This window comes from Bufo gargarizans, chromosome 2, assembly GCF_014858855.1.
Source record: "Bufo gargarizans isolate SCDJY-AF-19 chromosome 2, ASM1485885v1, whole genome shotgun sequence".
Lineage (NCBI taxonomy): Eukaryota > Metazoa > Chordata > Amphibia > Anura > Bufonidae > Bufo > Bufo gargarizans.
The window spans coordinates 675517150-675589238 of record NC_058081.1 but is presented as its reverse complement, the minus strand read 5'-3'; the positions used below and the strand labels follow the sequence as shown (position 1 = coordinate 675589238).

Genomic DNA, 72089 nt, shown 5'->3' with positions numbered 1-72089 from the left:
AATGACATGGCCTCCTTGTTCACCTGATCTGAACCCCATTGAGAACCTGTGGTCCATCATCAAATGTGAGATTTACAAGGAGGGAAAACAGTACACCTCTCTGAACAGTGTCTGGGAGGCTGTGGTTGCTGCTGCACGCAATGTTGATGGTGAACAGATCAAAACACTGACAGAATCCATGGATGGCAGGCTTGTGAGTGTCCTTGCAAAGAAAGGTGGCTATATTGGTCACTGATTTGTTTTTGTTTTGTTTTTGAATGTCAGAAATGTATATTTGTGAATGTTGAGATGTTATATTGGTTTCACTGGTAAAAATAAATAATTGAAATGGGTATATATTTGTTTTTTGTTAAGTTGCCTAATAATTATGCACAGTAATAGTCACCTGCACACACAGATATCCCCCTAAAATAGCTAAAACTAAAAACAAACTAAAAACTACTTCCAAAAATATTCAGCTTTGATATTAATGAGTTTTTTGGGTTCATTGAGAACATGGTTGTTGTTCAATAATAAAATTAATCCTCAAAAATACAACTTGCCTAATAATTCTGCCCTCCCTGTATAGTCTTTTATACTGTTTCTGTCTATGTGTCTTTATAGGTATACCATCCCACATGCCTCACTCTGTCAACGGTCTACTTGTATTTGGAGGGATTTCCTTGAGTAATACCCCCATATACTTGCTATATTGTAATACCTTATACCAGGGGTCGGCAACCCCCGACACGCGTGCCAGAGATGGCACGCAGGTCATATTTGACTGGCACGCACCACGACGCACTGCACCTTAAATTTTTTTAAATTCAGGTGCGTCTACTAGGCCCGCCCCACATGCATTCCGCAGTGCCAACCAGCTAAGGGACTCCACTGGGAACTCCTGGCCGCGGAACTAGAGAAACCGTATGTTGTATCCAGGGGGCCGTTCTGACTGTGACATTGGTTCCCATGCAGCAGGATGTGTGTTTGTCTCCCCTTGGAACTTCCTGTTAGTGACTTGAGCCCACATGTGCAGCCTGGAAGCGGACTGTCATCCGCCAGATACCATTATTATGGTGTGTGTGACTGGATGTAGTGGCCGGCTGGCAGAGGGCACTGCCGCCTGGGAAACTACAACTCCCAGAATTTTGCTTGTTGCAGGAGTAGTAATGGCATAGGTGACAGCAGAGGGTTAGGAGTAGAAGTGGCACAGGTGACAGCAGAGGGTTAGGAGTAGTAGTGGCATAGGTGACAGCAGAGGGTTAGGAGTAGTAGTGGCATAGGTGACAGCAGAGGGTTAGGAGTAGTAGTGGCATAGGTGACAGCAGAGGGTTAGTAGTAGTAGTGGCACAGGTGACAGCAGAGGGTTAGGAGTAGTAGTGGCACAGGTGACAGCAGAGGGTTAGGAGTAGTAGTGGCATAGGTGACAGCAGAGGGTTAGGAGTAGTAGTGGCATAGGTGACAGCAGAGGGTTAGGAGTAGTAGTGGCATAGGTGACAGCAGAGGGTTAGGAGTAGTAGTGGCACAGGTGACAGCAGAGGGTTAGGAGTAGTAGTGGCACAGGAGGCAGCAGGGGATGGTGTGATGGGGCAGTCAGATGGAAAGTTGATAGGGAGCTTGGAGAATGGGAGAAGCTTTGTGACTAAATTGGCGGTGGGTTTAGGATGGTGAGTCTGCATGTGATGGCTAGGGGTTATGGGGGGACAATATGGAGCAAGCTTCTGACAACTTTGGGGAGTGGGAGAATGGTGAGCCTGCATGTAACTGCTGGGGAAAATGGGGGGACAAGCTTCTGACAACTTTAGGGGGTGTGGAGGATAGTGAGCCTACATGTGATTGCTGGTAGGAATGGGGAACAAGCTTGTGACAACTTTGGGGGGTGGAGAATAGTGAGCCTACATGTGATTGCTGGAGGGGGGGATGGGTAGCAAGCTTCAGACAACTTTAGGGGGTGTGGAGGATAGTGAGCCTACATATTATTGCTGAGGGGGGATGGGCAGCAAGCTTCTGACACTTTAGTGAGCCTATATGTGACTGCCAAAGGGACCTAAAAGTCTTCTCATATGAACTAAAGCTGGATCGTCTTTGCAAAGAAATTCAGGAACAAGGGTCGCATTGAGTAGTAAGGTAAACTGATTATTAGTTTTTGGTCACATACAGTTTGTTTTATAAGACTTTTCTGTATTGTCTGGCACACTGAGTGCTTCAACTTAGATTTTTTTTTTTTATCGGCACTCCATCCAAAAAAGGTTGCCGACCCCTGCCTTATACAGTTGCAATAGGTAGACTGACAGGAGCCATAATACTAAGCCCCATGTCCCCTGATGATTTATGGGGCCTTAGGCTTAAGAAAGCGGACCAAAGATATGTTATACCAATGAAACGCGTTGGGACACGCTTACATATCACTAGACGCACAATTCACTGGCGCTTATTTACCCTTCACTTTATTGATTTTTGAGGTATATGCAATTTTAATATGACTTATACCTCTACCTGCCTTGATACTTAAGACTCTGCCCCTAGTCACCCTGTGATAGGGTCACATAGGGACTCCGCATCAGGGCAAGGTTCCGGACTGGGCCACCCCTTGCGGGGCACGGACTCCGTGTTAGGTCACTAGGGCCAGATAGGTCAAGCAGGGTGGTACTAGGATGAGTTTCTCTGCTGAGGCTACTCTAATACCAGGTTTTATCAACACTTCAGATATCCTCCTCTCTATGGACATCTGATGAATGACCGACCTGCTGCACGTGACCACCTCCTGTACTAACCTATCAAACGTGGTTAATAAGTGAGGCCTCCTTAAGAACTGGTAAGACCTTTCCATTTCTTATCAGTTTGATCCTAATACTACATCTTGGGATCCAGATTTTAGGGATTTTATGGTCCTTCCACCATAGGCCCTTGTGACATTCTTCCATAGGCCTAGGGAGGACGACACCTGTTTTGGTGCGCAACGCTACCTACGCAGCACACCTATCCAGGGTTTATGTCTGTCTTTTTGTGTGTTTTTTGTTTGTAAGGGGTCTTTTATTCCCTACCTAGGGAGAATAGACACATTAAAAGCTAAGTTTTAAATTGTTACTGCTCCCCTTCTCTACTTGTACTTTACTCCTTTGAGCGGTATCCAGGTGAACTGCCCCTGCAGTCAAGTATCCTGGGAAGACACCATATATTTTCTCTAAATCTGGATTTTCCGAAGGCTTCCATACCGGTCTCGTCACCTTGCCCTAACGTTCATGGGAAACACCAAACCTGGTGTCAGCCACGGTGTATTCTCTACTGCAGGCCGAACTGCAGAAGAGATTCATCATAGGCTCCTTTTCCCAACCACCTTTTACAGAGTAAGCCCCATCGGTCTGGTCACCAAGAAAAATACCAATAAAAAGCGTTTGATCTACGATTTGTCAGTGCCTCATGCCTCCAGCATTCCATGTCTAAACTCATTGATCCCGTCCGAAGAGTATTCAATGCAATACTCTTCCCTGGATTAAGTGATGCAACTGATATTACAAGTGGGGCGGGCGCATGGCTATCGAAAGCGGATATCTCCGATGCTTTCAAGCTATTGCCAGTCAAACCGCATCTTTGGAGGTTTCACGGAATCAAATGGAGGGACCAGTACTATTTTGCCACTCGTATCACGTTCAGGTCAAAGAGCAGCCCATGGCTCTTTGATCAGTTCGCCCAGGCCCTCCATTAGATTCTGGTAAACCACAGCAATTGTCCCAGAGTAATCCATTACCCGGACGACTTCTTACTGATCGAAAACCCCAACCACGTGCCCGACAGGTTGGAAAGTCTCCTCAGTATTTTCACTGCATTACGGGTCCCAGTGGCACCGTCAAAGGTCGAAGGCCCCTCCACGGTCATCACTTTCTTAGGCATCTCCTTAGACACCCTTAAGATAGAGGTCAGACTCCCAGAGGACAAATAAGACAGGCTCCAAACATCCATTTTCACTCACGTGGGATCCATGACCATGTCGAAAGGTGACTTACAGTCATTGTTGGGCTCTCTCAATTTCGCCACTCGAATCATGCCACAGGGTTGCTCCTTCACATCAAGACTACTCCAATTGTTGCCTACGGCCCTGACGCAAGACTCTCTTATCCAGCAGGATCGGGAAACCCTGGCCGACCTAGCTATGTGGAGGGTCTTCCTATCAGAATGGAATGGCATCTCACTGTTCGTTCCGCACTGGAGTGAGACCTTTCCGACTATGTATTCTGATGCGGCCACATCAGTTGGGTTCGGCACCTTATTCGGTCGGCAATGGTTCGCGGACTCCTGGCCTCCCCAAATTTACTCAGACCCTCAGGCCATTCAGTCTTCCCCCCTCTTAGAATTCTATCCCTTCATGGCGGCCGCCCAAGTCTGGGGCAAGAATGGAACAACATGCCGGTATCCTTAATCACACACAACCACACGGTAGTTGACATCCTCACCAAAAGCAGGTCTACCTCACCCAAGGTCATGCGCTTCATGCGCAAACTCACTTGACTAGCTCTAAAACATAATTTCAGCATCTCTTGTGCCCACATCCAGGGCATCAAGAATGTAGCAGCAGACGCCTTGTCCCATCTAAATCTTAACCTTTTCTTAACCCAATGAAACACGTTGGGACACGCTTACATATCACTAGATGCGCAATTCACCGGCGCTTATTTACCCTTCACTTTTTTATTTTTGAGGTATACGCAATTTAATACGACTTATACCTCTACCTGCCTTGATACTTAGGACTCTGCCCCTAGTCACCCTGTGATAGGGTCACATAGGGACTCCGCATCAGGGCAAGGTTCCAGATGGGGCCACCCCTTGCGAGGCACGGACCCCGTGTTAGGTCACTAGGGCCGGATAGGTCAAGCAGGTTGGTACTAGGGTGAGTTTCTCTGCTGAGGCTACTCTAATACCAGGTTGTATCGACACTTCGGATATCCTCCTCCCTATGGACATCTGATGAATGACCGACCTGCTGCACGTGACCACCTCCTGTACTAACCTATCAAACGTGGTTAATAATTGGATCTTACAGTCCTTCCACCATCGGCCCTTGTGACATTCTTCCATAGGCCTAGGGAGGACGACACCTGTTTTGGTGCGCAACTCTACCTACACAGCACACCTATCCATGGTTTATGTCTGTCTTTTTGTGTGTTTTTTGTTTGTAAGGGGTCTTTTATTCCCTACCTAGGGAGAATAGACACATTTAAAGCTAAGTTTTAAATTGTTACTTCTCCCCTTCTCGGGGAATTGTACGAAACCGGGGTTATGATGAGTTTTTAGGAGGGAGATCAAAAGGGGAACATTGATGTCGGCTAGTCAGCTTTTTGCAGCGCGTTGGGAGCAGGAGGATTGAGTATGGGCCCGAAAACATAACAGATTTTTCCCCAGGAATACTATGGGCCGACCTAATTTGTCCTGGAGTGGATCTGGCTTTTGGGAAGCTGAAGCGCTGGGCTGCTGTTTTGCCTGGGATGTGATGTGTGAGTTGGAGCACCAGTAAGAAGCATGCAGCACCGACTGACAATTAGAGCAATACGGGGATCTAAGTCAAGCAAAATGTCTACAGAAAAGCTCCATGTCTAAGGATGCCCAGTTGGTGACATGTTGAAACTGGACGAGGGTGGCAGCTCCCTTCGCCGAGAATGACCTATGGTAGTCGTAAGTAGGCGAATCCTCCGTATTTGTACCCGAGCTCCGTGACCCTGTACAGGTATGTGTCGAGCTCATCCCTTCTGGCGGGACAGATGATGTCCCGATACAGGCTACACGCAAGCACAAACTCTGGGATGGAGAGTTTTTTTGTTAAGGCGTGTGTCTTTGGACTTCAGTACCACTGACACATCGCCGCATGCAATGGTTCTGCTTTCTACGGTGTCATGTGTAGAAATGAGGACCGCCGCTAAGTTGACGTCCTTGCCTGCCAGTATGTCTTTGCGCAAGATCTCCGGAACGAAAAAGGAGGGAGCAATCTCGGGAACCCCAGAAAACCTACCTGGGGAAGAAGGCTGGGAAGTGGAAGGACCTGGAGTGGGATCGATGGGTGCGGTAGGTGACGCGTCCCTACTTTCGACTGCCTGGAGTCTGGTTTTGATGTCGCAGATAGAACTGGACAGGTTATTAATGGTGCCGTGTAGTTGCATCAGGGACACCTGGATGGTAGACATTGAGACTTGCTCCATTTGTGCCGTGGATGGCTCCGGAAACAGGCAATATAGTTCGGCCTTGCGGGCTGTGGCCAAATGGCGTATCCCTCGTTTGTTTAGCTCGGCAATCAGCGCTTAGGGATTGTCCAAGTTCAGTAGGATGAGAGGCTTGCTAGCTCCGAAAACGCGGACTCTACAGTTGACAAAGCATTCTTGATGTCGGAAACGTGAGACATGGTGAGCTGAAAAATGAAAGGGACATGATGGGAGCTGGTAGAATCTGCCTGCTCGGCAGGTGTCCCGTAGGGAATAATCGCAGGATGGACACGGTTGGGGGGGCAGGGATGCCGATGAGAATACTCGTAGCGAGGTGCAGGGCCTTAACCTAGCTGGTGATCTAGGGACGCATTGGTCCCCCTGCGAGGCGTGTGACTGTCAACCTACCTGAATTTACCAGAGCTGCTTGCGCCAAGACTAAGGGAACTTCACCTGAAAAGAACGGTACATGTGGCCACGATTGGCTATGCCGGGAGGCCAAAATATCAAATCGTACTTTCTACTTACCTGGAAGAAGACGACTAAATTCTTACGGGTACCCACGCGTTAGCTTAGCACCTAAAAGAACAAGATTGTACATGTTGACTTAACAAAATAATGACTAGAAAAATGTGACCAGACAATCGTGGGATATGAGAGGACTGATGCCAGGAACGGAAGGCATTGACTGCCACTGAAGTGGGCCCGATATGAGGGATGCGCGGATCGGGGCGGAACCAGCAGGACGATAAGGGGTAATAGCGCACGGCCGAGACCATGAACCATTATGACTGACAGAAAGACTAGCAACAGAGAGTCTACTGAGGAAACATGTACCAGGGCGATCCTAGGTAACCTGTGAATGACCGGGTTAGGAGACATTTAGATATGGACAAGAAGCGGTCCAGGGCGTACCTGGTGAGAATAACTGCCGTGGGAGACATGAGGCCTGGGCGTACCAGGCCAGGTGGCAGAGGAATGAACATGGAAGAAGAATGTTACACGTAAGCAGGAAGGAGACCAGGGGGCGCACCTGATTAGTGTAAGAACGCGTGACGCTTGGGCGCACCAAGCGTGGGAAGACATGGGTTACGTGACCCAAAAAGAAGGTGAATGAGAGGGACAGAACCCACGTGAATGGAGACAGAAGAAAACATGGCACACGGAAAGGAGGGAATCCAGGGCGTACCTGGTGCAACCAAACGAGTGAAAGACCCCCGAGGGAAATCATGAGGGGTTGGGGGACCTGAGCGTATCAGGCGGATGGGACCCGACATGCAAGAATGAGAGGAATGTGGCATGAAGATGCCAGGGCGTACCTAGCGGAAAGGAGAAGACGACAGAAGTTGATAGAACACAGCTAGAAGTTTTTTGTTTATTCTTTTATTTTTTATCATGTTGCGATTAATCCAGATCTCATTACCAGGTACGGAACGAGATTTGTAGAATTACGTGCTAGAAGAGCTGGGATGGCGGCACGAAATATGGTGAGTACAGCAAAAGCGGTCTATACATAGTGTTCTACAGTCCTGAATACATAATAGGAATTCAGGATCAAATGATTTTAAAAGATTGCAATGGAAGCAGCTAGAACCTCCTACATACATGTGGGTCCCCTTCCCGGGAATGGGGATTCTCTTTGATTCATTTCCCAGAATGAATAGCCCGCATAGCGCATGTACAACGCCTGAACCACTTCTTTACCAAACTTTGTTGATGGAAAGCGCAAATTTCCAGTTTGTGTGAGCCTGTACCGTTTTTGTGGCAAACCCCAATTATTTTGTATTTTGTTAAAAATCAGGGTCAGCTTTAAAAGACCCTTATGTGCCGAATTTCATATTATGGCTGCGATTCCAACAGAACTGGCCCGCTGCAGGCGTCCAGGTATTGTGCCCACAATAAGGACAATTAATGCAGGGCCCTGTTCACATCTAGTTTGTCCCCACATTGCACTTGTTTGTAGAATATAAGTATTGTGGACAATCTATCCTGGGATTACATAATCGATATCGGCTCTGTACGCTTCAGTGGGGGCCCGACTGCAGTAACCAGGTGTGGCCACTACATTGTATGTGGAGCTGTGGTGTAGCGGTGCACAGCAGCTATTGAAAACAGCTGATGGGGGGTGTAGGGGATGTCAGGAGGATAGGTCAGATAAGTAGTGAATTGGTATAATAAAATTTCGCCTGGACACAGTAAGGCGGTAATATAATACATGCCCAAATACTAGGGTAAAAGTTTATTTCGGACCCGAGGTCATTACTTGCTGACGCGAGAGAGCGCACCAGGAGACGAGCGGCAGGCATTCTCCTGCCGGCTCCTGGCTCGCTGCAGCGGGAGAGATCACGAGGTTGTGTTTCACAGTGGAACGCATGGCAGGCTGGAGCGCGATCCTCCTGGTAGCGGCAGGAGGGGAGGATGGTTGCCGTGCAGCGCAGCTAGTGTGGAGGTAACTGGTAGGAACCAGGGGAGGAGGGGGGAACTTACCCTTGATGGCCGCGAGTTCTGGCATGCAGGATCGCTGGAAAGGCCGGAATGGTGCCTGGAGCAACGAAGGTGAGAAGACTCCTACTCTGAAATGCAAGGCGAGAGAAAATGTGCACCCCATGCGCACCCCGCACCCCGGTGGGGCTTATGAAGTCCCACAAATGCAGGCTGAAATTCAGCCTGCTAGATATATAACGGCTAAAAATGCTTAATCAACTATAAAGCAATATACCATTTTAGCAAAGGATATTCGTTGCACACCATACTGCTTTTCAGATAAGGGGACTCCAGACCCCTTTAATTATTTTTTTGAAATAATAGATTCCTGTGGACTCCAGACCACTTTAATTCTCTTTAGGAATATCAGATTACTGGGGACTCCAGACTCCTTTAATTCTCTTTAGGAATCTCAGATTCCTGGGAGATGCTACAGAAGCGCTTACTAGGTTCAAATAATCCACTCTTACAGTATAGGGCAGAAACCCTTGCTAAATTCTTGGTAGAGACTAACAACAATCAGAAAAATCTGGTGTTTACTCCTAATATTAGCGATAGGAAGGTAGAGTTCCAGGACATTAACATCCAAATAGAGGGAAGTAGGATTAAATGTAGTACACCTGCGAAGGAGGTAGCTAGAAAAAGCTTTATACGTTTTTCGAGTTGCCATTTGCCGAGATGGCTATTGAACATACCGGTTAGCCAATTTAGGTGGCTCAAACGTAATTGTACAGATCAGCGACAATTTGAGGAAGAGGCTAGGACCCTCAGTCAGCAATTCTTAGAGAAAATCCTGCACAGACTATAGAGAAAGCTCTGGAGAAAGTAAGAGATATGAATAGGGAGCATTTTTTTATCCCGAGATGTATATCTGAACAAGAGGAAGTTATTAGGATGATTCTACCTTATCACTCTCAACATCGACAGGTACAGAGAATAATTTGAAAATATTGGCATCTTCTTTTAGATGACAAGATTATAGGATCCTCTCTTACCAAAGACCCCAAGATTACATATACTAAAGTGGTTAATTTGGCAGCAAAGGTGGCACATACACTAAAAACAGATAGAAAGGGTAAACATGAAGGTCTTAATTGGTTGACAACAGGGGGTTTCCATAGATGTGGCAGGTGTGGGAATTGTAGATCCACCAGTTTCCCAAGAAAAATAACAAGAGCCACTTCTACCCAAAACGCCTTTAGGATAGATATTAAAGAGTGTTTGACTTGCAATTCGACAGATGTGATTTATCTGTTGCAATGCAGCTGTCGTAAGCAATACATAGGGAGGACAAAGAGAAGTTTGAAAAAGAGGGTGGCAGAACATGTGGCCAACATTAAGAAGGGATATATGTTACATTCACTCTCCAAACATTTTAAATAAGTGCATAATTGCGATCCTTCCTCCCTTATATTTATTGCTTTAGAAAGGGTCAAGAGACCTTGGAGAGGTGGGAATCATATAGCCTCCATGTCTAGACAAGAGTCTCGCCGCATCTTTGAGTTTGATTCCCTCATTCCAAGGGGCCTCAATGCCGAATTGAAGTTATTTGGATTTCTGTGAGTTATGGTGATGTAGGATCAGAGTCTGGCTGTTTATCAGCACTCTGCTCCTTCCTCCCCGCCTGGTTCCCCTCCCCCAATCTTCCAGAAATCTCTCAGATATGTACCTCTTATTCTGTTATGGTGGACTATGAGTAGTGTTTACTAACTCCAGATAAGATAAATGAACACTCCAGGTGAGATTTGGAAGTTTTTGATTGAAAACGCAGATGCGTTTTTTTTATGTTTTTATCTGTTTTATATACATATCTTGTGTTTTGATGTTTATTTTTATATATGTCTATGTATTTTACTACAATTGGCTGGATATATGAAGATATAACGAATGGTGATATTATTTTATTTTACCCTATCGTGATGGCCTTTTGCTATGTCTGACTTAAGTATTAAATTGGTGACAGGAGTGTATGAAAACGCATTTGCGTTTTTTCTAAGTCTGTCTTCTACTATATTGTAGCTTGGATTGCTATAAGATCAGGATTCCGGACCAAGCTTTGTATCTTCCCAATTAGCCCAGTCCCACCCAAACCTTGCCTTTGAAAAGATATAAAAAGATATCAAGTGCTCACTGTTACCACCACTGAGGAAGGGGTGTATACCCTGAAAGGCGTCTGGTTCTGTTTGGGACAGTGAGCTGCACCTTAAAGGATTTATCTACAGGATCTACTCATTCCTGCTATTAATTGCACCTTTATGGACGATCTGAATTGTTTTCAGGATTCACTGTGTACTGCCTCTAATCGGATGCGCTGGAGTACGTAGAGCGTTCAATACTGCATCGCTGTTAAGCCGAGGAGTCACGTGAGACGTCACGTTGGAGACTCCATACCACGTGGGACTCCGCGATAGGTAGAACGGCACGAGAAGCGAGCAGACGGTCCAGCGTGTGACGAAGTGTGGTAAAGTATACCCACCTCTGTCAGTATTATTTGTTTATCCTGCTGGGACAGATCTGTACATCCATGGAGGTTGGGACACTGTATCACATTCACGTGGAGTTGCCGGCAAGAGGCAAGATCTGCCTGTCTGTTCATCCTGCTATACCGGAGCTTAGTGCTTGGTCACTCATTTAGGACCGTGACTCACGCATAATTATTTATCCTGCAGGCATTTGCGGTCATCAGCTATTATAGAGGCTATACTTGGACTCTCGCCATTTTATAGTTTTATTGCTGCTGTTTTATTGCTGATTTGATTGTAATCATAAAGTTGTTTTTAGACATCATCTTGCCTAGTGCTGTCTATTGTTCCTGAATTTGGAGTGCCCCTCATCTCCTTTTCCATTAGCCTTTTTCTCTTTGACGGTTGGGGTAGACCATGTGGTGAGCACCCTCATCCATTCGTCCTATAGAAGCAGCCGCTATTTTCTTATCAGTAATAATATATAGAAAAAAAATATAGAATCACTTACCCGATACTGTTTTTGGCGGATCCCACTTTCTGACACCAAACTGTTAGACCCCTTTCACACGGGCTAGATTTCCGCACGGGTGCGATGCGTGAGGTGAACGCATTGCAACCGCACTGAATCCAGACCTATTCATTTCTATGGGGCTGTGCACATGAGCGGCATGCTTCTCTTTGTGCGTTTTCTATGCAACGCATAGGGGTTAAAAAAAATTAAAAAATTTAACTCACCTTAATCCAGTTGCTCGCGCAGCCCGGCTTCTCTTCTGTCTTCATCTTCATCGCTAGTCAGACCACACATGGAGTACTGTGTACAGTTCTGGGCTCCTGTAAACAAGGCAGACATAGCAGAGCTGGAGAAGGTCCAGAGGAGGGCATCTAAAGTAATAACTGGAATGGGGCAACTACAGTACCCTGAAAGATTATCAAAATTAGGGTTATTCACTTTAGAAAAAAGACGACTGAGGGGAGATCTAATTAATATGTATAAATATATCAGGGGTCAGTACAGAGATCTCTCCCATCATCTATTTATCCCCAGGACTGTGACTGTGATGAGGGGACATCCTCTGCGTCTGGAGGAAAGGAGGTTTGTACACAAACATAGAAGAGGATTCTTTACGGTAAGAGCAGTGAGACTATGGAGCTCTCTGCCTGAGGAGGTGGTGATGGTGAGTACAATAAAGGAATTCAAGAGGGGCCTGGATGTATTTCTGGAGCGTAATAATATTACAGGCTATAGCTACTAGAGAGAGATCATTGATCCAGGGATTTATTCTGATTGCCTGATTGGAGTCGGGAAGGAATTTTTATTCCCCTAAAGTGAGGAAAATTGGCTTCTACCTCACAGTTTTTTTTTGCCTTCCTCTGGATCAACTTGCAGGATAACAGGCCGAACTGGATGGACAAATGTCTTTTTTTGGCCTTATGTACTATGTTACTATGTTACTATGTGCACAGGAAAAGGACCTGTGGTGACGTCACTGGTCCGTCCATCACATGGTCCGTCACATGATCCATCACCATGGTGATGCAAAATCGCATGTGCAAAATATGATGCACATGCGAATTACATATAGCAAAAGAATATGTATGGCAATACCATAGGAGCACGATTTGTGCAAACTATAGTATATATGTGAGTCACATTGTGGCTAAGAATATGCACTGAAAATTGCTGAGGCAAAAGAGATAGGGGCCACATACGGCTAACCACCCACCTGAGAACAATATCCCATTATAAAAAGACTGACATTTCGTTCTTATCATTTAATCCTGCCGCTCCCATAGCTCCAGTCTGCATAATCCACCTTGCCTCCCTCTGCAGGAGCAGGCAATGTTGATCACCCCCCCGGGGATTGGGTCGAACATGTTCCACTCCTGCAAAGGAGAGGCAACGTGGATGAGCATGGTCGAAAACGTGGGCAACCTCTGCCTGACCATATAGACCCAACATGCTCGCGGATGCGTTCAAATAGAGGGCGGATCGTTTTGCCAATGTAAAAGCGTTTACAGGGGCAAAAGACTACATTCACAACATAGGGTGTGCAACAATTGATGAAGTCACGTACAACGTGTTTGGTTCCTCCTATCTGTAATCCCTTACTGCAAGTGTTAGGTGCACAGAAAGAACAGTGGCCACATCTGAAATTCCCTTTGGGTTTCTTAAGCCAGGTCTCTTCCTGAGGCGTATTAAATACGCTTCTAACCAGCTTATCCTTGAGGGTAGCACACCTTCTGAATGTGACTAGGGGTCGTTGGTTGGAGAAGCTGCTCAGAGAGGGGTCTCCCTTCAACAAATCCCAATTCTCATTGATAGCCTGCCTAATTACGTCAGCAGCAGGACTATACTTAAAAGAAAAGCTGAAGCGCGGGGGTGCGGCGTTTCTCCTCTTCTCCATGAGTAAGGAATTGCGGTCGAGTTTAGCGGCCCTAAGTAGGGCTGCTGAGATGGTTCTCGATGGATAACCCCGGTCCAGAAGTCTGTCTCTGAGCTCACCAGCTTGCTTGTGGAACCCTGCATCGGTATCATTATTCCTCCGTAAATGGACAAATTGTCCGTAGGGAACAGCACGTTTAACCGATGGTAGGTGGAAACTGGTCTGGTGGAGGAGCGAATATGTCGCCGTGGGCTTACGATAGCCACTAGTATGTACGGCGCCATCTTTTATGGTGATATGCACATCCAGGAAATCAAGGGACCCACCACCAAAATTGATGGTGAATCTCATATTCATCTGGTTGCGTGTGTTGAGATAATTAACAAATGGAAGATAAAAGATTACAAAGGCTCTACTGTCAGCGATTCACGGACTGGTGCTCTCTCCAAATGGCAGTACCTATTGCCAAAATATTGGATATACTGAAAAAAGTTTCAAAGGATGGAGGGAACTCAATGGCTGGGTGTACAGATAAACATTGGATACAGTTGTAGTGTATATAGTAAGGTGTTTATTAGAATAAAATAACACCACTGGAGCTGGCAATATCAGTGATGCCTAAAATAGAACCAGTAAGGTAAGATATGTTATAATATGAGATAACCTACTCACACAGGTGATTAATCTGTGTGTAGGTATAGATAAAAAGTAATAAAATATAAAAATATATGTGCACAAAATATATTAGGAGGCTGTTGGAAGATACATGAGCCGGTTAAAAAAATCGCATCACAATGGGACTAACATCAAGGAAAATCGCATGAAGGATAATTGCATGAAGAATAATCGCATGAGGGATAATTGCATGAAAGTCTGTGCGTACTGGTAGTATTGATGTTTTGCGATCTTACACTTGTGTCCCAAATATAGATAGAGGAACAGTCTTACCCCATCGGCTGTAAGTCTCAGTAAGCGGCTGTAGGCAGATACCCTGGTCTGTGTGGGCGAAGGTCCGATCCTGGATGGCGTTGGTGCGCACGTGGTTTGTTGTTCCCTCGGTGTCTCTCTCCGCTGCGGCGTCCTGAACTCCTGGCTTCTCCTGCTGCGTCCCACGTGGTGAAGGATAGCGTCCCACGTGACCGGAAGAGAAACTAAGTAGCTGTAGTCGGCTGGTCAATTACATCAGTGATTTGATTCAATTCTTTGAATATCGGCTAGCAACTTTCCAATATAGAGAATTCGCTTATTGCAATAACATGAGTCCTTTTGAATCCATATATTGACTGTCCTATACCAAACGCGTTTCGGTGCAATCTTGCACCTTCATCAGTGGTGGACAGCATTATAGACTTCCCCCCTATTTATAGGGGAGGGATCATTAGAAGAACTGGGACACTGGCAAGAAGTGGAATGGATCCTATTACTACCTTACCAGCCTTGTAAATTATAGGGGTTCTTCATAGATAACCTTAATATTAGGCAATAAAAAGTGAGATGAAAAACAATAGTGTACTAATATATCATTATTTTGTTATAACTTTGATTTTAGACTCGTAATCAGAAAGATAAAAGTTATAAGGATAAAAAATTAAGAAGATAAAAATCGGCCATCAAATCATAATGGTTGATAAAATCTTGAGAACTTGATACTGTGTATATTCAGTTGGTGATTGGGAGGATATTGGGAGGATATATGCACGGCAAGATGCTTCGCTTCCCGACCAGACCAGAAAAACATCATCCACATACCTTAAAAACAGATAAATAAACTGCAGGAAGGTGTTATCCATCGAGAAGACATATGTCTCTTCAAATACCGCCAGGTACAGGTTAGCAAATGTGCACGAGACAGATGTGCTCATTGCGGTACCTAGTACCTGGCAGTACCACTGACCGTCGAACTGGAAGACGTTATTAGTAAGGACGAGATCCAGTGCTTCATGGACAAAGTTTTTAAACACCACCCCAAACAGGGGCTCAGTCACTGACCCGATCCCGGCAATGATGGGACGGGCCAGAGGTCGGGTCAGTGATTTGTGAATTTTTGGCACAAAGTACCAAATAGGGACCTTGGGGTGTGCAGGAATAAGTCGGTCTATCATGCCTTGGGATAGAAACCCAGCCAATATATACTGATCTTCTAAAATGGGCAGAGATTTTCCTGGCCTGCCGCAAGACGCCCTGGAGCCCGGGGTATTTGGCACGACTAAGTAATTCTGTCTTGTTTCAGCGCGCTCAGCAGATTGGCACCGTTGTCGCACACTTACCAACTGTCAAATTGAGCGGGGTGAGCCACTGATCGGCCTGTGACCGCAGAGCTGATAGGAGTGCAGGACCAGTGTGGCTCTTGGCTTCCAGGCACAACAGGCACAGCATGGCAACGTCTCACCTGGCACGTCGAATGGGTTCTTGGGAGCTGGGGGGTGCAGCGGAAGAAGCGTTAGCAGTGGAAAAGGAGGAGTCAGCCGTGGAGGAAATGGAGGATGGAGTAGCAGGAGGGGAAGAAGAGGCAGGCCTGCATGCAATCCGTGGCAGTAACACCAAATCCACACGGGAGCCACGGGTTACATGCTTGACAGCCATCAAATGGTTCACCGAGTGGGCAGTAAAAGTTATGTACCTTCCTTGCCCGTGTTTGCTAGACCACGTGTCTGTGGTCAGATGTATCTTGGCACCGACACTGTGTGCCAGAGATACATTCACTTGCCGCTGAACATGGCTATATAGCTCTGGGATGCCCTTCTGAGAGAAATAATTCCTTCTGGGGACCTTCCATTGCAAATTTTCGAAAGGCCTCCGAGTCCACCAGTTTATATGGCAGTAGTTGGCGGGCTAGCAATCCCGACATGCCGGCAGTCAGCCGTTGGGCAAGAGTGTTATCCGGCGTCATCAACTTTTTACGTTCAAACATTTTGGCCACGGAAGCCTGCCTTTTGCCAGATGAACGCAACAATGGCACAGTGGAAGGTGGGGTAGAGGACAAATGGGAGGAGAGAGGAGAAGGAGAAGAGGCAGGACGTGGAGAGGTGGGAGTGTGGCTTTGTGGGTTCTGACGGTGTTGCTCCCATTGGGCTTGATGATGGGAGGCCAGGTGCCGTCTTAAGGCGGTCGTCCCCAGGTGTGTGTTTGGCTTACCTCGACTTATGCGTTAACAGGCTGACAGCACAGGCTGCAGATGGCAACACTATTGTCAGCAGCGGACAAGTTAAAAAAAGCCCACACTGAGGATCCATGTGCCGGCGTCCTGGCAGCGCCAGATGTGACCGTGCATGGTGGATGGCTCGCTCCAGATACATTTGCAGTCTGCTTTTTGCCTCCTGTGCACTGCAAGTTCTGCCTGCTTCTCCTACTTCTACCCCCTATCTGCTTCTCTGTATCTCACTCTGAACTCCCCTTCTCTTCCTCTCTTGTAGGCACCCACGTGATTCCATCGACATGTCATCATCGTCACCTTCACCACTACTGATAGATCTCGGAGTAGGCAGCAACAGCGGAGACCTCGGTCCTTGGGCTGATCTGAGTACTGTCGTCAGACCGCTTGGTGGCAGCCGTTGCTACCTCCTCCAAGAATGGCTGCACATCGGTAAGGTATGGGAATGAAAGGGAAAATAAGTCTCTCGAGTGGAGGGGCTATGATGGTGGTGGTGTCTTTGGGGGTGCACACAGCAGAGACTGAGGAGGGTGCAGATACAGAGGATGAGGAGGGTGCAGAAGCGGAAGGCACTTCCCACTGAGGCTCCGGCCTGTTGCACCTGCCGACCCCTACTACCCCTGCGGAATGGCCTGACTCTTCCTCTGCCTGTCATTTTCAAAATGACCCTTTGACAAAGTCCCTATAGAAGAGCAGTATTTGTGGAAGCAGGTATATAGGACCCCTTAATGATTATTTGCTAGAAGCAGGTATATCAAACCCCTTTTTGGGGGGGCAACAGGTATATCACACCAGTTGCAATTAGTTGTTCCAATAGCATTTGTCTCTCTGTATCGCTGCAGTGTCTCAGCAGAACCGCACACAAATGCTGCACAATACAAATGCACTAAATATATAGAAAGTATATTATAGGTATATCACACCACTGCCTCAATCCGTTTTTTGGGGAGGCAACTAGTTTATCACACCAGTTGCAATTAGTTGTTCCAATAGCATTTGTCCCTCTGTATAGCTGCAGTATCGCAGCAGAACCGTACACAACTGCTGCACAATACAAATGGACTATAATATACTTTCTATGTTAAAAAGTATATTATACGTATATCACACCCCTCTTTATGTCACACCTATTGATAGCACACCTCTACCAGTCCTTAAAAGGACTTCTATGGCCCTATTAGCTAATGTTTTGTGTCCCTAACAGTCTGTCCCTGCTCCACACAGCATCCTCGCTCTACACTGGCAAAAGACTGAATGTAAAATGGCGGCCAGATCGGGTTTATTTATGTGCTGAAATGTCTCAATTGGCTGTCCTGTAACCCACCTGATGGATGTGTCATGGGTCAAAGTTCTGCACAATGCAAAAGAAAATGCCGCCGGCAGACATCGCCATATGTTCGCCTGTTCAACGAATCGTGAACGAGCAAAGTTAGCCGTGAAACAACCGCCGGGCGAACCGCAAGGCCATCTATAGTGAGGATATGTCTCCCAAGCTAATGTTGGGTGGATTTTGGTGTCTAGCATGGATGGTTTATTATTAGAGTTAAGCGGACACCTGGATGAACTTGAGAAAAAAGTTTGCGTTCGGAGCCCTAACTTGACCCGAACTTGACCCCGAACCCGAACCCTATTGAAGTCAATGGGGACCCGAACTTTTGAGCACTAAAATGGCTGTAAAAATGTAATGGAAAGGGCTAGAGGGCTGCAAATGGCATCAAAATGTGGTTAAGAGCATGGCAAGTGCTCTGCAAACAAATGTGGATAGGGAAATGAATTTAAATAAAATAGGTAAAAATAAAAAATAATCTTGATCTAGGAGGACGAGGTCCATATGGAGTAGGAGGTTGAGGAAGACGGTGGAAGTGGCGGTGTAGGTGGAAGCCACGGTGGTGGAGGAGGAGGTAGCCTACACTGCTTTTTGGTTTTAAATGTTATTTTTAAAATTAGGGTACACCACAAAACATTGGGAAATATAACCTGTGATAACCCCCTCCAGTCATGCTAAACACACGTTCAGACAATACACTGGCTGCAGGGCAGGCCAGCAACTCCAAGGGGTAAAGGGCAAGCTCAGGCCATGTGCCCAATTTGGAGACCCAGAAGTTGCAGGGGCTGACCCCTGTTAATCAGTTCGTGTAGGCGTGTGTACACTTACTGCCCCACCATGCCGCACGTCCCTGTGATGTTCACGATCTAATTTGATATGTGCTCTATCAACTTTCGATGTTCTTTTACGCGCCTACCATGGTGATCACGGGTGGCGGGGAATCAGGGTTCCAGGCCAGAGGGGGAGCGTGAGAAAGAAGACCACATCCAAGGCAGGATTCATTTTTTTAAAATTTAAAATTATAGAGTTGAAATATGGGAGAAATTATTAAAGCATAACAGTGTGACAACTTTTCAAAGTTTAAGCATTAAATGAAAGGATGTAGCGCATTAATTACTGAATAATATATACAATTTTATTCCCTGTCACCTATGCATAGCAGGTGTTTATTCACATCTAAAATGTCAACCCAAGAATGTAACAGAAAAATTATTGAAATTTATTAAGCTGTCACCTAGGTGGAGGAGGGGTATATTCCACCCAATAATTGGTGAATTTCACCCAAAAATGTAACTGACAATTATTATTTTTTTAAACCTACTAGGTATAGCAGTGGTTCATCACACCCAAAAATTGTACGTATAGTATAGTATTGGTTCATTCCACCAGAAAATGTTAATGACAATTATTTATTTATTTTTTTAGCCTACTAGGTATAGCAGTGGTACTATACACCCAAAAATTGGGGAATTTCACCTTAAAATGTAAATTACAAAGTAGTGAAATGATAGAAAATAAAATACGTACAAATTAAAAAAAAAATTTGATTATGAGGTGGAGTTCTATAAGTAGTAGGAGTTTGAGGAGGCGGTGGATGTAGCGGTGTAGGTGGAAGCGGCAGTGGAGGAGGACGAGGTAGCCAACACAGGTTTTTGGTTTAAATTTTTTTTAAATTAGGGTACACTCCAAAAGAGTGTGAAATATCCAAAATACAAACATGAGCAATTGAGCTGCAGTATAACAATGGCTGGTTAGTGCCGGTATACATGTCTATTCTGGACAAGGTACGGACAAGTCCTAAGGGATCTATGCCTGGTTCATGATAATGAACGTGAGCTTGTCCACATTGGCTGTGGACAGGTGGCTTTGCTTGTCTTTGATGATGTCCCCTGCTGAGCTAAACACACGTTCAGATAATACACTGGCTGCAGGGCAGGCTAGCACCTCCAAGGCGTAAAGGGCAAGCTCAGGCCATGTTCCCAATTTGGAGACCCAGAGGTTGAAGGGGGAAGACCTGTTATTTAGTACGTGTAGGCGTGTGCACACATACTGCTCCACCATGTTGGTGAAATGTTGCCTCCTGCAAAGACGTTCCATATCAGCTGGTGGTGCTGGTTGTTGTGGAGTGCTGACAAAGCTTTTTCACATTTCGGCCATGCCAACCCTGCTTTCTGAGGTGCTGGTGATGCCCTAGCTGCGTTGGCAACCTCTGCCTTCCCTTTGTGCTTCCACTGTGCCCCCGCTGTCAGGTGGGAATGCCACCAGCAGCGCATCTACCAGCGTGCACTTGTACTCGCGCATCTTACGATCACGCTCCAGTGACGGAATTAAGGACGGTACATTGTCCTTGTAATGGGGATCCAGCGGCGTGGCCACCCAGTAATCAGCACAAGTTAGAATGTGGGCAACTCTACAGTCGTTGCGGAGACACTGCAGCATATAATCGCTCATGTGTGCCAGGCTACCCAGAAGCAACAAAAAGCTGTCCCCTGTGGGATGTGTATTGTCTGTGTTCTCTATATTCCCCCATCCACACACCAGTGATGGCCATGAGCTGGTCTGGGTGCCACCCTGCTGTGAACATGGTTCCTCCTCCTCCATCTCCTCCTCCTTATCCTCCACTTCGTCATCCCCCAGAACTGTGCCCTGGCTGGACAATTGTGTACCTTGGGTTTGTGGGTGCAGGAACCCACCCTCGGAGCCACTTGGGAATGACTGGCCTGAAATCCTACGAAATGATCCCTCTTCCTCCTCCTTCTCCTGTGCCACATCCTCTTCCATCACCACCAAGAGCGTTTTTTCAAGGAGGCATAGAAGTGGGATAGTAACGCTGAGAATGGCGTTATCGGCACTGGCCATGTTGGTGGAGTACTCAAAACAGCGCAACAAGGAACACAGGTCTTGCATGCAGGCCCATTGGTGGTCATTGGTGGTGAAGTGGTGCTGTTGGGCCGAGCGACTCACCCGTGCGTGCTGCAGCTGAAACTCCAATATCGCCTGCTGCTGCTCGCACAGTCTGGCCAGCATGTGGAAGGTGGAGTTCCACCTTGTGGGCACGTCGCATATGAGGCGGTGAGTGGGAATCCTCTGTTTGCGAGGTGGCACTGTCACTCCAGAGGTGGATGAAGAGGCCAAAACTGCAGCAGAAGAGGAAGCAGGAGGAGCCAGAGACCTTTATTGGTTTTTGAGGTGTCTACTCCACTGCAGCTCATGCTTTGCACTTAAATGCCTGGTCATGCAGGTTGTGCTCAGGTTGAGAACGTTTATGCCTCGCTTCAGGCTCTGATTGCACAGTGTGCAAACCACTTGTGTCTTGTCAGCACATTGTCTGAAGAACTGCCACACCAGGGAACTGGCTTTGGTGTGCTCGGTCCCTTGCTGCGGTGGGCAGTAGCAGGCGTACTGTCTAGAGGATGGCCGCTCCGCTTTTGCACCCTGCTCCCTCTTCTGCTGTGCTGGTGGCTTTGTGCGACCACCGCCTCTTCCTCCGAACTACATAGGTTACTCGTATGACCTTGATTCCATGTGGGTCGACGACCTCATCGTCCTCCACATTATCTTTCACCCAGTCTTCATCCCTGCCTTCCTTGTCAGTCTGCACACTTTCGAAAGCCCCAGCAGTTGGCACCTGTGTTTCGTCATCATCCGAGACGTGCTGCGATGGACCTCCCATGTACTCTTCTTGAAAGATAAGTAGTTTGGCATCTTCCACTTCTGGTGCAGGGCTAGGTGAATGGCCCTGCTAACAGAGTCATCAAAAAGCAGAAGAAACTGCTGCATGACTTGGGGCTCAGACTGCTTTGCTGATTTGCAAGGGGGTGAGCTGAAAGACTGATGGACATCGGCTGCAGGTGCTAACTGTGGTCTTTCAGCAGGAGACGGGGTGGGAGACAATGTGAAGGAACTGGATCCACTGTCAGCAACCCAATCTACTATCGCCTGTACTTGTTCAGGCCTCACCATTCGTAGAGCCGCATTAGGCCCGACCAAATACCGCTGCAGGTTCTGTCGCCTACTCGCACCTGAGGAAGGGGTTTCACTTGTGCGTGTAGCTGGCACAAATCTACCACGTCCTCTCCCTGCAACAGGAGCTCCACCAGCAGCACCACGACCTGGGCCACGTCCCTTATTTGACGCTCTCCTCATATTTCTCAAATTTAGGATCTTGCACTAAATGGGTGTTTAATTAATAGTAGAATAGAACGACAGTATGTAAAGGGTGTATTTCACACGGCCTGAACCAGTGTAGGCCTAAATTAAAGATTTATTTGCCCAAAATGGCTATATTTCAAATGGCTGAATCAAACCCCTGTACTGACACTGTCTGAACCAGTTTAGGATTGAATTCAATATTGGTGCACCAAATGGATGTATTTCAAATGCATGAATCAAACCCCTGTATGTAGAGGGTGTATCTCACACGGCCTGAACGAGTGTAGGCCTAAATTCAATATTGGTGCACCAAATGGCTGTATTTCAAATGCCTGAATTAAACCCCTGTATGTAGAGGGTGTGTCTCACACTGTTTGAACCAGTGTAGGACTGAATTAAATATTTCTTTGCCCAAAATGGCTGTATTTCAAATGCCTGAATCAATGCCCTGTATGTAGAGGGTGTATCTCACATGGTCTGAACCAGTGTAGGCCTGAATTAAATATTTCTTTGCCCAAAATGGCTGTATTTCAAATGGCTGTATTTCAAATGCCTGAATTATACCCCTGTATGTAGAGGGTGTATCTCACACGGTCTGAACCAGTGTAGGTCTAAATTCAATATTTCTTTGCCCCAAATGGCTGTATTTCAAATGCCTGAATAAAAACCCTGTATGTAGAGGGTGTATCTCACACGGCTTGAACCACTGTAAGCCTGAATTCAATGTTGGTGCACCAAATGGCTGTATTTAAAATCTCTGAATCTAAGGCTACATGAACACGACCGTGCTGTTTTCTGCGGTCCGCAAACCGCGGATCCGCAAAAAATGGAAGCCGCCCGTGTGCCTTCCGCAATTTGCGGAACCGAACGGGCGACCATTGATAAAGCTGCCTATTCTTGTCCGTTTTGCGTATTTTTTCTGGCTCAGTTGAAATGAATGGGTCCGCATCCGAGTCGCCCAAACGGCGGCTCGGATGCGGACCCAAACAATGGCCGTGTGCATGAGGCCTAACCCAAATGTATTAAGGGTGTATCTCACAATAACATCTGCATCAAAGGCTGCCAACTAAATTTTTTGTGCCCAAACAAGTGTTTGTTTAACAACTGAATTTGACAGCAGTATATAAGCCTGTAATTTCACCTGTGCTGATGCTGCAAGGCCTTTTTTTGTCAAAAAAGTGTGTTTTTAAAACCACAGAAAATGATGGGTTTATTTCTAGCTTAAATTGCACACTGACTAATCCAGATGTTGTAGATTGCCCAAAAAGTTTTTTTTTGGTAACAGAATATGAAAGCTGTATATATTTGACTTGAATTTAACACTTGCAGATCAGGAAAATACATTTTTTTGGCAAAAAAGTGTGTTTTTATAACCCCAGAAAGTGATGGGTGTATTTCTATCTTAAATTGCACACTGACTAATCCAGATGTTGTAGATTGCCCAAAAAAAATGGTGATTTGCAATGTCCCAAAAGCTCAGATGCGGTGCTGGTGCACTGAGCTTGCATAAAATGCTGCCACCGCCGCCCACCTAACTAACAGAATTATAAAAGTTTTTTTTTTTTTTTGGGTCAATGGCCTTAGGCCAGGGTAAAACGATGGTGCCCTTCACCCACACAACTATTTCTATGTAGATCGCTGAGTTAGATTCTCTCCTATTCTCTCCCTGAAATTACCAGTCCAGCAGCATACTCTCCCTACACTTGTAACAGCAGAGTGACGTGCAGCACTATGTGACTCAAGCTTAGGCCTCTTTCACACTACAGTTTTTTTTTACCATTTTGCAGGCCGTTTTTTGCTTTCCGTATATGGTCCGTATACGGAACTATTCATTTCAATGGGTCTGCAAAAAAAAAAATGAATGTACCCCGTATGCATTCAGTTTACGTGTTTCCGTATATCCATTCCGTGAAAAGATAGAACATGTTCTATATTTGGCCGCAAATCATGTTCCGTGGCTCCAATAAAGTCAATAGGTCCTCAAAAAAAAACCAGAATGGATACAGAAATGCATCTGTATGTCTTCCGTATCTGTATATATATATACCATCTATTGAAAATGTTATGCCCTGTCCAATTTGTTCTATGCAATTACTGTATACTGTATATGCCAAAAACGGAACGGAAAAACGGAACCTAAACGGAAACACAATGGAAACAAAAAACGGAACAACAGGTCCGTGAAAAACGGTCCGCAAACCACTAAAATAGCCATTCGGTAGTGTAAAAAAGTCCCTATATAGAGCCTGGGTCACATGCTGGTCTGGCAAATCACAGCCATGCCATTAGTAGGCATGGCTGTGATGGCTTCTAAGGTCAGACAGTTAACGTCTAAGGTTAGACAGTGCTCTGCAGCCTTTCAAAAAGCGCCAAGAAATCACCGAACCCGAACTTTTACTGAAATGTTCGCGTTCGGGTCCGGGATCCAAAAATCCCTAAGTTCGGTACGAACTTTATAGTTCGGGTTTGTTCAACCCTATTTATTATTTATGGTGAAATTATTATTTGTTATTAGAATTTTAAAAATGATTTATTGTGGTTAATGTATACTTATTTGGTAACCGTTAATAAAGCAACGCAACCAATTTTTAGCCAATATCCAAGGAGTGGGGTTTTGTCTTGTATTAGTGTTTTAGAATATGACGTGCGACACCATAAATTCTCTCATCTCCTACACGGTAAGTGTGATAACTGAGTGATAAACATCCAATTGAATAAAATATATATATCAACCATAACATTAAAGCCACCCAAATTAGGTGAATAACATTGATTATCTGACCTCCATTGACTAAATTTAGTTTACTCATTTTCCGTGGCTAGGGCAGCATATACTGCAAATAAGTTGCTGACAAAGACCTAAAAAGTCAAACAAGCTTAATGTGAGAGGCATGTGATTACTAAGCCAATATGTGGAGAACATCAGTCTTTAGCAGAGAGGCATATGATTGCTAAGCCAGTAATTGATTTACATTTTAATACGAGAAAAGCCTTGGCCAATCCTCCATGGACACAGTGTTTAAATTCGTAAGAATGGGATTCCTTATCACATTTTCAACCAGAACCCAAGTGAGGCAGATCGTCTTCTTCGGAGAAGACAATAACATGGATACCTCATACTCCGAACAGATGTACATAAATGAATTTGATCCTGTAGTCTACTACCAGACATTCTATTCTGCGGGGAAAGGAGGCATCGCTACAGAATGGACAGACTTTGCCTTGCAGAATCTGCATGAAATATTTTGTTCAGGTAAACTATAAAACTGTTCATTGATAAGTATAGACAGTTATTCTCTATTAAAACAAGTTTATTGTTAAAATTCAATAAGACTTGATTGCCTATGTATGAATGTAACTTACCTGAAAAATGTGAAGTAAACTGTTATCCGGTAACCGTGTTATCCCATCAGGACTACAGTTGAGCGAACACCTGGATGTTCAGGTTCGAGAAGTTCGGACGAACCTTCCGGAAATGTTCGAGATCCGAACCCGACCCGAACTTCGTCCCGAACCCGAACCCCATTGAAGTCAATGGGGACCCGAACTTTTCGGCACTAAAAAGGCTGTAAAACAGCCCAGGAAAGGGCTAGAGGGCTGCAAACGGCAGCAACATGTAGGTAAATCCCCTGCAAACAAATGTGGATAGGGAAAAGAATAAAAATAAAAATAAAATAAATAAAAATTAACTAATATCAATTGGAGAGAGGTCCCATAGCAGAGAATCTGGCTTCACGTCACCCACCACTGTAACAGTCCATTGTCATATATTTAGGCCCCGGCACCCAGGTAGAGGAGAGAGGTCCCATAACAGAGAATCTGGCTTCATGTCAGCAGAGAATCAGTCTTCATGTCATAGCAGAGAATCATGCTTCACGTCACCCAACATTGGAACAGTCCATTGTCATATATTTAAGCCCCGGCACCCAGACAGAGGAGAGGTTCATTCAACTTTGGGTTGCCCCGCAATATAATGGTAAAATGAAAATAAAAATAGGATTGAATGAGGAAGTGCCCTGGAGTACAATAATATATGGTTAAGGGGAGGTAGTTAATGTCTAATCTGGACAAGGGATGGACAGGTCCCGTGGGATCCATGCCTTAATTTTTATGAACGTCAGCTTGTCCACATTGGCTGTAGACAAGCGGCTGCGTTTGTCTGTAATGACGATCCCTACCGTGCTGAATACACATTCAGACAAAACGCTGGCCGCCGGGCAGGCCAGCACCTCCAAGGCATAAAAGGCTAGCTCTGGCCACGTGGACAATTTGGAGACCCAGAAGTTGAATGGGGCCGAACCATCAATCAGTACGTGGAGGGGTGTGCACACGTACTGTTCCACCATGTTAGTGAAATGTTGCCTCCTGCTAACACGTTGCGTATCAGGTGGTGGTGCAGTTAGCTGTGGCATGTTGACAAAACTTTTCCACATCTCTGCCATGCTAACCCTGCCCTCAGAGGAGCTGGCCGTGACACAGCTGCCTTGGCGACCTCTTGCTCCTCCTCTGCCTTGGCCTTGGGCTTCCACTTGTTCCCCTGTGACATTTGGGAATGCTCTCAGTAGCGTGTCTACCAACGTGCACTTGTACTCGCGCATCTTCCTATCACGCTCCAGTGCAGGAAGTACTGTCTTTGTACCGTGGATCCAGCACGGTGGCAACCCAGTAGTCCGCACACGTTAAAATGTGGGCAACTCTGCTGTCGTTGTGCAGGCACTGCAGCATGTAGTCGCTCATGTGTGCCAGGCTGCCCAGAGGTAAGGACAAGCTGTCCTCTGTGGGAGGCGTATCGTCATCGTCCTGCGTTTCCACCCAGCCACGCACCAGTGATGGGCCCGAGCTACATTGGGTGCCACCCCGCTGTGACCATGCTTCATCCTTATCCTCCTCCACCTCCTCCTCATCCTCGTCCTCCAGTAGTGGGCCCTGGCTGGCCACGTTTGTACCTGGCCTCTGCTGTTGCAAAAAACCTCCCTCTGAGTCACTTCGAAGAGACTGGCCTGAAAGTGCTAAAAATTACCCCTCTTCCTTCTCCTCCTATTCCTGGGCCACCTCCTCTTCCATCATCGCCCTAAGTGTTTTCTCAAGGAGACATAGAAGTGGTATTGTAACGCTGATAACGGTGTCATCGCCACTGGCCATGTTGGTGGAGTACTCGAAACAGTGCAACAGGGCACACAGGTCTTGCATGGAGGCCCAGCCATTGGTGGTGAAGTGGTGCTGTTCCGCAGTGCGACTGACCCGTGCGTGCTGCAGCTGAAACTCCACTATGGCCTGCTGCTGCTCGCACAGTCTGTCCAGCATGTGCAAGGTGGAGTTCCACCTGGTGGGCACGTCGCATATGAGGCGGTGAGCGGGAAGGCAGAAGTTACGCTGTAGCGCAGACAGGCGAGCAGCGGCAGGATGTGAACGCCGGAAGCGCGAACAGACGGCCCGCACTTTATGCAGCAGCTCCGACATGTCGGGGTAGTTGAGAATGAACTTCTGCACCACCAAATTCAGCACATGCGCCAGGCAAGGGATGTGCGTCAAACCGGCTAGTCCCAGAGCTGCAACGAGATTTCGCCCATTATCGCACACCACCAGGCCGGGCTTGAGGCTCACCGGCAGCAACCACTCATCGGTCTGTTGTTCTATACCCCGCCACAACTCCTGTGCGGTGTGGGGCCTGTCCCCCAAACATATGAGTTTCAGAATGGCCTGCTGACGTTTACCCCGGGGCTGTGCTGAAGTTGGTGGTGAAGGTGTGTGGCTTACTGGATGAGCAGGTGGAAGAAGAGGAGGAGGAAGCCGAGTAGGAGGAGGAGGAGGCAACAGGAGGCAAAGAATGTTGCCCTGCGATCCTTGGCGGCAGAAGGACGTGCGCCAAACAGCTCTCCGCCTGGGGCCCAGCCGCCACTACATTTACCCAGTGTGCAGTTAGGGAGATATAGCGTCCCTGGCCGTGCTTACTGATCCACGTATCTGTGGTTAGGTGGACCTTGCCACAGATGGCGTTGCGCAGTGCACACTTGATTTTATCGGATACTTGGTTGTGCAGGGAAGGCACGGCTCTCTTGGAGAAGTAGTGCCGGCTGGGAACAACATACTATGGGACAGCAAGCGACATGAGCTGTTTGAAGCTGTCTGTGTCCACCAGCCTAAATGACAGCATTTCATAGGCCAGTAGTTTAGAAATGCTGGCATTCAGGGCTAGGGATCGAGGGTGGCTAGGTGGGAATTTACGCTTTCTCTCAAATGTTTGTGAGATGGAGAGCTGAACGCTGGCGTGTGACATGGTTGAGATGCTTGGTGATGGAGGTGGTGGTGTTGGTGGTACATCCTCTGTTTGCTGGGCGGCAGGTGCCAACGTTCCTCCAGAGGCGGAGGAAGAGACCGAAGCGGCAGCAGCAGAAGAGGCCGAGGCGGCAGCAGCAGAAGAGGTAGCAGGGGGAGCCTGAGTGACTTCCTTGTTTTTAAGGTGTTTACTCCACTGCAGTTCATGCTTTGCATGCAGGTGCCTGGTCATGCAGATTGTGCTAAGGTTTAGAACGTTAATGCCTCGCTTCAGGCTCTGATGGCACAGCATGCAAACCACTTGGGTCTTGTCGTCAGCACATTGTTTGAAGAAGTGCCATGCCAGGGAACTCCTTGAAGCTGCCTTTGGGGTGCTCGGTCCCAGATGATGGCAGTCAGTAGCAGGCGGAGTCTCTTGGCGGCGGGTGTTCTGCTTTTGCCCACTGCTCCCTCTTTTGCTACGCTGTTGGCTCGGTCTCAACACTGCCTCTTCCTCCGAACTGTGAAAGTCAGTGGCACGACCTTCATTCCATGTGGGGTCTAGGACATCATCGTCCCCTGCATCGTCTTCCACCCAGTCTTGATCCCTGACCTCCTGTTCAGTCTGCACACTGCAGAAAGACGCAGCAGTTGGCACCTGTGTTTCATCATCATCAGCGACGTGCTGAGGTGGTATTCCCATGTCCTCATCATCAGGAAACATAAGTGGTTGTGCGTCAGTGCATTCTATGTCTTCCACCGCTGGGGAAGGGCTAGGTGGATGCCCTTGGGAAACCCTGCCAGCAGAGTCTTCAAACAGCATAAGAGACTGCTGCATAACTTGAGGCTCAGACTGTTTCCCTGGTATGCATGGGTGTGATGTGACAGACTGATGGGCTTGGTTTTCAGGCGCCATCTGTGCGCTTTCTGCAGAAGACAGTGAATGTGAACGTGCTGGATCCACTGTCGGCCACCCAGTTGACTAATTCCTGTACCTGCTCAGGCCTTACCATCCTTAGAACGGCATTGGGCCCCACCAAATATCGCTGTAAATTCTGGCGGCTACTGGGACCTGAGGTAGTTGGTACACTAGGACGTGTGGCTGTGGCAGAACGGCCACGTCCTCTCCCAGCACCAGAGGGTCCACTAACACCACCACGACCATGTCCGCGTCCGCGTCCCTTACTAGATGTTTGCCTCATTGTTACCGTTCACCACAATAAGAAAAATATTATTTGGCCCAATATATTGAATTCAAATTCAGGCCTTTTTTTACAGACACCTAACACTATCTGGCTATCTATTTAGGTACCATATTACACTAATAAAGGCACAGCAGTAACGACAGATTTAGCTGAATATAATGCGTTTACGGACAGAATTAGACTTGGAAATGCACGGTAGCGTGTGAAGTTATTGTGGATGACCCTATCAGCACCTTAAATCTGATAAACCCTTTTATGGATAGATTTAAAGTAGGTCTGATATAGCAGAAACCACTAATTTAGGAAATTGCTAAGTTGGGAATTGTATTTCAACCCAGAACAAAAACTGTGCTTTGACGGACACAAAATAACTTGACCAGCTACAGCAATAACCACAGATTTAGCTGAATATAAATTTGAGGCCTATTATTTAGGCGCTGGGTGATAGGTATACGTTTACAGACAGAATTAGACTTGGAAATGCACAGTAGCGTGTGTGTAAAGTTATTGAGAATGACCCTATCTGCACCTTGAATCTAATATACCCTTTTATGGATAGATTTAAAGTAGGCCTGATACAGCAGAAACCACTAATTTAGGAAATTGCTAAGTTGGGAATTGTATTTCAACCCAGAACAAAAACTGTGCTTTGACGGACACTAAATAACTTGACCAGCCACAGCAATAACCACAGATTTAGATGAATATAAATTTGAGGCCTATTATTTAGGCACTGGGAGACAGGTATACGTTTACAGACAGAATTAGACTTGGAATTGCACAGTAGCGTGTGTGTGAAGTTATTGAGAATTACCCTATCCGCACCTTGAATCTAATATACCCTTTTAGGGATAGATTTAAAGTAGGCCTGATACAACAGAAACCACTAATTTAGAGAATTGCTAAGTTGGGAATTGTATTTCAACCCTGAATAAAAATATATCCTTTGCCAGACTGCAGACAGTATTGCAATTGGCTGGCCACAGCTGAAACACCAGATTTAGGGTACTGCTATTTTGGCAATTGTATTTCACCCCTCAATAAAATAGCAAGCACAGCCAAGCCCCTGATGTAGGATATAGGCAAAAAATAACCACACTATTGATGGTTAAATGCACTTGGTGACAGCTTGCCCCTGATGTAGGATATAGCCAAAAAATAACCCCACTATTGATGGTTAAATGCACTTGGTGACAGCTTGCCCCTGATGTAGGATATAGCCAAAAAATAACCACACTATTGATGGTTAAATGCACTTGGTGACAGCTTGCCCCTGATGTAGGTTATAGCCAAAAAATAACCACACTATTGATGGTTAAATGCACTTGGTGACAGCTTGCCCCTGATGTAGGATATAGCTAAAAAATAACCACACTATTGATGGTTAAATGCACTTGGTGACAGCTTGCCCCTGATGTAGGATATAGCCAAAAAATAACCACACTATTGATGGTTAAATGTACTTGGTGGCAGCTTGTGCTGGCGCACCACAAGACCCAAAATGGCCGCCGATCACCCCAGAAAAGAGTGACTGAAAAACGCTCTGGGCAGCCTAAAAACAGTGAGCAATTGAATAGCAGCAGTTCAATGATCCACAGCTGTAGATTGATCACTGACTTAAGTGTTTTGGAGGAGTTAATCACTGCCTAATCTCGCCCTAACAGTCGCAGCTGCAACCTCTCCCTACACTGTTCAGAGCAGAGTGACGTGCGGCGCTACGTGACTCCAGCTTAAATAGAGGCTGGGTCACATGCTGCACTGGCCAATCACAGCTATTCCAATAGTAGGCATGGCTGTGATGGCCTCTTGGGGCAAGTAGTATGACGCTTGTTGATTGGCTGCTTTGCAGCCTTTCAAAAAGCGCCAAGAAAGCGACGAACACCGAACCTGAACCCAGACTTTTACGAAAATATTCAGGTTCGGGTCCGTGTCACGGACACCCCATATTCGGTACGAACCTGAACTATACATGTGAGCAATGGCTCTAGGGGACTTGGGATGTTCATGTGAATGACCACCATATAATACTGCATTGTCCTTGCATGAAGCCACACACCTCATGACAAAATTAACTATTCTCTCACCTTGTCTCCCCTGAAAAATTGAAATAAAAATTATCCCAAAAAATTGTACCACTAAAATCTATAGCTTGCCCTGTCAAAAAATGAGAGCTTACACAGCTCAAATGGCAGAAAAATAAAATAGGGTGTCAGAATATGGTGACACAGAGCAATCTGTTTTTTAAGTGCTTTTTTGAAACATAAAAGCATTGTAAGTGTGGTATCTTTATAATCATACTTAATAAAGTTAAAATATTTTTACCGCACGCCGAAAAAACAACCCCGTCCCCATTATTAAAAAAAAAAGTTATAAAATTCCCCTGATGTACCATACAATAAATTGGTATGGTTAAAAAATCCAACTTATCCTATATAAAATTAGCCATCAAATGCCTATATTAATCAAGAAAAAAAAATATGGCTTTGAAAAGGTGGAGATAAAAAAAATATATATAAAAAAAATCACCTAGCCATAAAGTGGTTGTGTCACTATAGCAAGTGGCATTTGTCATGTAGAGAACGTTCATATAAGGCACTTACTATCCATATCCATATTGCCTCCTTTGCTGGTTGGATTCATTTTTCCATCACATTATACACTGCTTGTTTCCATGGTTACAGACCACCCTGCAATCCAGCAGTGGTGGCTGTGCTTGCACACTATAGGAAAAAGCAGCGGCCTCTCTGGTGACCAGGACCGTGGGAGCTCACACGGGCTGGTCCTTTTTCTATAGTGTGCAAGCAGGGCCACCACTGATGGATTGCAGGGTGGTCATGACCATGGGAACGAGCAGTGTATAATGTGATGGAAAAATGAATCCAACCAGCAACTGATGGACGCCTAGTTCGTTAATACCAGCTCCTCCATGAGAGTCCAGCCCCTCCCGCGGGGCCCTCCCATCCTCAGATACCACCATATTTTCCCACTTCAAGGACCTCCCCCGCCTCCAAGAACGCGCAGATTGACCTCCTCACCCCTGTGCGTCCCTCCACATCCTCAACGCTATCTCCACTCCACTCTGGATCCCCAAAGACCACAAATCCAAAATGCACCAACTCCTTTTTCCAAGTCTTCATGACGGACCACGACGGCCCCATTCTTCGATATAAACCGGCCCACTGCCCTATTCACTTTTATCCGGGCTTTATTAATGCTCTCCACAGACCTTGCCTCCCTCCATGCCTTACGCGGCACAATATCTGACCAAACTGTAACCACACCAGGAAACAACGCCCAGATCCTCAGCAGGTCAAACTTCACATCCCTAATCAACTCCCTAAATGGACACCTACCCAAGTCATTGCCCCCAACATGGAGCACCAACACATCCGGAGGCCGATCCAACCGTGCGAACCGCTGCACCTCCCGCAACACACCTCCCCACAACATACCTCTAACCCCCAACCACCTAACTGTAGCCACCTCCAAACTCAGCCCCAGCTGTCGCCCATTCGGCCTAACATCTGCTCTGAGTGCCCCCCAAAAAACATAGGAGTGACCCAAAATCCAACAGGAAAACCTGCAAACAAACAAAATCATAATTAACTCAGGCCCCTGCATACCGCTACCTCACTACAACAACCCCAGCCGAACATAAGATTTAAATCGCACTGACTCCCAGCGCCCGATCCTCATAATCACCTCCTCACCGACCCCCAATCTAGCCGCCTCAGTCGCAGCACCAATCCGAAAAGAATGTCCAGAATATTCCTTATCCGGAACCCCCAACGCCTTCAAGCACTTTCTAAACACAGCCAAAAACTGAAATCTAGACAAAAACGAACCATCATCATGCCGGAAAAACTACAATGAATCCCTACCAACACCCAACCCATACCGCCCCACGCATTAAACCGGGCATATGCCACATCCCGGAACCGAAAACAATGCAAACCGCTGACCTCCTGATCCGTTTTAGACCTGCTAATCCGCACCAAAACCCTATCCTCGCACACCTCCACATCCACACCACTCAACCCCCCCGCCCGGTTGATACTACCACTCATCAACTCCCCCAATCTAAAAGCACCAAAAAACGCTAACGCAAAAGCCGCCCTAAACAACCCCAACTTCCACCCCGAGCTACACACATCACTCAACTTCTCACCCATCTGTACCACTAACTCAAAAGACACTGGCCTCCTCCAATCCGTCACCTTACCGGCCCCCCTACGACATCCCTTTAAAACCTGCCGCACTAAAAACCCTTTCGTCAAATCCAACTGTCCCCGCATTTTGAAACCAAACGCCACCCCCGCAACCAAATGATTTACTCTAGACACCGACCCTCACTCTTCAAGTGCCCCAACAGCATCACCAACTTAACACCCCCATCCTCCCCACCTGCACCCCAGTTACCGATCCACCTCTCCCAAATTTCCCACGCCTTACCATACTCCCTCCACATACCCGGACTCAGTGAATCCCTCAGCAACCCCATCACCTCTCCTCCAAGATCCCCCACAGCCATGACGGACACTCCAGGCCCTCCAACTCCACTTCTGGTGCTAGTAGCCGGAACCGATCCCACTGTGAACGAGAAAGAGAGTCCGCCACAGAATTAGACACTCCAGCGACATGCTCTGCCACCAACCACATGTCAATTGACAAGCAACGTAAAACCAAAAATTGCAAAAGCCTGACCACCAGAGGGGAAGACGCTGACAAACTGTTGATAGCCTGGACTACCCCCAAATTATCACAATGGAAGCGCACCTTCCTATTCTGAAATCATTCCCCCCACAACACAACCGCCATGACAATGGGAAACAACTCCAACAATGCAATATTCTTCACCCAACCCCGACCCACCGACGACTCCGGCCACCCGCCCGCACACCATTTCCCCTGACAGTAAGCTCCAAAACCCACTCCCCCCGACGCATCCGTATATAACTCAAAATCCGCCGTATCACACACCTCCCCCATGACTAATGTCCGACCATTATACTGCCCCAAAAATTCTGCCCCAAAAATTCTGCCCAAACCCGTAAATCCCCTTTCAACTCGTTCCGCAACCTAATGAAGTGATAAGGCACCGACACCCCTGCTGTCGCCGCAGCCAAACGTCTACAGAAAATTCTACCCATCGGCATGATCTGACACGCGAAATTAAGCTTCCCCAACAACGACTGTAAATCCCTCAACCTAATCTTCTCCCGCCCTATGGCCTTATCAATGTTCTGCCGAAGATCCAGCAACTTGTCCTCAGGAAGCCTACACTCCATCCTCACAGTGTCTATGACGATCCCCAGAAAACACAATTCCGTCACTGGACCTAACGTCTTTTCTATCGTTAACGGTACCCCAAAGCGCACAAAAAACCAACTGCACCATGTGCAACAACAACGAACAAACCCGAGAATTCGCCGGCCCCAAACACAAAAAATCGTCCAAATAATGAATCACTGATGAACAACCTGAAACTTCCACCACCACCCACTCCAAAAACGAACTAAAAGTCTCAAAATACGCACACGAGAGAGAGCACCCCATAGGCAAACACCTGACCACAAAATACTCCCCGAAACTTGTTCGGCTCTTTCTTTGGAACCACCCCCAGTGGAGACACTGTAAGATTCGGAAGCGGCGGATCCCTGAATGGGCACGCCATCCGCCCCAATTCCACCTCTTTTTTCAATTTCTCAGTCACCACCTTTGCATGCTCAAGCACAGACCTAAGATTCCTATGAACCACAGGCCCCGCCGTTACCACCGCAGGAATGCGAAAACCAAACCGAAAACCATCCCCCAACAACCTGGCCGCCGCCCGGTCCAGATACCTATCTAGAAACGCCTGCATCCTTTCCACCCGCACCGGCGTCCGACCCCTTTCCAACCCCATCACCCCCCCTCTGTCTACCTCCTTTAAAGCAACGGCTAGCTCCATGGGACCCCCCAAACACTGTGCATTTGTGCTTAAACTTGCACTTAACACCGAATCTGCAGCTTCCCTCATTAAAGAGGAAACACAACCCTTTCGCCGATGCGGCCGCCAGTGCTCCCGGAGACGACCCCCCGGGCTCCCCTCGAAAGGACTGCCCAGCCCTCGGCGGTGCCGTTACCTTCAACCATAACCCAATATCCTTGTGATCCCACCGGATAGCAGACCTAACCGCCTTACGCTGCCGGAACTGCTCGTCATACCGGAGCCATCCCACCCCGCCGTATACCCAATACGCCTCCCCTATGGCATCTTGGTAACAGAACAACGCCGAACAACATTCTGGGGACCTCTCCCCAATGACACTTGCTAATATGGCAAAAGCTTGCAGCCAATTAGCAAATGTACGAGGAATCAACCTATGCGCCGCTTCTCCTCTTCCTCCTTTTTACCCTCATCCTTCTTACCCCTATCCAAATTAAACCTTTGCAAGGGGAGCAGTGAAAATATTTCCACATATTCCCCTTTCCAGATCTTCTCTTTTACCTCCTGCTTCAAATGGGCCCCCAAAGGGCCCTCAAAGCACACATACTCCTCCCCACGCGCTCTATCATCCAGCCTCTGCCCCTCCTCCTCCCCATCTACCTGCGTCTCCACAGACACCGACCCCCCACTCGACCCAGCCACCGGCCCTGGCAACACACCCCATGCCGGCAATGGCGACCCCCCCTGTCGCCCCAAACTAGACAACCAACCCCCAAACCCCCCAAAAACTGCCCCAACCCCTTTCCTAACTCACCCATGGCCACCCCCCCAACACATCCCACCGGGAAGCCCTGCGCTAACAAGGGACCCCAAGTAGTCTCACCAGGCACCACGGGCGCTGTGACTCCCGCTGTCGCAGATCCTGACTCCCGCTGCACGGACTCTCCCTTGGCGTAGCTCCTGGACGTCGACGGCAAATCCTCCCGGACGAATTGCACGGCCCTCTGGATGATGCTGGCAGGCCTCTGGCACGACGACACGGCACCCGCCAACCTAGGGGAATATCCTTCCACTCCGCACGGAACTTCACTGAGCCTGCACAGCTCTTCTCCACCACTCTGTGCAGCCCGAGGCACCCAGATCTCCTCACTTCGCTGAGTGGACCACCCGCTAGAGCCAGGACTGGGCCGGTCCACCGTTCCAGGTCCTGCATCCTCAAGTCTGACAGCAGAGAGCGGGGGAAGGGGCGTCCCGCTCTGCTCTGGGCCCTGCCGTGCAGTGGGATTCCTCCCACAACGAGAGCGCCCTGCCACAGGCTGAGCAGGAAACCTCCGCTGCGGAGGGTCCCTTGAGGGGGGGTAGCTACAGGAGCAGGCGACAGAATGCACGCACCAACCTGCTCCTGCAACCAGCCAGGCCCCCGCACCTCCGCCTCCTGATGCAGCTGCTCCAATAAATTCTCCACTGCTAAAGCCTGCGCTGCCATCGTACCGCTTGACTGCTCCGTTTGCTCTCCCCTGGCCGACTGCCCCTGGCCCCGCCTCCTCCTTCGCTCTAAACCGCCCGCCACCCCCCCCCCCCGTTCACATGGCGACTCTCGCCTTTTCCTAGAACCCTGCCTCCTAACCTTAACCCCTACCTCACCCCCAAAACCCTCTTCATGACCGGCCTCCCCTTACCGCTGCGCTAACTTGTCCGGCCTAACTTCTACTACATTATCTGTACCCAGAGAGTTATCACTGTTATTTATGGTGTTACACAGGACTGCAGGTGACATCTACTACATTATCTGTACCCAGAGAGTTACCACTGTGTTATCTGTGGTGTTACATAGGACTGCAGGTGACATTTATTAACTATATGTGCTCAGAGAAATACACATCACTATTTTATTTATGGTGTTACACAGGACTGCAGGTGACATCTACTACATTATCTGTACTCAGAGAGTTATCACTGTTATGTGTGATGTTAAAAGAATTGTCTCACTTCAGCAAATGGCATTTGTCAGGACGAGAAAGTTAATACAAGGCATTTACTAGTATATCGTGATTGTCCATATTGCCTCCTCTGCTGGCTTCATTCATTTTCCCATCACATTATACACTGCTAGTTTCGATGGTTATAACCACCCTGCAATCCAGCAGTGGTGGTCGTGCTTGCACACTATAGAAAAAAGCACTAGCCTATGTGCGCTCCCACAGTCCCGGCCACAAGAGGCCGATGCTCTTTCCTATAATGTGCAAGCACGACTGTCACTGAAAAGGAAGCAATATGGATAATAACAATATATTAGTAAGTGCCTAATCCGGAATTTGGCTCACAATCACTGATGGAAATCACTGACCGAACACTGATGTGTGAATAAGGTATAACAGTTCGGGGATGATTAACCCCTTCCTGACTGCAATACGTTTATGTACGTGATATTTGTACATGCCACGTCAAGCTAGCTCTTTAATCCAAGCGCTGCAAAGCGCTTGGAATAAAGCTTCTGCCCCTGCCCTGCTGCTGTCACGGACAGCATACAGTGCAGTAATGCCGGCAAGGGACCAATTAGAGTGGTCCCTTGCCGGCAATCGATCCAATTGGTTAGTCTGTGCAGACTAACCAATCGGATCGTGGCAGTAAAAATATCTGTTCCAGGCTCTGATCTACGCTCTGCAGATCAGAGCCTGAAATCAGGTAATGTGTCCTCATGCCACCCGATCTGTGCCCCCTTCCTGTGCGCCTCCTGTCCTCGCCTGCCCCTGATGCAGTTTCCCCGCCCCCATTCATAATGAATATGGAGCCTGCCCCTGATGCGGTCCGTCCCCTCCCCGCCCCATACATTCATCCTGCCCCCATTTGCTCCTGCCCCCTCACTGCTGGCCGTACCTTCCCCCTCCCCCTTTCCAGCGCTGCCTCCTTTGCCCCCTTGCGGTGCGGTCCCCCTGCTGTGTTTGATGGCAGCGGCTCCATTCCTGAGCCGCCGCCATCAGCAGTGAGTGTCAGCTTTATGCTGACACTTTGCTGTAACCCTTTAGATGTAAACCGCGGAATCAGGGTAATAAATATTGAGTTTTGTTTGGCTGTTAACCCTCAATGTGTTAAAGATTTTTTTTTCATAAAATGGAAAATCTGCCAAAAGTTAAATTTAGAAATTTCATCTCCATTTGCCTTTAATTCTTGTGGCACACCTAAAGGGTTAACAATGTTTGTAAAATCAGTTTTGAGTAACTTGAGGGGTGTAGTTTCTACATTGGGGTCATTTATGGGGTGTTTCCACTGTGTAAGCCCCACAAAGTGACTTCAGACCTGAACTGGTCCTTAAAAAGTGGGTTTTGGAATTTTGAAATTTTTTTTTTAAGAATTGCTTCTAAACTTCTAAGCCTTCTAATGTCCTAAAAAAATAAAATGACATTTCCAAAATGATGCCGACATAAAGTATACATACGGGGAATGTTAAGTAATAAATATTTTATTAGGTATGACTTTCGGTTTTAGAAGCAGAGAAATTGAAATTTAGAAAATTGTGAATTTTTCTAAATTTGGGGTAAATTTGGGATTTTTTCATAAATAAAGGTGAAATATATTGACTCAAATTTATGACTATCATGAAGTACAATGTGTCATAAGAAAACAGTCTCAGAATGGTTTGGAAAAATTAATGTGTTCCAAAACTATTACCACATAAAGTGACGCATGTCAGATTTGTAAGTTTTGACCTGGCATCAATGACCCTTGTTCAAGAAAGGGTTAAATACTCGTACAATCCTCATTGGGACACCTCCTTGCAGACTTTTTAATAATCAGGTGCAGAAGAAGGAAATTTGTATTATTATTGAAGAAACTTAATAGGCATACAACTTAAAGAGGACCTGTCACCTCCGCTGACATGTCTGTTTTAGCAACAACTTGCAGCCCGCAGCTTATAACAATTCTGGAGCATTTATTCCAACAGATATATCTTGTGTCATTCCTTTGTAATTTCTACTAGATGTTATGCATGAATTGCTAGCAGCTTGTAGCAAAGGTACAGATGGGTGATACCAGTTGAGTGTGTGTCTCTGCACAGTCTGACACCAGCAGCACCGATTGGACAGAATCAGACACACCCACTACTGGTAACATACAAGAATACTTTACTGCAGACTGCTGGTTATTTATTTAACTGCTAGAAGGGATAATACAGGAATGGCAGAACATAGGGGGTCATTTATTAAACAGAAATACACTTTAATTAGGCATATTTCTGGTCAAAAGGTCCTTTGTGCCGCAATCTGTGACTGTTGCCTGCTCACTGCAAGTCTAAAAAAGTGGACGTGGGCAGGGAAGGGGATGGGTCGGCAGGCCCATCTCATTTACCATTTTCTACAGCTCGAAAGCTGTTTTACATTTAGAAGCAGCGGTGGATTCCCCAAAGTTATGAAGAGGCCAGCACCTCTTCATAGCTCTGGCGATCCACTGCCAGGTAGAGGGCTTATTAACCTCTTGGGGACACAGGGCGTACAGGTATGCCCTAATGTCCCGATACTTAAGGACACAGGATGTACCTGTACGCCCTGTGTATTTCTGATCACCGCCGTGCGGCGGGCAGTGATCGGAACAGAGTGCCTGCTGAAATCATTCAACAGGCACTCTGTGACAATGCCGAGGGGGGTCCTGTGACCCTTCCCCTGTATCGTCAATCGTTGCAAACCGCAGGTCAATTCAGACCTGCGATTTGCAGCGCTTTCGGAAGTTTCTGATCCCTGCGGTCCGTGACAGATATTTTAATTTTTAACCCCCCCCCCCCCCCTGCAGCCCTTATTGTCATCTGCCGGGCTGTGCGGGGGGGGTGCAGGTGGTGCAGGTGCGTGATCATTCCGCCCGCCCCCTCTCATTTCCAGGATGGCAAATCAGTTTTAGCCAGAGTGTCAGAACATTGCTGACATTTTGCTTGAAACGGCTGACATCTGTGCTGCGATGTCAGCCGTTTAACCCTCTCCATGCCGCGGTCTGTAGGGACCGCTGTATGAATGGGGTTAACAGGGAGGGAGCTCCCCCTGTGCCGTTTCATACCCTGATTCTTAATGGGATCACAGAGGGAGGGGGCACCCCTCTCTCCCCATCACCCGCTGCTCTGTTGTGGCGGGTGAGGGTGATGGTTACCATGGCAACCGGACGCCTTTACAGGCTTGCCATGGTAAGGCTAAGTCTGATCAGACTTCTGCTAAAGGCAGAAGTCTGATCAGACTAATATTAAAGTGAAAATACAGTATAGTACACTATATAGTGTACTGTACTGTATTATACAGACATCAGACCCACTGGATCTTCAAGAACCAAGTGGGTCCAATATTTTTTTTAAGTGAAAAAAATGTAAAAATAAAAAAACACATTTATCACTGTTTAAAAATTATAAAAATAATCCATAATGACCTGATCTATGAAACGGTCATGTTACTAACGGCATAAAAAATAAAAACTATGATAAAATTGAAATTTTGCCCACCTTACTTCCCCAAAAAAGTAATAAAAGTGATTTAAAAAGTCGTATGTACGCCAAATTGGTACCAATCAAATTGGCACCTCATCCCGCAAAAAATGAGTCCCTACATGAGATAATTGCCCAAAAAGTAAAAACAAATATGGGTCTCAGACTATGGAGACTCTAAAACCTCTTATTTATTTTTTTTCTAAAATGCTGTCATTGTGTTAAAGTAAAATACATAACAAAAACTATACATATTAGGTATTGCCGCGTCTGTAAGAACCCGCTCTATAAAAATATCACATGACCTAACCCCTCAGGTGAACACCGTAAAAAATAAAAATAAATAAACTGTGTAAAAAAAGCAATTTTTTGTCACCTTACATCACAAAAAGTGTAATAGCAAGCGATCAAAAAGTCATAAACACCCCACAATAGTGCCAATCAAACCGTCATCTTATCCCGCAAAAAAATGAGACCCTTCCTAAGATAATCGCCCAAAAACTGAAAAAACTATGGCTCTCAGAATATGAAACAAAAAAATGATTTTTTTTGTTTCAAAACTGATATTATTGTGTAAAATTACATAAAAAAGTATACATATTAGGTATTACCGCGTCTGTAATAACCTGCTCTATAAAAATATTACATGACCTAACTAAAAATAATAAAATAAAAACGGTGTAAAAAAAGCAATTTCTTTATCACCTTACATCACAAAAAGTGTAATAACAAGCGATCAAAAAGTCATACGCACCCCAAAATAGTGGCAATCAAACCATCATCTCTTCCCGAAAAAAATAAGCCCCAACACAAGACAGTCGCCCAAAAAATAAATAAAACTATGGCTTTCAAAATGTGCAGACACTAAAGAATCATTTTCTTGGTCATATTTGGTATTGTCGCCTCCGTGACAACCTGCTCTATAAAAATTCTGCATCATCTAACCTGTCAGATGAATGTTATAAATAGCAAAAAATAAAAATGGTGCCAAAACAGCTATTTCTTTTTACCTTGCCTCTTAAAAAGTGTAATATAGAGCAACCAAAAATCATAAGCACCCTAAAATAGTACCAACAAAACTGCCACCCTATCCCGTAGTTTCTAAAATGGGGTCACTTTTTGGGAGTTTCTACTCTATGGGTGCATCGGGGGGCTTCAAATGGGACATGGTGTCAGAAAACCAGACCAGCAAAATCTCCCATCCCAAAAATTAGTATGGCATTCCTTTTCTTCTGCGCCCTGCTGTGTGCCCGTACAGCAGTTTACGAACACATATGGGGTGTTTCTGTAAACTACAGAATCAGGGCCATAAATATTGAGATTTTTTTGGCTGTTAACCCTTGCTTTGTAACTGGAAAAAAATTATTAAAATGGAAAATCTGCCCAAAAAGTGAAATTTCGAAATGTTATCTCTATTTTCCATTAATTCTTGTGCAACACCTAAAGGGTTAACAAAGTTTGTAAAATCAGTTTTGTATACCTTGAGTGGTGTAGTTTCTAAAATGGTGTCACTTTTTTGGAGTTTCTACTCTAGGTGTGCATCAGGGGGCTTCAAATGGGATATGGTGTCAAAAAACCAGTCCAGCAAAATCTGCCTTCCAAAAACCGTATTGCATTCCTTTCCTTCTGCGCCCTGCCGTGTGCCCGTACAGCAGTTTACAACCACATATGGGTTGTTTCTGCAAACTACAGAATCAGAACCATAAATATTAAGATTTTTTTGGCTGTTAACCCGTGCTTTGAGAAATTGTTGTAATGTGTTTTCATCTATGTGTAGCTGAAATTAAAGTTTTGGTCTTTTCTTTGTTTCCAAGTTGCTCATCAGAAGCTTATACTGTGTTTTATCTCTAAGCAGGTGTGAAAGGAGACATACTAATTGACTTCGGAGCTGGACCCGGATTTTATCATCTGTTCTCTTCTTGTGAAGTGTTCAACAGCATCATAACCTCTGATTTTCTTGAGCAAAACCGAGAGCAATTGGAAAAATGGCTGAAAAAGGACCCAGCTGCTTTAGACTGGTCTCATTTTGCCAAATATGTGTGTGAACTGGAAGGTAACAGGTACATCATAGGAATTAAAATGATAAAATATTAAAACAATATAGAATTTGAAAGTTATTTGATGAAGCCACATATTTTTAGGTCAGAGGTGAGAAACCCATTTCAAATATCTTATTGGGGCATTCTGAGTAAATACAGGAGGGGCCCTTATTTGTGGACTTTCATCAGTTTGCCATAGCTTATGGCAGGTATCAAGAGTTTCTTTCGTTCTTGATGAGCCAACACATATGTGCATTACACAGCTCATTGACTGCACCATGAGTACCATGTAAGAATTGGCATATTTAAGTAGACTATAAGTTCTGGCCTATTCCAAAACTTGGCAACACAAATAAAATCAGACTGCCGATGAGTTAATCAATCCTAAATTAATAAGATTTGTTAAGAATTTTACATACATGTGAATGCAAAATGAATCCAAAGCTTTTTGGGATTCATTCTGGAAAAATTGCATAAAAACAGCGCCCGGCACCATTTTACTGTGAATATTGACAGTGAAAATCATGGGGGAGGAAGAAAAAGGATCACAGACAAACGCCACTAATATAGTGTGATAGTGGTACTATAAGGAAAGAATAGTGGTAATTGGGTAGATTTTAGGTAATTTAATCAGGGGAAAGCTTTATGGGAGTGAGGGACCGGTCACCAAGTTGTGTGTTTGATACCAGGGGTATAATAATGGCATTATTTACTGTTGTAAAATGTTTTGATCTGCAGGATTAAAATAAGCAATGGCATTCAAAGACAAATCTAGGTATCAGGGCTCTATTGCACCTAGTGGGAAAATAGTGGCCAGCATTCCAGATGAGAACTAGTCAATCCGCCTTATGGTCTTCTTTGTGGCAGCTAGCCTGCATTCCCAAGCAGTACAGTGTCCTTGTCATCATCATCAGCTGCTTCTTCTACTCAGACTCTTCTTTTGGCCAGGTGTCCGTAGTGGCACAGTTCCACACCTTCATCAAAATGTAATCCTTTTCTGAAATTGAACTATTTTCTGTCATCAGCTGCAGTTTTTGCCATGTTCCATCAGTTGGACTTTTGACCAGGTGGTGCAGTTCCGCATCTGAATCTAAATGTTATCCTATTCTAAAATTGAATTCTCTATGTCATCAGCCGCAGTTTTTGTCATATGCCATCAGTCTGACTTTTGGCATAGTGTACATTGTGGCACAGTTTCAAATCTTCCCCTAATTGATTATTTTGTTGTATGATATCCATACTTATGCCCAGCTGTCCAATTCTTTCTACTTCCATGGTAAAAAAAAAAATCACATTAAATAAAATACATCACTCACGGATCTGTAAAGATTTTAACACACTTCCGGTCGAAGCCTATAAATAGATCTGCTGTTGCTGACAGTGCTGACTTTCTGCCTGCCTACTATCACGTTAAACTGCTAATTCCCCTACTGCCACTTCCATTACCCTACTTTCACTACCACTACAAAGCTGCCACTACTACTATGCCAACACAGCTGCAGACACATATACTTGTCTGCCTTGTCTGTTCCATGTTGTGCTGCTAATGCTGTCGCTACTATTGTAGTCACATGCCTTCCAGGCTTGTTGAGAGCAAGCCCAGTATTTATTTAGTCAATTAACACATGTGTGTATAAATACTGGCAGGCATAATTTTTGGATGCTTGTGCAGAGCAAGCCACTGTTCCTTTCTGACATTTACCTATGTGTATAAAAAGGGGCAGGGATTTTCCCCTTTTCAGGCATAATTATTGGACGCTTCATCCCAACAAGCCAGTTCCCCCCCCCCCCCCCCCCCCCATAACAGTGTCTGTATCATCTGGCAAAAAAACTCATAAAAAAATTTAAGATGAGAGAGAACAAAAAATATAAAAAATGAAAAATCTGAGTCCTAGGAGTTCCATGCTATGCTACTACTGCTGTTGCTACTATTATAGTCACATTTCTCTATTAATCTACCCTTTCCACATTCACACTGTACTGCTGCCATTCCTAAACAAAAGGGAATATCTTTCCAGGCTAGTTGATAAAAAGAGGTCGTCTTTGGTGATGCCATGGAGCAGTACACGTCGTCGATAGTAATCTGGATCAGGTATATCGACGACGTGTTTTTACTGTGGAAGGGGACCAAGGATTTGTTCACCAAATTCGTAGCTAAACTGAATAACAATCAGCTAGGTTTATTCTTCACGTCTTAGATTAATGAGCGGGCCATCACTTTTCTGGACCTGACTGTTGCGGTGGGGTCAGATAGGAAGTTCACGACAAATCTGTTTCGCAAGCAGACTGCCACTAACAGCCTACTGAGGTGGGATAGTGGACATCCCCTGGCTCTCAGGAGTGGCATTCCCAAAGGCCAGTACCTGAGAGCCAGGAGGTACGTCTTAGAAATTAGGGATTTCAAGGTGGCTGCTAATGACCTGAGGACACGATTCAAGCGCAGGGGATATCCTGAGCAAACACTCAAGAGAGCATACCATCACTCTATGAGTGTTAGCCGTGATCAACTACTGATTCCCAAACAGAGGCCGCAGGGCCATAATTTTCCAAGGATTATAGCAACGTATGACAAAGCAGAGAAACGTGTACGTGACATCCTTCAGAAACATTGGCTAATTCTGCAGTCTGACCCAGATATTGGCGAGTTGGTGTTAGATCGTCCCTCCATCACATTTTGCCGTAGTTCCAACATATGTGATCGTCTGGTCCACAGTATTTACTCACATCCAACATCTGACACATGGCTAAAAATAACACTCACTGGTACCTTTCCATGCGGTACATGTATCATTTGTGGTAACATCATGAAGGGGGCATATTTTACTAGTCAAGTGACTAAGGAAAGATTCTCCATCAGATCCTGTATTAGATGTACATTAGTGGGAGTGGTGTACCTTTTGACTTGCCAATGTGGTGTACAGTATGTGGGGAAGACCAGATGTGAATTACGGAGACGTATTGGTAAACACCTACTGAACATCAAAAATAAGAGTGATACATCTGTGGCACGCCACGTGTGTGATCATCATTAGTGATGTCGTGAACATAAAATTTTCCGTTCGCGAACGGCGAACGTGAATTTCCGCAAATGTTCGCGAACATGCGGACCGGGCAAACCGCAATAGACATCAATAGGAAGGCGAATTTGAAAACCCACAGGTACTCTTTGTGGCCACAATAGTGATGGAAAAGTTGTTTCAAGGGGACTAACACCTGGACTGTGGCATGCCGGAGGGGGATCCATGGCAAAACACCCATGGAAAATTACGTAGTTGATGCAGAGTGTGGTAAGTTGAAATCGCAATGCGATTTATAGAACTTGAATTAATCGCATTGCGATTTCAACTTTCTCAAATCCGACAGTACATTCTAGCATGGAGTCGTTCCCATGGTGATGGGGACGCTCCATGAGCATGGAAGTCAGCAGAAGTTCTGTTGAAATCGTAATGCGATTTATAGAACTTGAATTAATCGCATTGCGATTTCAACTTGGAGCTTCTGCCGACTTCCGTGCTCATGGAGCGTCCCCATCACCATGGGAACGGCTCCATGCTAGAATGTACTGTCGGATTTGAGAAAGTTGTAATCGCAATGCGATTAATGCAGGTTATATTAATCGCATTGCAAATTCAACTTAGAGCTGCTGGGTTCCTAATGGTTGTATTGCTAGAATATAACGAAGATTGAGAATATAGTGCTATATTCATTATATTCGTCAATTCTAGCAATACAACCATTAGGAACTTAGCTTGCATTCGCAATGCGATTAATATAACCTGCATTATTCGCATTGCGATTACAACTTAGATCTGAGTTCCTAATGGTTGTATTGCTAGAATTGACAATGAATATAGCACTATATTCTCAATCTTCGTTATATTCTATCAATATAACCATTAGGAACCCAGCTCTAAGTTGTAATCGCAATGCGATTAATATAACCTGTATTAATCGCATTGCGATTACAACTTTGTGACACTGCAGCTTCAGAATTAATCTAAGATGGATTCTGTCCTTGCTTTTTGATAGGCGGTGGGAGGGTCTGGGAGGGAGGGTCTGCTGCTGATTGGCTGGAATGTGTCTGCTGACTGTGAGGTACAGGGTCAAAGTTTGCTCAAAGATAACGTAAAGGAGGCGGACCGAACATCGCACATGTTCGCCCGCAGCGGCGAACTTGAACAAGCCATGTTCGCCGGGAACTATTTGCGAATAGTTCGGGACATCTCTAATCATCATGAGGGCAACCCAGATGTGCTGAAGGTCCAAGGGATCGAGCACATTGTCACATCCATTCGCGGAGCGGACATTGATGTGCCATTGCTCCGCAAAGAGACCGAATGTATTTTCAAACTGGACACAGTACATCCCAAGGGATTAAATGAAGCAGTTTTGTTTTCCTGCTTTATTTAAGATACTAGGATACGTGGTCTATTATTCTGCCACCGTGATTGTGGGTGGCATTCTTCTAGAGTGTCTATTATTTGATGCCACCATCTCGTATGTTTTGTGGAATTGTGGCTCATATTATAGTTACTCATCTTAATTATATGCTGTCTGTGTGGACCATCTAAGCCACTTTTTGATGGCACTTCTCATGTTTTGATCCTCCTTGTATACCCTGAATAATTCTTTTAAGTGTGGTTATTCGACGATTTAAACCGCATTTGAATATTCCCCTATATAATTGAGCATAGTTATGCTCCTCCTCGAGAATGTATAATGCTGCACTGTGCGACGGTTTTGTCAGGGAGCGCGTCAAAGGACGCGCCTCCGTCCCTGATTGGAGACCAGAGCCGACGCCCACTCCCGGGGGGCGGGGCTTAGATCACTTATACCCGGTGTGTAGCTGGCCGCACACGGCCATCACAGCGCCGATGCATGCACGTTACAGTGCAGTTGGTTCACTTAACTTGACACTGTAATAAAGCAGTTTCGCTCCTGATGAAACATGAGATACATCCTTCATGTTGAAACGTGTAGAGCGATTGCCGTGTCATCGATCGCTCACTCAATAGGGCAGTTTCATTAAGTGATAACCTTGTCACTAGAACTGTCTGCATGTGAGCGTATCTAAGTAGACGCATCATTCATCTGTTAGAGCAGCAGCGTTAGGGTGCACCATAACCCATTAGAGCTGCTTTTACTGCATTGATTGTCCACGGCATTGCTAGGAACCTGGAGCATATGCAAATGATTAGTGGAGTAGACCAATAGTGTCAGTCCCTGCACTGAGTGGTGCGGTCATAATACCCTGTGGAAATACGTCTATCAGTGCGCCCCAACACTGGACGCTGGCCTTATACACAGGTTACTAGTCAGGCTCTCAGAGTGCTGGATGGACTATTACCTGATCCACATTTCTGATTTCCTGTATGCCTGATTTTACCTATACCCATTTATTCTATTAAAATATTCATTATTTTCATATTTAACGTTCCTTCAGGCTGAGAATCATATTTTCTATTGAACGTGTACCGCCAATATTACCCTTTACTGTGAATTGCTAGTTGAGAACAAGCCAAGTATTTCCTTTGTCAATTAACACAGCGTGTGTTTAAACACCATCTGGCAAATACACATAAAAAATAAAAAAAAGATAAGAGAGAACAACAAAATATAAAAAAAAGTCAAAATAAATCAAATCCTATGAGTCTTTAGAGTATCATATACCAATTTTCAGGCCAGTTGGAGCAAATTTGATTAGTATAGAATCGATTCGGGAATAGTAACAAAGTAACATAATTTATGAGGTTGAAAAAAGACATCTGTCCATCAAGTTCAGCCTGTTATCCTGCAAGTTGATCCAGAGGAACAATATAACAATATAATAATAGCAAAAACAGGTGCACTCTGCGGTCTTACTAAACCCTCAAACTGATTTTAAAATTGATCGATTAGCCAACATGCCCTACGGTGTAGGACATGTCTGAGCCCGAGCACCGCGCCAAGGTTTCTCAAGTAGCTCGGGACCTAACACTCACCTACCTGTGCCCTATGGGCAATACCAGGAGCCAGTGGGCAAATTAGAGGAGCATGAGGCCGACTCACAGACAACTCACCCGTTACCTCCAGCATGCAACCATGCTAGCAATGGGAGGAGGGAGGAGTCTGCAAGTCCCACTCAACACTGGCTGATATGGCTTCACAGGTGCACCTAAATGTAGCCTGTGGATGGAAAGCAGGCACATTTAAATCGGAGTTTATACACCTCCAGGCATCTCTATATATACAAACTGAAAAGAATGGCGTGGTATTAAACAGGTAGGAAGTGCTCAAACCCACATGCAGTTGTGCATATATATAAAGGGAAGCAAATCCTGCACTTGTGGCCCGTTGCCCACTGCATGCATTTTTGTTGGGGATCGTCATTAGCAACGGGCCACAAGTGCAGGATTTGCTCCCCTGTATATATATGCACAACTGCATGTGGGTTTGAGCCCTTTCTGCCTGTTTAATACCACACCATTCTTTTCACTTTATATATGTTGATCCAGAGGAAGGCAAACAACCATAGTGAGGTAGAAACCAATTTTTACTGACTCCAATCAGGCAATCAGAATAACTCTCTGGATCAACGACCCCTCTCTAGTAGCTATAGCCTGTAATATTATTACACTCCAGAAATACGTCCAGGCCCCTCTTGAATTCCTTTATTGTACTCCCCATCACCACCTCCTCAGGCAGAGAGTTCCATAGTCTCACTGCTCTTACCGTAAAGAATCCTCTTCTATGTTTGTGTACAAACCTTCTTTCCTCCAGGCGCAGAGGATGTCCCCTCGTCACAGTCACCGTCCTGGGAATGAATAGATGATGGGATAGATCTCTGTACTGACCCCTGATATATTTATATATAGTAATTAGATCTCCCCTCAGTCGTCTTTTTTCTAAAGTGAATAACCCTAATTTTGATAATCTTTCAGGGTACTGTAGTTGCCCCATTCCAGTTATTACTTTAGCTACTTTGAACCCCCTAAAGCTCTGCTATGTCTGCCTTGTTCACAGAAGCCCAGAACTGTACACAGTCCTCCATGTGTGATCGGACTAGTGATTTTTAATGAATCATTTTATTTATTTTTTTATAGACAAATCGGGCATGAAACAAATTTCAAGAAATCTCTCATCTCTAATGAGAACCAAGACCAAAATAAATACAGACTCAAGAATACAGACCTCACTAAACAAAAACAGACTGCAAATTCTTAAACTATTATAGTAACCTGATAAATATAAACTTCAGAAAAGATCCTCTAAATAAATACAAGCCCCCAAACCAGACTGTTTAAATTCCGACCCAGACCCCAGACCTTATATATTATTACACTCCCCATTCCAAGCACCCTGAACAAATACTGACCGAAGAACAGATACTATATATAAATACAGGCCCAGGGCAGACCCCATAATTGCAGATCCAGGGCAGAAACCCTAAACGAATACACCGGAACAGACCCCATGTATTTACTGTATGCAGATCACAATCCTCTGTCTCCTTGCTGCTCTCATCTATGGATTGAGGACATGCAGAGTTCACATGAACATGCACAGGTCCTACTGTAATTCCTTAGGATCATCCCATAAAGCAGTTTAAGTCTGCCCGATACCCCTGATGAAGCCAGAATAGCTGGCGAAACATGTTGGGGGGCGGAACTTAGGTTTTAATCTGCTGGACCCCATTGAGTAAATGTTGCAGTCAGTGTGCCTAAAGTGTTAATACACATTGCCATCAGGCTCACTTGCTTTTTGTGCTTACACCCCACATTCGGGGGCCAAGTAGTCTTTAGGCACAGTATAGTAACAATTGGGATGGTAGGTGTGTGACTGAGCGGTGATGTGCACTCCCGCCTACTAATATACCGCACCGACCCCTTATTCACAGCACCTATCCTTGGGGCTCAGTGTTTTTTAACTTTATAGGTAGCTCACAAATTATTCCTTCATCACTTTAAGGTCAAAAGTAAAAGTTATGTTTTATTCAATCTGGGACAAGAGTGGTTAGTAGCCGTGTAGGCATTAGTGTTTGAGTATAAATAAACCCTTCCCAGAGAGGGTCCTATATAGAAAGTAATAAAGCAGTTTTGCAACATTTCTCAAAATATCATAAAATCACAAAATTGTCATCAAGTCAGAGATATGTGCACAAAGCTTTTTTGTTATGGTGCCAAAGCCTGCATTGTAATCCTCTATTGCATGCATGTAATGCTTCATTTTCACTGTAGGAGATTTGAAAACGTGTTACTTGTTTCTGCACAGATTGTGGTTAATCAGTGGGGACCCTAGTAATAAAATTCCTTTTCATTATCTTATTTTGGGGGACATTGCTAACAAAAAAAGAATTGTCTACTTTAGGAATTTAAATGCACGCCATGTAATTCTCAATTTGCGTATAATTATCTCACGGATTACAGTTTGGGAGTTTCAGCGCGGGACCCCCTGCGATGAGTTAACTTTCAGCGGAGCCTTCAAACAAAAAGAATTTTTACAAATAGATAGTCCTTTCAATTAAAGAAAAACAGTGCTTGCTTCACAAGAAGCCACCATACTGCTTTATATAGAACTTAAAAGAGCACAGCACAGATATAGAAATGGGAGATTACCTACAATACATGAAGGATGTATATTCTGCAGCAAATTTTTGCAAAAAGTTTATAGAGGACTGATCATTTTTAATATGATGCTTTTTAATGTGGTGAAGCATTGACTAAAAACGTTTCTGTCTATTCTTCTCTATAGAGATAACTGGGAAAAAAAGGAAGAAACGCTGAGGAGAAAAATAACCAAAGTGTTGAAGTGTGATGCTCTTGCGGAGAAGCCATTTGACGTACCTATGCCAGAAGCTGACTGTCTGATTAGCTGTCTCTGCATAGAAAGTGTTTGTCAAGACCGGGAAGCTTTCATCAATGTATTGCAAAAGCTTAAGGAGCTACTTAAACCCGGTGCTCACATTATAATTCAGAGTATTCTTAACTGTTCATACAACCATATTGGTAATAGCTGTTTTTACCATCTGCCCTTATCTAAGGATGACGTGGAAAAATCATTTAAAGAGGCCGGGTATGAAATTGTTAAAATAAAGGTGCTGGCACGGTCTGTAAAGTCAGAAATGGAGATCAGTAATTCTGATGGCTATTACTGCATCCATGCTCGTAAACCACACAAAGAGTAAGGCTGCATTAAGACAGCTCTAAGGCGTCTTTTTATGAGATACATAAAATGTCATTTTAGATTTAGCGTTTTTATTACAGTTTTTTTTTTTTTTGCAATTACAATGGATAAACAATAACCTATTCTAAGAAATGACGATTGCATGCACACGGCTGCCAGCTGACTTGCAGATATTCCGCACAAATTTTTGTGCATTTCCGCAATACATTTTTTGCAAAAACCGCATGCGTTAATTGCCGTTTGTGGTTCAGATTTGATGCTCTTTTACCTCAGATCTCATCCATACATTGAAAAAGGTGAAATCTGCACAAAAGAACCACATACAATAATAGGCTTTAAATCAAATATATACAGATCTTTACAATAAATCCAGAATGAATTAAAGGGATTGTCTCACACCAGCAACTGGCATTTATCTTATCAACAAAGTTAAAACAAGGCACTTACTAACAGGGGTGGATTGGCCATAGACCTTACAGGGAAATTTCACGATGGTCCGATGCCCAGGGGGCGACCCAAGCCCCCATCTCTGAGGCGGGCTGGGTACATAATAAGCTATCCCTGGTAATTAACTCTTTGAGAATCTGGTACTCATGTACCCGGCCAGTGACCGCAAATGCTCTACTGAATTCAACTATGTCTCACATCTTACCTCCTAAGACCCCTGCTCCATATCGTAATCAGAGACAAATGGAAGAGGAGAAAAAATGGCCTCTGTTGATGGCCAACTCATAGGGACAGCTTTTGGGGCAATATATTATGTGGTATGTGGTATTTTGCGCTATACTTTCGCTGCCCCGCCACATGTTTAGACCCTCCTACAATATGGTTCCACTTTTAGGTATTTATTTCCAGGGAGATTTTAGGTTCCCAATCCTCCCCTGCTTACTAATGTATTGTGATTGTCCATATTCCCTCCTTTGCTGACTTGATTCATTTTTCCCTCACATCAAACACTGCTCTTTTCCAAGGGTTACGAGTCTTATGACCACTCAGCAGCGGTGGTCATGCTTGCTCTTGCGAATGAACAGTAGTGTTGAGCACGGATATTCAAAAAGCAATTTTTTTTTGCAAAAATTGGCACTTCAAGAATTTGCGAATATTTAGAATATAGTGCTATATATTCGTAATGACAAATATTAGTTTTTATTTTGTTTGTTTTTTAACACAGTACATTTCAAGTGATCATCCCTCCATTCTTCTAGCTTGTGGGCAAATGAGAAGGTTTTGTCAAAGCTTAGCAACATCCCTAGCAACCAATAGAAAAGTTACCTACCCCACGCCGATATTTAGCGCGCATTATGTGAATAATGCATTGCCGATTTTCGCAATCAAGAAAATAATCTCGGAGAGGGGGCGGAGCCTAGCCGTGACTGCAGATGGCTGTGTGAGACCTCGGCTCCTCTACACTCAAGCGATTAAAACCATTTAATTAGCAGTGACCAACTCCAAAATGGTCAAATATGGGAGAGATAGGAGTTCTGACGCTCCTGATACCCCAAGAACACAAAAAAGCCAGCAAGCAGTGCAACGCTTCCTCAAGAAAAAAGCGCTCCTCTCAACAAGCGTGGGCTCTAAGATGGCGGCGGCAGCTGCAAGCGCTGAAGAAGGAGAGGACTCCGATGCAGACAGCGCGCAGGGAGATACAGCAGGATCCTGAGACCCTTCACCTGTCTCGAAGTCCTTCCTCACCAAGGTACTGGGGCAAGCATTAGAAAAAGCTATAAAGCCAGTACTGTCGGAACTTTCCAATATAAAATCAGAGATCACTCAGGTGGGGAACAGAGTCGAGTCTCTGGAAACGGCAGCACAACAGCTTGTGTCGCACGCTACGGGAGTGGAGGAGTACCTCAACTTCCACACTACAGAGCTAAACAGGGCGATGCTAATGCTGGAAGACCAAGAAAACAGAAGTAAAAGACAGAACATCCGTCTCAAGGGCCTTCCTAAATCCTGGGCCGCCGAAGCGCTGAATAAAGTGGCCATGGAGATTTTCGCTGACCTGTTGGGCCAAGAATCGGCTGCCTCGATTATAATAGAGCGGATACACAGGGCCTTAAGACCAACTCAGAGGCCGAACGAGAGACCCAGAGACGTTGTTTGCGGCCTACTGTCGTTTGTAGACACCGCCCGTATACTAGCCGCAGCCAGAGAAAAAAGGCAAATATCGTACGATGGGGTGGACATTGCCCTCTACCAAGACTTAGCGCCCTCCACACTCGCAAAACGGCGCACCATGAAGCCCCTGTTGGATGCACTGAGAGCCCAGAAGATACAATATGCCTGGCTATACCCCTTCGGTATTGCGATCATAAAGAATGGCAAACGCATAGCGATCCATACCCCGGACGACCTGGAGAGAGCCTGGGAAACCATAGGTATCCACCTGTTAGAAGTACCATCATGGATGCCAATCGCCCATCCTGCAGACCTGCCCCGACTTACGCGGATTGAATCCTGGAAGAAAGTGTCCAAGGGGAAATCCAAGGTGAACAGAACGGCAGCAGAAGTACGATCCCCTCCACTTTGAAGCTATGATCAGGAGCCACAGGTGTTCGTCCACAACAGGTATCCTGCAAAGAACTGTACTGAAAATGTTATAACTAAAGCTCAGCGTTCGGGACTCAGGTTACGTAATATATCTCTCCCGCTATACATTGCGATTTCATAGGGAAACCCTGAGGAAAATCGCCAGGGTTTTGGCTCGCCTACAACAACGAGCCGTTATGTTCCCATTTTGTTTAAACTTGAAATGCTTTAGACCTGATAAAGGTCTCATGTTACTGTTTATTCACTGCCTCTTTCTCCCCCATTCATGACCCAATTTCTAGATATGGTGACATCGTCTCCCCCCCCTCCCCCCTCCCCCCCCTATTCCTTACCATCTTCCACCATCTCCCTGATCATTTCTCCAATACCAATGAAAAAGAGGGGTAAAAATGCTATTAGGTTACTCACTACAGTGTATATTCTCTATAGTCTTTCCCAGTTTATGATATGTCCTTCCCGCTGTCCTTAGACGGCTCCACAATCTCAGCATAACCCCCCTACAATGAAGTATTCTCCTAGGTCTCCTCCCCCCCCCCTTTACTTACTAATCCCCCGTAATATCACAAAAAAATAAAAAATAAGACGATAAGCCTAGAACAAAGCATCAGGGTCACCAACCAGACACTTTTTCACATTCTGGTTTGCGAGCTTGGGTGTGTAGGCCACACCACTCCCATCTCTTTTACGCTCGCACCACCATTCTCCAACCTCCTCCCCCCCCCTTATTTGCCTTTGACTTGGACGACTCAAGTTGACAATTATTAGTAGGCTAAGCTACTGTTACATTGCGTGTTAATTGTATTCTATTTTTGTTTTTCGCCTCTTTTATATATCTTCCTCTCTTCTTTCTGATCTCCACCCTTTCCTCTCCTCTCCCCCTACCTCTCCCAATCTCCATATCGAACAGGTTGTGAGCCTCCAACTCTAGTAAATAAGGGTAGAAGATCCAAACTCAGCAGAATATGGCAGAGATTAAGGTGACCACCTACAATATTAAGGGCCTCAACTCACCTCAGAAAAGAGGTCAGCTGATGCTAGCCCTGAGAAAAATGGGCTCACACATAGTCTTCTTGCAAGAGACACATCTGCGCCAGAAAAAGTTGCCAAAATTGCCCTCCCGACCATACAACCAGTGGTTCCACAGTGCCCACCCTACCTCAGTCTCTAAGGGCGTTTCCATAGCCATCCATCAGTCCATACCTTTCTCGCTTTCTCATCAACTTTCTGATGAGGAAGGGAGACTCTTGATAATAAAAGGGGAAATCGCTTCAAATACACTCTAGCTAATTTTTATGCTCCAAATACAGCCACTGTACAATGGCTTCTTAAAGCTCTGGACACTCTTAAGCAGTTTGCAGAAGGACAGGTGATTCTGGGCGCGGACCTTAACCTGGTGCTAAACCCAATCCTTGATTCCTCCAAGTCTAAGTCTCAATTTGCACAGAAACATATCAGTAGATTACACAGAAAGTTCCAGGACCTCAAGCTGATAGATGTTTGGAGAAATAGCAATCTGACAGTTAAAGACTACTCCTTCTTTTCTAACCCACATGGCTCATATCAGAGACTTGATCACATCTTAACATCCTCTTTTCTTTTGCCTGTTTCTAGCGACGCTAAAAATTGGGAGCATCACCATTTTCGACCACACACCATGTCATCTAACCCTCGCCCTGGCCTCCCTGCCAAGGAGGGAATGGACTCAACGAATCTTTGTTGAACAACAAACTACATCGGGAACAGGTCAGATCTCACTTAGAGTTGTATTTCGGTATCAATTCCTCTGCACACAGCACCTCACCTATGGAGTGGGAAGCAAACAAAGCATACGTGAGGGGATACTTTATCTCGATTGGTACTAAGGTAAAAAAGGAACATCAGAAAAAGGTGGAATCCATACTAACTCAGATAATGTCCTTAGAGAAAATAGACAAACTATCCACTTGTAAACAGAAACAGGGGGAATTAACAGACCTTAGTCTCCAACTTAAAAATCTCTTAGTTCAGAAAGTGAAAAAGCAAATGCTAAACTTTCAACATAAAGTATATGCGCTTGGGGACAAGGGGGGCAAGCTGATGACCTCTCTTCTAAAAAAGACAAAAAATGTAACCTATATCCCCAAAATAAAACACTCCAATAGAGAACTAGCCCAAGACACGCCAGAAATAGCAAAAGCTTTTCAACAATTTTACGAAGGTTTATATAACCTAAACAAGTCAATGTCCCCAAGCCAATCTGATTCCAGACAATCACATATTAGAGAATTCCTAAGCTCCCTCAAACTTCCAACAGTCCAACAAGCTGACATAGACCTTTTAACCACCCCAATCACTCTGGAGGAAGTAGCCACCATCATACGCAGTTTCCCCCCTGGCAAGAGCCCGGGACCGGACGGACTTCCCCTACTCTATTATAGAAGCTTTCAGGACATCTTAACCCCCCGACTTACTGATGTTTGTAACGCACTTCTACAAGGAGGGTCACTGCCTAGACAGACTCAGGAATCGCATGTAACACTTATCCCTAAAGAGGGCAAGGATCCCCAGAACTGTGGAAGCTATAGGCCAATCTCCCTCCTGAACTTGGATTTGAAAATTTGGGCCAAAATACTCACTACCAGACTAAACAAAATATTGCCTTACCTGATAGGCTCAGAACAATCGGGGTTCATACAAGGCAGAGAGGGAAGGGACAACACGCACAGGATCTTCCACGCGATCCAGGCAGCCAGGGCTAGGGGATTCCCGTTGACCCTGTTGAGCATTGATGCCGAAAAGGCGTTTGACAGGGTCAACTGGGATTTCATGAAGCTAACTCTAGAAAGATTTGCCATCCCAGATCCCTTCATACACTCAATCTTTACACTTTACAGACAACCGCATGCTAGACTAAAAGTCAATGGAACATTATCCCCAGTTTTTGAGATATCCAATGGAACAAGACAAGGGTGTCCGCTGTCCTCTTCACTATTTATTCTGGTAGTGGAGACACTTATCCAGTTGGTTAGACAGACCCAAGAAATTGAGGGAGTAAAACATGACAGGGGAGAGCTCAAATGCACTGCCTTTGCTGATGACCTTTTGTTCCTGGTGACTAATCCGGATAGAGGACTAGACCAATTAGCCCAAAAGATTGAGATATTTAGCCAGATTTCAGACTTTAAGGTCAATCACTCTAAGTCTGAAATATTGAACATCTCACTCTCAGATTCTAGAGCATCCTCTCTACAGAAACGCTTTCCCTTTCACTGGACCAAGGGCCCAATAAAATATTTAGGAATAAAGATCCCAAGGAATCTGGACGAATTATTTAATTGTTATTATGCTCCCCTTAAAAAGGATATAACACAACTTCTACTGAAATACAACCTGCCTTATCTGTCTTGGATGGACAGGAAAAATGTGATTAAGGTCTACGTTTTCCCCAAGATCCTTTACGTCATGCAACTGGTCCCGATAAATCTACCAAAAACATTCTTCCAAGAGATCAGGAAACTCTTTCAGAAGTTCCTATGGAATGGGAAGAAACCCAGGCTGGCACATGATCTCTTGGTTAGGAATAAAACGGGCGGTGGCCTGGGATTTCCAGACGTTTTGAGATACTATCAAGCAATACAGCTAAATAGATGGCTGGAGTCGGTAGACCCTCAGAGACAACCAGATGTAGCAGATCTTATGCGACATAGTGTAGGGCCTACGCTCCAACAGCTTCTCTGGTTAAATGACACCAGTCAAACTAAGGACAAGAAGGGTGAACCCCTACTGAAAGGGATAAGAGATACATGGAAAGAACAGAGTAAAAAACTAGCACCAGAGCCGTCCCCCCTATTGCCCGCAAACCTTATCCCAGACCTTCTAGGGAAAAATGGGGACATTCACCAGGAAGTGTGGTCACCATTAGCGCAAGCAAGACTGGGGGAGTTAACCCCAGACACAGAAACATCCATAGTGAATAGATTACCAGAACGAATAAAAAATTCCCCTAACTTCTTTCTGACAAGGGCTTACATAGGTGCTGTGTGCAGGGAATTGAGAGAGAGGTCCAACCCAGCAAGACAACTGACAGAGTTTGAAAAAACTCTTCTGTCCCCACTCCGCAAACAGAGAAAAATCTCGGCATTGTACTCCTTGGTGGTTGCTGAGAGTGAGGCCAGAAAACCTCTATATATTAGAGACTGGGAGAAGGAGCTTGATATTATTTTCACAGATCAGGACCTCAAAAAGCTATTGGCTTTCTCGCATGGACCATCACCTTGTATACGATTACAGGAAAATCATTTCAAGCTTCTTACCAGGTGGTACAGAACCCCAGAGTTCTTGCACAAATGTGGCTTGTCTCCCGATCGGCTTTGCTGGAGGTGTGGCGATGGAGAGGGGTCTCTGTCCCATATTTGGTGGACATGCCCTCTAATCGTCCCATTCTGGGAAAACGTCAATAAGACAATTAATAAAGTCTTGGTCACTGACCTAAAGATCACTCTTGAAATTCTGCTCTTTTCACTCCCCTCCGACCTCTACAGACCGTCTAAGCACAATTTGGTGACTCATCTGATAGCAGCGGCCAAATCTATCATTCCTCTCCACTGGAAAGACACACAGGCCCCCTCATTGAAGGAGTGGATAGCCAAGGCGAATCAAATATGTAATTTTGAAGAAATGTCAAGTTGGATCAACAGAAACCACGAAAAATATCTGAAAACTTGGCACCCCTGGAGGTCTTGTATCGGGGCGCAGTGATGGGTAACATACTATCAACCCCACAACGCAACTTGGCGTAGATAGTCTTACGCAACCTGACTGATACCTTTTCTCGGGTTTAATCTTCCATCCCATAACTCAGTCGCAACGAGCGTCGAGGCAGCTCAACCTGGTTCCTACCCCCCCCCTTCTTTTCCTCCCTCCTTTCTTCTCCCTTCTCTCCCTCCCCACCTTTTTTCTTTTATCTTTCTTCTTTTCTTTCTCTTTGTTATATATAAATGGTATATGATCCAGGTAGCCATTGTCTTCCCTGAAGTACTATGCTACAATTTGTAGAACATCTCATAGCTTCAGCTGCCACACAGGAGACCGCGGCTTGCCATGCCATGATTTACTGGTTATGGCCGGAGATATCGCGTCATCCATTTGTTAAATGGTGTGTCTATGACCTGTGACATCATCAATGTATACCACAAATTTTTGGTCAACTGACCAATGTTTGTTCATATTTGATTGAAAAATTTTGAAAATAAAGAATTTATAAAAAAAAAAAAGAATATAATCTCGAATTCGCAAATCCACGAATATATGATGAATATTCTACAAAATATTCGTGAAATATCGCAAATTCGAATATTGCCCTTGCCCCTCATCACTAATGAACAGCAAACAGTGTCTGGAGTGGGACACTACTGGTAGCCAGCATCCCCTTTGCTTCTGGTATTTTGCAATGTGCTATTTAGCCTAATTATTTTTAGGGGTGTTTTGCTTTTTCATTTACAATTCATAAGGCTATATGGGGGTGTGGTGCATTATCCAATTTATGTTACTTATATGACTTTTTACCTTTAGGTGGGAAGTGTTACATCTATTGTCCACCAGGTGTCCACCTGCTGTTCCATCTTTTTGTGTGGCACTTTTTATTGTGTTTTCATAGTAATAAAGAGTTTGTGCATTTTTATTAATAATTGGTCTACATTAATTCTTTAGCTTTGTGCTCAGGCATGTAGTCAACTTTTCTAGGTTTAGGTCAGTGGTTTTTCATGAGAAAAGATTCAGTAACCTTGTTTTTCATTGATTTAAATTCCAGCTCCTTTTGGGCTTTGAAGGCTAGAAGGTGGTCCTATCACTGATTGACAGCTATCACACAGTCATAGAGAGAAGGCTGTCAATCACTAAAAGCTCAAGTTTGACTCCAAAGCTCAAGTTTTATTGAAGTTTCATCCAAAGCTCAAGTTTTATTGAATCTTTTCCCTATTAATCTGCTCAGCTCCTCCTATAACATGCCGCTTTTATCTCAGACACCATTTTCAACATAACACGTTTTCTTTAAACCTAGTACCCCAGCACTGCAAAGCACCAGTGCGAACCACTGAGCCACGATACTGCCCAGGGGCGTAGCTAAAGGTTCATGGGCCCTAGTGAAAGGCCTCTTTCAGATGGGCGTTGCGGGAAAATGTGCGGGTGCGTTGCGGGAACACCCGTGATTTTTCCGCGCGAGTGCAAAACATTGCAATGAATTTTGCACTCGTGTGATAAAAATCGTGCATGTTTGGTACCCATGGTTATAAGGGGAAATAATAGCATTCTGAATACAGAATGCATAGTACACTAGCGCTGGAGGGGTTAAAAAAATAAAAAATAATTTAACTCACCTTAGTCCACTTGCTCGCGTAGCCGGCATCTCCTTCTGTCTTCATCTTAGCTTTGTGTCGCAACAGGACCTGTGGTGACGTCACTCCGGTCATCACATGATCCTTCACCATGGTAAAAGATCATGTGATGACTGTGACATCACGAAAGGTCCTTGTTGCTACACAGAGCTAAGATCAAGACAGAAGGAGATGCCGGGCTGCGCGAGCAAGTGGATTAAGGTGAGATAAATTATTTTTTAATTTTTTTAACCCCTCCAGCGCTATTTTACTATGCATTCTGTATTCAGAATGCTATTATTTTCCCTTATAACCATGTTATAAGGGAAAATAATAATGATCGGGTCTCCATCCCGATCGTCTCCTAGAAACCGTGCGTAAAAAATCGCACCGCATCCGCACCTGCTTGCGGATGCTTGCGATTTTCACGCAACCCTATTCACTTCTATGGGGCCTGCGTTACGTGAAAAACGCAGAATATAGAGCATGCTGCGATTTTCACGCAAAGCACAAATGATGCGTGAAAATCGCCGCTCATGTGAACAGCCCCATAGAAATAAATGGGTCGGTATTCAGTGCGGGTGCAATGCGTTCAACTTACGCATCGCATTCATGCGGAATACTCGCCTGTGTGAAAGGGGCCAAAGAGTTCAGCTTGGGCCCCTCTTTTCCTCAGTGCTTTGTGGCCAGAGGTAGGGAAGCACATACCCTTCGTGCTGGCTGAGGAAAAATTTAAAGGGCAGCTCCACCGCCATGCTTAATTCTAGACCTACCCCCTTGCTTCCAGGTGTAACTTGACCAGCATGCACTTTTTATAGTACCAGTGTTTTCTTGTGCACTACAAGGGTCTTTGTGCTCCCTCAGGCTACTGGGCCTGCTACCTCTGCACCCCCTATAGCTACTCCACTGATGGTGCTCACTGTGCTGCTTGTGACTATATGGATAAAACCATTGGGACACACTTCTCAGGCAGCAAATTCAGGTAATTTATTCAGCCTCATTGCCACAGGTATATAAAATCAAGCACGCAGTCTTCTTTTACAAACAAAGTGGATAGTTCTAAAGAGCAGACTGAATTTGAATAATCTAGAGAAGAGCAAATTTATTTATATTCGTTTTGGGTCTGATTTGAACGTATCGGTCAAAAATGTTGATTTGGCTCAAAAACAGTTTTACCGGAATCAAAAGTGCTCCGAATGGCCTGAAAATTGGTACATGGCATGCTGAGGTCTCCCAGAACTATTTTTTTTCTACATTCTTATCTTTTAAGTTTTGTTTTCAAATGTTTGTCTTTTAATTTTAAGCTCTTTATCATAATGATAGTAATAGTAAATAATATTAGAGTGAACCAAAACCAGGGGCGGGTCAGAAACACAGAACAAATGCAAATCTTTCCATTATACCCTATCTCTGTGGAGGGTCCACTCCTGGATTTGGCTCACAATCAGTAATGGAAATCATTGACCAAATACTGATTGTGTGAATAAGGTCTGATACTGAAGTACATGAGGGTGCTCATAGCCACATAAAAATGTCTGAAATTTGCACATACTCTCTTGGACATAGCCAACATCTTCTACAAGCCACAATACATGTTAAAAAAAAGTGTTGCATGCTAAATTGATCATGTGCACCATGCATGAGCATGTGTTATTTTCCAAAATGCAGTGCAGCCACCATGTTCCTGCCATTCTGCAGAAAATGTAATGCATATTAGCAACTGGTCCACTATGTGGCTTCTCTCGTCCAGGCTAATCAGTTCTCTTGGCAACTCTTATGCTTCACATATATAAGGAGGGAGGCGGGGTGGAAGCCATGCTCTGCCCTATTTCTGTTTTGGAAAGGAGAATGACCATGGAGGATGATGTAAAAGAGGTAGATATGTGCCTGGTGTGGGAATCAGACCTACTCAGATTTGAAGGTTTCAATAGGCCCTTGCCTTGTTGCTGTGATGGTGTGCTGCTGCTTTGCAAAATATTGACCCATTGGGCTAGGGCAGACATGTATTGTCCCTTGCCATAATTTATGCACCAAGTTTCAATGATGGACCGCACCTTGCTACACAGTGACTATTTTAAGTCTATGTATCTTCAATGCAGGCTGAATGCAAGCCATCAGTCCAGTAAAGGCAGTGGAATCCACTAAGTAGTACAGAAGCAACTGCACCAGCAACAACTTGGCCAGGTGGAAGTTCAGCTTGTAGATAAGCAAATTGTTGGGTGTGTGTAGTTGTTTCATGGCCACATATTCCATTATTGATGACTGATGACAGAGAGGGGGACAAAGAGGAGAAAGATGGAAGAAACAGTAACCGATAATGCTGATGACATGGGCACTGTACTGTGGACGCGTCCTGACTTTGCAACAGGTATTTTGGGGGAAAAGCTGCCATTGGCTTGCCCCATGACCAAAATATTTGTTGTAAACACAGTAAACTATGCTTATTTAAATACTTTGTAGAAAAATTGCAAAGGCTTTAAAAGAAAATTAGAGCACAAAAATGTATGCTATTAAACTGCTGTATTGACACATTAAAATATAGTTATTGCGATGCACATATAGGAACTGTATAAAAATTTGACCAGGTTTTTGGGAAAACAGAAAAATGAGCAATTGGAAATTGCCTACCTGCGACCAAAATATACACTGCTATTGCACACTAAAATATTTGTGCATTTATAGCTAGTAAATGACACATGTAAAGTTATGAACAGCTCCAACAGTACACTTACTGCCACTATCCTGTCCCTAAAGGTAAAACCAGAATTTCTGAACAGAAATTCAGTCTACGTTGCATTTTTTCAGATGACAGGCAAGCCTGAATATCTTCTTCAAAAGCCCTACATTGTCCCTGCAAGACTCTAAAAATTGCTGCCTTGTGTGTTATATTGCTGTGTCTGTCACAGACATGGCATAAATGTTCTATCACGCCAGCAGCTAAACTCAGAATGACATCTGTGCTTCAAAGCTAACATAGGGCCTGATAGACCACCCAATATCTCGCTTATGATTAGCTTGCAGGCTGACTAAGCATTGAGGACAAGCTTTCTGGACAGGGCCCGACCTATAGTCATGTCATCCTCTGTCTTCCTCTTCCCTGCCCTGTTTCTCTCACTAGTGTACTGAATTTTAAGCGTGTAATGGCAGGTGGCATTTTGCGCAATCTGTCTGAAGCGAATTGACAAAACTTTACATTGATTTGGAAGAAGAATCTTTGTCAAATTAGCGATGAATCTGATTAGTTTGGAATTGATTCACTCATCTGCAACCAAAATATATCCTGTTGGTAGAGTTGAGCGGACACCTGGATGTTCGGGTTCGACTGGTTCGGCTGAACTTCGGAAAAAAGTTTGAGTTCGGGACCCGAACTTGACCCTGAACTCGAACCCCATTAAAGTCAATGGGGACCCAAACTTTTGAGCAATAAAATGGCTGTAAAAATGTCATGGAAAGGGCTAGAGGGCTGCAAATGGCAGCCTTCAGATCTGACCCTGGTGAGTGCCGCGTATCTTTTATCTACACTCCCTGTTATACATTACTCTTCCCACGCTGAGCACTGCACTGTCTGGGTCCGTTTGTGCAGCCATAGGTCAAGGATTTCCTGGATTTCAGGAGGCGTCTGGGTGATTACACTTAAGGGCTCTTTCACACTTGCGTTCTTGTCTTCCGGCATAGAGTTCCGTAGTCGGGGCTCTATGCCGGAAGAATCCTGATAAGTTTTATCCTAATGCATTCTGAATGGAGAAAAATCCGTTCAGGATGCATCAGGATGTCTTCAGTTCCGGACCGGAACGTTTTTTGGCCGGAGAAAATACCGCAGCATGCTGCGCTTTTTACTCCGGCCAAAAATCCTGAAGATTTGCCGCAAGGCTGGATCCGGAATTAATGCCCATTGAAAGGCATTAATCCGGATCCGGCCTTGAGCTAAACGTCGTTTCAGCGCATTGCCGGATCCGACGTTTAGCTTTTTCTGAATGGTTACCATGGCTGCCAGGACACTTAAGTCCTGGCAGCCATGGTAAAGTGTAGTGGGGAGCGGGGGAGCAGTATACTTACCGTCCGTGCGGCTCCCGGGGCGCTCCAGAGTGACGTCAGGGAGCCCCACGCACATGGATGACATGATCACATGGCGCGTCATCCATGCGCATGGGGCGCATGGGACGGTAAGTATACTGCTCCCCCGCTTCCCACTACTACTATGGCAACCAGGACTTTAATAGCGTCCTGGCTGCCATTGTAACACTGAACGCATTTTGAAGACGGATCCGTCTTCAAATGCTTTCAGTTCACTTGCGTTTTTCCGGATCCGGCGTGTAATTCTGGCAAGTGGAGTACATGCCGGATCCGGACAACGCAAGTGTGAAAGAGCCCTAAGGAGCAGTGCCGCTGTTTTTCCTGATTTATCTTCCTACCATTTAAATTTGTATAATGTCAACCCAAGTATTTAACAGAAAAATTTGTGAAATTTATTAACCTGTCTACTTGGTAGAGCAGGGGTCTATGACACCCAAAAATTTGTGAATTTCACCCAAAAATGTAACAGACAATTTTTATTTTTATTTTTACCTGTCTACTCGGTATAGCATTGTTACATCCCACCCAATAATTAGTGAATTTCACTAGAAAATGTAACTGACAGTTTTTTTTTTAAACCTGTCTACTAGGTATAGCAGTGGTACATCAGACCCAAAAATTGTTGAATTTCAACTGAAAATGTAACTTAATTTAAATTTTTAATTTTTTTACCGGTCTGCTAGGTATAGCAGTGGTAATTCACACACAAAAATTGGTGAATTTCACCAGAAAATGTAACTGACAATTATTATTTTTTAAACCTGTCTACTAGGTATAGCAGTGGTACATCACACCCATATATTGTTGAATTTCAACTAAGAAATGTAACTGACCTTTTTTTTTTTTAAACCTGTCTATTAGGTATAGCAGTGGTACATCACACCCAAAAATTGGTGAATTTCATCAGAAAATGTAACTGACAAAGTAGTGAAATTACATATAATAAAATACGCACAAATAAATAAAAAAATAGGAGTTTGAGGAGGCGGTGGACGTAATGGTGTAGGTGGAAGTGGTGGTGGAGGAGGAGGAGGTAGCCAACACAGGTTTTTGGTTTTAATAAAAAAAATTTAAATTAGGGTACACTCCAAAAGAGTGTGAAATATCCAAAATACAAGAATGAGCAATTGCACTGCAGTATAACAATGGTGGGTTAGTGCCGGTATACATGTCCATTCTGCACAAGGTACGGACAAGTCCTGTGGGATCCATGCCTGGTTCATTTCAATGAGCGTGAGCTTGTCCACATTGGTTGTGGACAGGCGGCTGCGCTTGTCTGTGATGACGCCCCCTGCAGTGCTAAACACACATTCAGATAATACACTGGCCGCAGGGCAGGCCAGCACCTCCAAGGCATAAAGGGCAAGCTCAGGCCATGTGCCCAATTTGGAGACCCAGAAGTTGAAGGGGGCAGACCCGTCATTCAGTACATGTAGCCGTGTGCACACATACTGCTCCACCATGTTGCTGAAATGCTGCCTCCTGCTAAGACGTTCCATATCAGCTAGTGGTGCTGGTTGTTGTGGCATGCTGACAAATCTTTTCCACATTTCGGCCATGCTAACCCTGCCTTCTGAGGTGCTGGCGGTGCCCCAGCTGTGTTGGCAACCTCTTCCTCGTCCTCTGCCTTCGCCTTCACCAGCAGCATGTCTACCAGCATGCACTTGTACTCGCGCATCTTACTATCACGCTCCAGTGACGGAATTAAGGACGGTACGTTGTCCTTGTTACTGGGATCCAGTAGCGTGGCCACCCAGTAATCAGCACAATTTAGAATGTGGGCAACTCGGCGGTAATCGCTCATGTGTGCCAGGCTTCCCTGTGGGAGGTGTATCGTCTGTGTCCTCTGTATCCCCCCAGCCACGCACCAGTAATGGCCATGAGCTGATCTGGGTGCCACCCTACTGTAAGCATGGTTCCTCCTCCTCCATCTCCTCCTCCTCATCCTCCACCTTGTCATTCTCCAGAACTGTGCCCTGGCTGGACAATTGTGTACCTTGGGTTTGTGGGTGCAGAACCCACCCTCGGAGCCACTTGGGAATGACTGGCCGGAATCCCTACGAAATGATCCCTCTTCCTCCTCCTCCTCCTCCTCCTCCTGTGCCACATCCTCTTCCATCATTGCCAGCAGCATTTTTTCAAGGAGGCATAGAAGTGGGATAGTTATTTTGAGAATGGCGTTTTCGGCACTGGCTATGTTGGTGGAGTACTCGAAACAGTGCAAAAAGGAACGCAGGTCTCGCATGGAGGCCCAGTCATTGGTGGTGAAGTGGTGCTGTTCCACCGAGCGACTCACCAGTGCATGCTGCAGCTGAGACTCCACTATCGCCTGCTGCTGCTCGCACAGTCTGGCCAGCATGTGCAAGGTGGAGTTCCATATAAGGCAGTGAGCGGGAAGCTCAAAGTTACGCTGCAGCACTGACAGTCGAGCAGGGTGAGAATGCCGAAAGCACGCACAGACGGCCCGCATTTTATGCAGCAGCTCTGACATATCAGGGTAACTTTTAAGGAACCTCTGCACCACCAAATTCAGCACATGCGCCAGACAAGTGATGTGCGTCAAACCAGCTAGTCCCAGAGCTGCTACGAGATTTGGCCCATTATCGCACACCACCAGGCCGTGCTTGAGGCTCACTGGCACCAACCACTCATCGGTCTGTTGTTCAAGGCCCGTCCTTAACTCATGCGCGGTGTGGGGTTCGTCCCCCAGATAAGTTTTAAAACTGCCTGCTGTCATTTACCCCTGGCTGTGCTGAAGTTGGTTGTGAAGGTGTTACGCTGACCGGATGAGGAGCTGGTAGAGGATGAGGAAAAAGAGTAGGAGGAGGAAGCAACAAGAGGCAAACTGAAGCGTCCTGCAATCCTCAGTGGTAGAAGGACATGCGCCAAACTGCTATCCGCCTCAGGCGCAGCCACCACTGCATTTACCCAGTGTGCTGTTATGGAGATATAATGTCCCTGACCTTGCTTACTGGTCCACGTATCCTTAGTGAGGTGCACCTTGCCACAGATGGTGTTGCGCAGTGCACACCTGATTTTGTCCCCTACTTGGTTATGCAGGGAAGGGATGGCTCGTCTGGAAAGTAGTGGCGGCTAGGCACGACATACTGTGGGACAGTCATCACCATTATGCCTTTAAAACTATCCGTCTCCACCACACGGAATGACAGCATTTTGAAGGCCAGTAATTTAGAAATGCTGGTATTCAGGGCTAGTCATCGCGGGTGGGTACGGAGGTACTTTCTCTTCCTCTCCAGCGTTTGGGAGATGGAGAGCTGAACGCTACTGTGGGACATTGTGGAAATGCTTGGTGACCCAGGTTTTGGTGTTGCTGGAAGATCCTCTGTTTGCGGGGTGGCAGGTGGCACTAGAGATGGATGAAGAGGCCAAGACTGCAGCAGAAGAGGAAGCAGGAGGAGCCAGAGACCTTTCTTGTTTTTTTAAATGTCTACTCCACTGCAGCTCGTGCTTTGCACTTAATTGCCTGGTCATGCAGGTTGTGCTCAGGTTTAGAACATTTATGCCTTGTTTCAGGCTCTGATTGAATAGCGTGCAAACCACTCGTGTCTTGTCATCAGCACATTGTCTGAAGAACTGCCACGCCAGGGAACTCCTTGGAGCTGGCTTTGGTGTGCTTGGTCCCTTGCTGTGGTGGGCAGTAGCAGGCGTACTGTTTAGAGGACGGCCGCTCCGCTTTTGCACCCTGCTCCCTCTTCTGCTGTGCTGGTGCTCTGTGCGACCACCGCCTCTTCCTCCGAACTACATATGTCACTCGCATGACCTTGATTCCATGTGGGGTCGAGGACATCATCTCCACATCATCTTTCACCCAATCTTCCCCCCTGCCCTCCTTGTCGGTCTGCACACTTTCAAAAGCCCCAGCAGTTGGCACCTGTGTTTCGTCATCATCCAAGACATACGCCGATGGTCCTCCCATGTACTCATCTCTTCCACTTCTGGGGCAGGGCTAGGTGGATGGCCCTGGAAAACCCTGCTAACAGAGTCATCAAAAAGCAGAAGAGACTGCTGCATGACTTGGGGCTCAGACTGCTTGGCTGATTTGCAAGGGGGTGAGGTGAAAGACTGATGGACATCGGCTGCAGGTGCCAACTGTGGTCTTTCAGCATGAGACTGGGTGGAAACAATGTGAACTAACTAGAGCCACTGTCAGCAACCCAATCTACTGTCGCCTGTACTTGTTCAGGCCTCACCATTTGTAGAGCCACATTAGGCCCGACCAAATACCGCTGCAGGTTCTGTCGCCTACTCACACCTGAGCAAGGGGTTTCACTTGTGCGTGTACCTGGCACAGATCGACCACGTCATCTCCCTGCAACAGGAGCTCCACCAGCAGCACCACGACCTGGTCCACGTCCTTTATTTGATGCTCTCCTCTTATTTGTCGAATTTAGGATCTTGCCCTAAATGGGTGTTTAATTAATAGTAGACTAGAACGACAGTATGTACAGGGTGTATCTCACACGCCCTGAACCAGACTGGGCCTCAGTTAAATTAGTTTGCCAAAAATGGCTGTATTTCAAATACCTGAATAAGTCCCCTTTTTTTAAAGGGAATTTCAAACGTCTTGATGATGTAAGGGCGCAACAATTGTGTATTTTGCCTCAAAAAGGGTGTTTTATTAATAGAAGAATATGAGCACTGTATATACAGGGTATATCTCACACGACCTGACCCACACTAGGCTGCAATTAAAGATTTGTGCACAAAATGGCTGTATTTCAAATACCTGAATAGAACCCCTGTATTTAAAGGGTGTATCTCACACACCCTGACCCACACTAGTACTCAATTAAAGATTTGTGCACCAAATGGCGGTATTTCAAATATCTGAAATATCTGTCAGCAAAGGCTGACAAATAAACTTTTTTTTGCCCAAACGGGTGTTTGTTTAATAACTGAATATGGCAGCAGTATATAATCCTGGAACTTCAAACATCTTGATGCTGCAAGGGTGCAACAACTGTGTATTTTGCCCAAAAAAGGGTGTTTTTTTTACTAGAACAATATAACCCCTGTATATAAAGGGTGTATTTCACACGCCCTGATCCAAAATAGGCCTCAATTAAAGATTTGTGCCCGGGGGGGCGGAGCTAGCGCCGAACAGGAATGGACGTGCGTGTCTGAGCTCTGCAACTCAGACCCGGCTTCACATCAGCTAACTTTGGCTACTAGGCTCAAAAAATGGGTAAAATAGGCCAGCAGAGAGCGGGAGACTCGTCCCTCTCACACAAGCAGACTACAAACTGCGGAGACATGGATAAATTTGTTAAAAAAGCGGCAGCAATATGCGCAACAGGGGAAGCAAAGATGGCGCCGGATCCCCATAAAGAGACTGAGGAGAGCGAATCAGAGTTCCTAGCTGATGGCAGCGATGTGGAGGATCAGAGACATCGTAAACACCTCCCGATTTCCAGAAAATATCTGGACTCAGCTCTACAAAGAGCAATGGAACCTCTGGTGAGTGAGCTATCTTCCCTCAGACAGGATGTTAGGCATGTGGGCGGCAGGGTAGAAGCCCTTGAATCTAACCAGGCTGCAATCCTAGACTTTCAGATGGCCACAACTAAAAGCCTACAAAACTGCCAAACGCACCTTAATGATGTATTTAACGCCCTGGAGGACCAAGAAAACCGGGGGAGAAGAAATAACCTACGTTTTAGAGGGGTCCCAGAGACGAAAGCCCCACAGGACTCTGCTGATATAGTCAAAGAGATCAGTGAAGGTCTCCTAGGCCCAGAACGCTCCGCCTCAATTATCATTGAACGGGCTCACCGGGCTTTGCGCCCAAAACCTAAAGGCAATGAGCCCCCACGAGATATTATATGCCGCTTCCTCCACTTCCAAGACAAGGAGGCCATAATCAATAAAGCAAGATTGCCGAATGGAGTGAAACACAATGGGGTGCCGATAAGCATCTTTCAAGATCTAGCCCCAATGACCCTTCAGAAAAGGAGGACCCTCAAGCCTCTCACAAATTGGCTCAGAAACCACAAGATATTATATCGCTGGCAATTTCCATTTGGATTAGCCTTCTCCTTCCAAGGCAGGAAGATCTTTATCAAATCTCACCAGGAATTGGGCCATGCATTTGACATCCTGGACATTGCTCCCATAGAAATTGAGGACTGGGATACAGTACAAGACCTCACATTGTTACCGGAGCTCCCTAGGATTCTGCCCTTTGAATTGAGAGGCACACCTAAAGCACAAAGACAAAAGGAGAATAAGAGAAATCAACCTCTTACCCCAAGACGTATATCTACAGATGTCGCCTGAAACACAAAAAGAACACTTCTCTTATCTCTCCGTTACATATGCTGAGTATAAGATGCAAAACCCTCTACTTCTGTATCTCTCCTTTCAACCCCTTACTTACACCCTTTAGTACTCTGTTTAATTTCTCTCTTCCTTCTCTCTCCTTGTATATGTACTCAGCAGTCCCTAATGGTGCTCCCGGCTACACATTGCCTCTGTACTTGCTTATGTATGCAATGACTCAGTGTATAGCCGGCAGCAAAATATCATTCCTATTCACATTGCCTGTGCTATATTCTTTATATACCCAGAGGCCTTAAGCTTATATGCATGCCATTTTTGCAATCACTTACAGATACTATTTTCGGGACAAGGTAGTTCTGACTGGTATTCAAAGGTCCTTGAAGGTACTCCCGGCCTCACAGTGCCCCTGTGCTTTTGGAACACCTGTGAGAATCAACCTTAGGTGCTAAAGACACAACCCATCTAATCCTATTTACCCTTAATGATAATTAGCTTTAACTCATTGGCTAAGCGGATAGTTATAGTTGTGAATCGGGTCTATAAATGGCATCTGCCACTTCCCCCCACTTGATAAGTCATTCAAGACTTGTTTAGTATGGTTCCATTAGTTTCTCTTTTGTTCAATTTATAATTG

The 72089-nt window shown here is 45.4% G+C and overlaps 1 protein-coding gene across 1 annotated transcript; it reads left to right on the top strand.

Annotated features, from left to right (window-relative positions):
• The first annotated feature begins 25198 nt into the window (after positions 1-25198).
• Positions 25199-52198, top strand: LOC122928943 (nicotinamide N-methyltransferase-like). Its single transcript, XM_044282286.1, has 3 exons — positions 25199-25386; positions 42836-43040; positions 51750-52198. The coding sequence occupies exons 1-3, from the start codon at positions 25239-25241 to the stop codon at positions 52180-52182; spliced, it is 786 nt and encodes a 261-aa protein (XP_044138221.1). The 5' UTR covers positions 25199-25238; the 3' UTR covers positions 52183-52198.
• The last annotated feature ends 19891 nt before the right edge of the window (positions 52199-72089 follow it).

Coding starts and splice junctions, on each gene's coding strand:
- LOC122928943 (XM_044282286.1), top strand. CDS start 25,239: ATGGATACCTCATACTCCGAACAGATGTACATAAATGAATTTGATCCT. Junction 25,387..42,835: donor GCATGAAATATTTTGTTCAG/GTAAACTATAAA, acceptor ATCTCTAAGCAG/GTGTGAAAGGAGACATACTA. Junction 43,041..51,749: donor TGTGAACTGGAAGGTAACAG/GTACATCATAGG, acceptor TCTTCTCTATAG/AGATAACTGGGAAAAAAAGG.